The following is a 72089-nucleotide window of genomic DNA, read 5'->3' on the forward strand; positions in this document are numbered from 1 at the left end:
GCACATATTCCAAAGTGCACCTTTCGGATTTCACCGGTCATTTTTTACAGATTTTGATTGCAAACTACTTCTCACACATTTGGGCCCCTAAATTGCCAGGGCAGTATAACTACCCCACAAGTGACCCCATTTTGGAAAGAAGACACCCCAGGGTATTCCATGAGGGGCATGGCGAGTTCCTAGAATTTTTTTAATTTTTGTCGCAAGTTAGTGGAATATGAGACTTTGTAAGAAAAAAATAAATAAAAATAAATCATCATTTTCCGCTAACTTGTGACAAAAAATAAAAAGTTCTATGAACTCACTATGCCCATCAGCGAATACCTTAGGGTGTCTACTTTCCGAAATGGGGTCATTTGTGGGGGTTTTCTACTGTCTGGGCATTGTAGAACCTCAGGAAACATGACAGGTGCTCAGAAAGTCAGAGCTGCTTCAAAAAGCGGAAATTCACATTTTTGTACCATAGTTTGTAAACGCTATAACTTTTACCCAAACCATTTTTTTTTTTTGCCCAAAATTTTTTTTTTATCAAAGACATGTAGAACAATAAATTTAGCGAAAAATGTATATATGGATGTCGTTTTTTTTGCAAAATTTTACAGCTGAAAGTGAAAAATGTCATTTTTTTGTAAAAAAATCGTTACATTTCAATTAAGGCTCCTTTCACACCTGCGTTCAGGTGTCCGCTCGTGAGCTCCGTTTGAAGGGGCTCACGAGCGGCCCTGAACGTAGCCGTCTGGCCAGGGGCGTACATAGAAATCATTGGGCCCCATAGCAAAAATCTGAATTGGGCCCCCTAAATCCACCCATTACCCACGCCTGGTCCCTCCCACCTCCTGCCCTGGCCACTCCCCCACCACACCCCCATTTGCCAATTCCACCCCATTTGGAATTGTTTGCCCGCTTACCACTACATTGTATGCCATATTAAAGTACAACTTGTTCTGCAAAAAATAAGCCCTTCATGCAGCTATGTGAATGGAAAAATAAAAAAGTTATGGCTCAAGGAAGATAGGGAAGAAAAATGAAAATGAAAAAAATGAAAAAACCTCTGGTATCCTAAGGGTTAAAGGGGTTATCTAACCCCTATTATGCCTCCCAAAATGCCCGGGCACCGCATACAGATAATACTTATGCCTAGTGGGGGGTGCAGCCAATAGTAGGTAGTGTCGGAAATTAGCATCCCTAGTGTCACCCGCTATAGGAGGCTCGTTCCCATCGTGGCCTGCTATTGACTGCCCCCCACGTCGCTGGATGTTTTCATCCATGCGACAGTTTGGATGCAGTGGCAGCTAGGCGGGCAACAGAAGCGATGCGGGTATGTAAGGTGCCCGGGCATTTTGGGGGGCATTATAGGTGTTGGATAACCACCTTAAACGCCTTGCTGCTGATGCCACCAATCATATCCCCCCCCTTCCTGCAAGCTAACTGATGTGTTGGGGGGGGGCCCTGTAGGCTCAGAGGACTAAGGAGTACGGGGGGGGAGGGGGGTAAAGGGGGGATACGACACGGATACAAAATACGGTGGTGGGCATGAGGCCTTAGTATGGCTGTAATATTCAGTCACACTATGCGGTAGTAATTTGCCTGTTTTCAAATGTGGAAAAACTGGCTCTAGGTCTCACTTATCTGAGCAACGTGTTAGTGGAGGGAGAGGGGGGGCGGTCTAGAGGAATGGCCAAAATCTAACACAGCATACACTTGCATCTTAATTTCCATTTAATTCCTTTTTCAGAAAAATTTGTGAATAGATGTAAAAACTGCACCTATGAAGCTCGCGTAGCACGGATAAAAGACCCGGACACGGTCATACCAAAGTTTCCAAAAAATTGTTGTTAAGTCCAGCTTCCCATAAAAGAAGTACTGTACATGTAATTGATGTCTGGATTTTATTCCGTATCAATAAAGAACTTCTTTTATGGGAAGATGGACTTAACAACTATTTTTTCTGAAAAATGTACAAAAAAAACCCCACTTTCCTATACTCACACACATCATAAAACATGGCGTGTAAGGGGCTTAAAGGGGTATTCCAGTGATAAATTATACCCTATTCATTGGACAGGCGATAACTGCTGGGAATGGTGTGGTCACTGATCACCAGAATAGGGTGGGGGATTAGCATGTACCCTGCAGCTAAATTCAAAGTCACCAGGACCCACATCCGGGACAATTTATTACTGGAATACCCCTTTAAGTTCAGAAAACCTCTGGGCCATGCATCTGAAGCATACAGACTGGAGGGTGGTGGGCTGCAGGTGTCCGTGTAACACAATGCCAGTGGGCAAACACACATCTTTGGCACAGGTCTGCACTACAGAAGACTATGGTTACACTACAGTGTATGGCTGGATGCTTCCTTCTGTACACAGCGACATCCCTGAGGTAGTGACAACGCTTAGTGTGAACAAGGAATGGCCATATATACTAGTTTCTGTTCAAATACGGCATGCAATATCCCATAGATGTGCCCAAAGGCTTTCATAGCTATATGTGCCCAGTCAACAGGGCAGGGCCAGTTCTCCCCTGTGTACAGCCCCCTCGCCCAGACAACACTTCCTCCTATAAGCCCAACACACAGCCATACCTCTAGAACAGCCCAGCTGTCAGTCTCCCGACACCCCCTCATCATATGCAGGCTTATTCTGCAAGGCACTGTCATGATAGATGCGGCTCATCGTGACAACGACTCACCGCGCTCAGGCCGGAAATAGACAGCGGTCAGATACTGGAGTGAGCAGGGTCAGGAAGTGGCCGGGGCAGGGGCGTACATAAAAATAGTAGGGGGCGGGGCCATGCGCTCCAGGGCCGATTGCGGAAGAATAGCTGGCTCATAAAAGCAGAGCAGCCGCATAGCGCTATAGGCTGCCAAGAGTGGGCGGGGCCAAATAGTGTGGGCGGGGACTTCTCTGCGCTCCGGGCCCCCCAGTGGCGCGGGCCCCATAGCAATGGCGTGGTCTGCCTCTATGGGCGGTACGCCACTGCGTCTGGCCCTAATGCATTCTCAGTGGAGGCGGATCCACTGAGAATGCATCCGTCTGCCAGCGCTCAGCCTCCGCTCCGCTCAGTGAGCGGACACGTCCAGACTTATAATGGAAGTCAATGGGGACGGATCCGCTTGAAGATGACACCATATGGCTCAATCTTCAAGCGGATCCGTCCCCCATTGACTTTCAATGTAAAGTCTGAACGGATCCGCTCAGGCTACTTTCACACTTACAAATTTTTCTAAGTTATAATGCAGACGGATCCGTTCTGAACGGATGCAAACGTCTGCATTATAGGAGCGGATCCGTCTGATGAAACATCAGACGGACCTGCTCCGAACGCTAGTGTGAAAGTAGCCTAATAACAAAAAAAGTAAAAATGTCAGCAGCAATGAAATACCACCAAATGAAAGCTCTATTAGTGAGAAGAAAAGGAGGTAAAATTCATTTGGGTGGTAAGTTGCATGACCGAGCGATAAACGGTGATAGTAGTGTAGTGCAGAAGTGTAAAAAGTGGCCTGGTCATTAAGGGGGTTTAAGCTAACGGGGTTGAAGTGGTTAAAGAAAGGCTCTGCTGTTGCCATAGCAACCGGCCTAGTACAAGGGACAATCCATGGTGGCCACAGACCGCGCACATGAGGTAGTGCGCACCCAGCCCCCTCCCATGTGCCCCGCTACAAATAGCCCGACTTCTGTCAATCATTCCCGGCACACCTCCGACGCCCATTGGATGGGTAGAAACGTGCCATCATGCTTTCTATTGATTGGTTTTCTGTCACTCATTCAAGCCCCTCCCTTGACCCCGCCCATTACACGGTCGTCTAATTCCGCCCATACAAGGAACTGAAACTGCGACTGGCTGAGCGTTCTATAGCCCCGCCCATTGACTCTGGTTTCACCATCGGATTGGCTGTAGCTGCTGTCCGTCACCATGTCGAGCGGTTTGCCCTGCCCCTGGCTGGTTCCCTGGCAGGTAACGGCTGACTGTAAGTGGCGTAAGCCCTCGGCGGAGCCATGAAGCACTATGAGGTAAATTAAGGGCCGGGGGGCTGTGTGAGGTGTCCGGGCGCATGTGAGGGGGGATGGCCGCGGAAACGGGGCTGTACAGAGATGATTGTAGGAAATGTGGCTGTGGAGAATGAGGGCCTGGGAACTGGTAGATAGGGGGCCGCGGAGGGTCAAAAGTATTCGAGACGCGAAGTAGAGTTATAGTGAGGTATAGCGGGGGCTGGCAGCTAGTCAGGGTCGCTCAGTGCTACTGGGAGATCATGGCAGACAGCCTTCATCATAGCCCTTCAGCAGTTTATTTTTTTATTATTTAAGGGTATGTATTGTGCCGCCATGAGTTGGGCACAATGGTATGTGGGCATGAAGCAGTGTTGGCAGAATTGGGAAGCCCAATCTGTAGCCGGGCTCTGGGATAATTTGTTTCTATGCCATGACAATCCACAACACCTTTTAATCAGGTGTAACTCGTGACACCTTCTATGATGTAGTCCCTGGCAGTTTTTGGTTTATCACAGAATATATAATTTTTATTTATTTATCAAGATTTGGGCACAATTCTGCCAAGATATGGTCACTTGAAGTTGCAGGAATGAATCCTGAGGCTGCACTACTGAGGCACCTGATGTCTCCCAGTACCGGGCGGTCGCTGATCCCCTGATGTCTCCCAGTACCGGGCGGTCGCTGATCCCCTGATGTCTCCCAGTACCGGGCGGTCGCTGATCCCCTGATGTCTCCCTGTACCGGGAGGTCGCTGATCCCCTGAGGTCTCCCAGTACCGGGCGGTCGCTGATCACCTGAGGTCTCCCAGTACCAGAGGGTAAAGTCCCTTGATAATGGTGCTGCTTTGTTAACCCTTCACTGTCAGAGACATGAGACCCATACATGTACAGGTCACCCAGGAAGCTGGTCATACACATTAGATAAGTGTTGGCTGAGGCTGCTGATCCTTTTCTACTTGGGGACATAGGTCGCTGTCAGAGGTGTCTAGCAACTGCTTTCTCCCCATTCAAGACATGCATAGATGAGCTGAGGATGCATGTGTATGGAGGGTCAGGAGACGTGGACGTCGGCTGGCTGCCCGCTGTCTGATGTGCAGCCAGCCCAACCTTGTGGGGAATGGGTGACCCATGCAAAAGTCTTAAAGGGCCCCTAAAGTTAATCTGTGCAGCTAATACCTACTGCCTGCTGTGCCTTGTGAATGGGCAGCCTACGAGCTGTCGCAGGGGTATAACAGTATGTGTTCATGGCACATCCGCAAAATTGCGCAGGGCAAAGGTATTTTCTGGAGATCCGGTGATGTACCGGGCTCTCCGTGGGGCCTAGCAGTGAGCCCGGTGATGTCACCGGCACTGATAGGCGGGCTTTAGCGCTGCCCTAGCCTGTAAACCGCTAAAGCTGGCCCAACAGAGCCTGTAACGTCAGTGACTGCGCTGCTGGGCGGAAGCCCCCGTCTGGTAATGTGCCGAGGTAAACGAGCAGCCCTCGCCCTGCGCGATCCAGCGCTCATATCACAGGGGCTGCCGGGGTGAAAATGTGGGTATGTCCAGGTTTAGCTCTGAACCCGGACAACCCCTTTAACCTTTTACGTAACTTGAATGGGAAGAAGAGAATAAGCCACTGCCAGACGGCTCCTCCCGAAATACACAAGGATCAGACATGGTGATATCTAACATGCCTGACCCTTCCCTCCCCCGACATTTCTGTTCACGGCCTCCCCCATACACAATACATGATTCGCGTGTTTGACAGAGATTTAAAGGGATTATCCAACTTTTTTTTTTCTTTTTAGTGGCCAGTGGGGATCCTACTTACCTTGTCTCCACCGCCAGCTCTGCAGTTCCCGTCTTCCTGTTGATGATTGGCACATTACCGCTGCAGCCAATCACTGGCCTCAGCAGTGGCCTGTCACCCAGTGATGTGCCGCATGAGTTACAGGTCACCGGCCACTCTGTGGTCTAAAAAAAATAAAGTTGGATAGCCCCTTTAATGCGGAACTTAACCTGTTAATGACCAAGCACTCCAGAGCACCGTACACGTACGCCATATGATTGCAGCTCGTTCCCCTGCTCACTGACTGTCGAGGCGGCTGATTTCACCCGTTCACCTGATTTCATCCCTCGAATGCCACAGTTACCGCAGAAAGGTCCCTTTACACAGACTGACAATCGGGGCAATTATTGGGGATGCAAGTTTTTAGAAATCTTTGTTTCCGATAATTGACCTTTGTGTCGGCAATCGCTATCGGAACGAGCGAAAGCTCAGCGTCTTTCTGGGCAGCAGATCGCCACGGGGATGAGCGATGACTGTAGTGATTGCTTGTCCCCGTACAGCGGAGGTGATTGCTGCGTGTAAATGCAGCCCTCATCTCTGCTGACAATCAGGCAATTATCAGTAATTTCTGGTTCATTCCCAATAATTGCCTCTCACATCGGTCCATGTAAAAGGACTTTTACAGTCCAAAAAAAGTCGTCTTTTAATGACTTCTTGGGGGACATATTATGTGCCAAGAGTGTGCCATTCATACGCCCATCTGAACGAGCCCTTAATAAAATGCATATGGCCCTAACGGGATATAAAATTTAGGACCCCTATAATCTTAATGGGGTTATACCCAGGAATTTTTTTTTTTAGGAAAAATAAATCTTGTCAGCATAATTAACTGTTGCATAAATTAATTTGATAAGCCAACATCTTGAAACACAAGATGATCTAAATGAGCAAAAACTGTCTGGTCATTAAAGGGGTTGTCCAGTGTTTATATATGGGTGACCTGTGCTCAGGATAGGCCTTCAGTATCAGATCTGCCACGTATCGGCTCCTCTGCAGTAGTTCCATCTCTAAAATACACAGCGCCACCCACCCTGTAGTGGAGGGGGCTGGTTACTACAGCAACGCTCCCATTCACTCCAGTAACCATATGGGTAGATGCACGCGAAGTCGATGCCGATTATTTTATTCCGTGCGGATTTTAAAAACTTCAGCAGGTCAATGTATTTTATTTTTCCTGACCGGATTTTCTCCATTCACTTCAATGGGGAGAGTAAAAATCCACATCAAACCTGCATGTGAATCTGCACAAATTGATGCGGATTGGCTACACTGATTTCCCTGCGAACACCTGCGGATTGTCCGCACACAAATCCTCAACGTGTGCATTTACCGTCCTCTACCCCCACGATCAATATCAGATCGGTGGGGGTCCGACTCCCGGCAGCCCTGCCAGTCATCTCATCCTTAGTCTATGACGTCACGTCTATCGGTCACATGGCCTTTTGGCTGCTTAGTCCCAATCACATGAATGAGTTTGAGCTGCAGTACCATGCACAGCCACTATACCATGTACGGCGCTGTGCTCGGTGTACTATGAAGAGGACACTGCTTTTGTCCCAGCACTGAGGACCCTCCATCTTGAGGATAGGTCTTCAAAGTCCCAGACATCTCCTTTTAAGGAGGCTTCCCATAAACAACATTTATCACCTGTCCACAGGATATTGCAGGGGGTCCAACCTCTCTGACCCTGCCGATCATGAGACTGGGGTTCCCTGAGTCTTCTCTGTGAGTGGAGCGTTAGTGCTCATGCATGATCATCGTTCCATTGATTTCAATGGGATTGCTGAATATAGCACTGGGCTGTCTTCAGAATTGAGTGGAGTGCACATTACTGCTCTTGCACTGGTACCACAACAACACCACACTGATTCGACACACACAGAACTAAAGCCCTACTGCTACGTGGGGTTAACACATTTGCTGCCAACTAAGCTAAAAAGAGCGCCTAACACTAGTCCCCACCCGACATGTTTCACCGCGATGCGGCTTCGTCAGGGGTTCGGGGTATTAGCGTCGGCGCGCTGAACAAACAAGGGTTATATGCCCTAGGTAACGCCCACTGTTTGTATATTGCAGGAGACCCATTGGTCATAGCCGCAAGGGGGCGTGTCTCCGAAGTCACGTGCGCAGACGCCTAGTGACGGGGCGTCAATGACTGGCTCGGGGTGGGTGGACGCCTGGTGATGAGGTCATCGCTGGGCGCCTGTGCACGTCACGCATTGGCCACGCCCCGGACGGCCGTAACCAATAGCTCAACCGCTGCTTAAACAGTGATATGGCCGGGCGCATGCGGCCTGTGGTGACCCCGTCACTAGGCGTCTGCGCACGTGACTTCGGAGACACGCCCCCTTGCGGCTATGACCAATGGGTCTCCTGCAATATACAAACAGTGGGCGTTACCTAGGGCATATAACCCTTGTTTGTTCAGCGCGCCGACGCTAATACCCCGAACCCCTGACGTAGCCGCATCGCGGCGAAACATGTCGGGTGGGGACTAGTGTTAGGCGCTCTTTTTAGCTCAGTTGGCAGCAAATGTGTTAACCCCACATAGCAGTAGGGCTTTAGTTCTGTGTGTGTCGAATCAGTGTGGTGTTGTTGTGGTACCAGTGCAAAGGCACCCAACGTATTGGTGTCCGGAACTTGGGCCCAGGTCCCAGGACGCCAAGTAATAGGGCATACCCAATTGTGGTCAACTGTCACCAACCACCCACCTGCACATATATCTCCCCTATCAAGTGAGAGAAAAGCAAGTCTTTACACAAATTTGCATTGCCACCTGACAGTTTTAAAATGTGTGTTTTTTTTTTTTTGGGTATCTATTAACTCCCTTTTTAAATGAACTTAATAAAGTAATTGTCTTAAACTTCTAAATTAGTAGACCCCTATAGGGACTTTCTTTGGTCTTTTGACCAGTGGTGTATTTGAGGGTTAATTCCCGAGGGTCTGACTAGGGCCTAACTTCGTGTACCACATTACTGCTCCATTCACACAGGCCAGCGTTCACATGATCGGTGGTGGTTCCCGCAGTTAGACCCCCAGCGGTGGTATAATTGTCACCTATCCTGTGGATAAATGTTGTTTATAAGGAAATCTCTTCAACTAGGATGCAGGCGATCATGGAAACTCTTTCAGGGCGCATTCACATGACCGTAGTGTTTTGTGGTCTGCAAACTGCGGGTCCACAAAACACTGATACCGGCACAGTGATAGAAATGCCTATTCTTGTCCGGAGAAGAATTGGACATGCTCTGTCTTTTTTTTGTGGGGCCACGGAATGATACTACGGATGCGGACAGCACATGGTAAAATGAATGGGTCCACACCCATTCCGCAAAATTGCGTATCAGGTGTGGACCCATTCATACGGTCATCTGAACGAGCCCCGAATAAAATACATATGGTCCTAACTGGATATAAAATTAAGGACCCCCTATAATCTCAATGGGGTTATACCCAAGATAGGTTATCAATATCAGATCGACGGGTTCGTCACCGGGGAATCGGCCATTTGAGGAGGTCGCGGCTGCACAGCGTCGTCCATCAGATAGTGGCTATGCTTGGTATTGCAGCTCAGCCCCATTCACCTGAAAGGGACTGAGCTGTGCTTTGGCCATGTGACCGATGTGCGTGACGTTACTGGCCTCTTCAAACAGTTGATCGGTGGGAGTGTCAGGTTTTGGACCCCCACCTGTCCTGAGGATAGGTCATCATTAATCAGAATCTCAGAAAACCCCTTAAAGGATCACATGACCCCATAAAAGTGGCTTGGTGGCCAGACTGATCCCAGGGGCACAGAGCAGGAGGGGGCGTCCGATGCGGCTGTATCCTGTTCCTTTGATAACATACGGTGGATATAAAAAGTCTACACACCCCTGTTAAAATGTCAGGTTTTTGTGCTGTAAAAAAATGGGACAAAGATAAATCATTTCAGAACTTTTTTCCACCTTTAATGTGACCTATAAACTGTATCACTGAATTGAAAAACAAACTGAAATCTCTAAGGTGGAGGGAAGAAAACAGAAAAAACTAAAATAATGTGGTTGCGTAAGTGTGCACACCCTCTTATAACTGGGGATGTAGCTGTGTTCAGAATTAAGCAATCGCATTAAAAATCATGTTAAATAGGAGTCGGCATACACCTGCCATCATTTCAAGTGCCTCTGATTAACCCCAAATAAAGTTCAGCTGCTCTAGTTGGTCTTTCCTGAAATTTTCTTAGTCGCATCCCACAGCAAAAGCCATGGTCCACAGAGAGCTTCCAAAGCATCAGAGGGATCTGATTGTTAAAAGGTATCAGTCAGGAGAAGGGAACAAAAGAATTTATACCACGGAGCACAGTGAAGACAGTCATCATCAAGTGGAGAAAATATGGCACAACAGTGACATTACCAAGAACTGGACGTCCCTCCAAAATTGATGAAAAAACGAGAAGAAAACTGGTCTGGGAGGCTACCAAGAGGCCTACAGCAACATTAAAGGAGCTGCAGGAATATCTGGCAAGTACTGGCTGTGTGGTACATGTGACAACAATCTCCCGTATTCTTCATGTCTGGGCTATGGGGTAGAGTGGCAAGACGAAACCCTTTTCTTACGAAGAAAAACATCCAAGCCAGGATACATTTTGCAAAAACACATCTGAAGTCTCCCAAAAGCATGTGGGAAAAGGTGTTAGGCCTCTTTCACACGGGCGTCATGGATTTGGTCCGGATAGGATGCGGGTGCATCGCGGGAAAATGCATGATTTTTCCTGCGCGAGTGCAAAACATTTTAATGCGTTTTGCACGCGCGTGAAAACAATCGGCATATTTGGTACCTGAACCCAGACTTCTTCACAGAAGTTCGGGTTTGGGTTAGGTGTTGTGTAGATTTTATTATTTTCCCTTATAACATGGTTATAAGAGAAAATAATAGCATTCTTGATACAGAATGCTAAGTAAAATAGGGCTGAAGGGGTTAAAAAAATAAAAATAATTTAACTCTCCTTAATCCACTTGTTAGCGCAGCCCGGCTTCTCTTCTGTCTTATTCTGTGAGGAAAAGGACCTGTGGTGACGTCACTGTGCTCATCACATGGTCCACCATATGATCCACCACCATTTTGATGGATCATGTGACGGACCATGTGATGAGCACAGTGACATCACCACAGGTCCTTTTCCTCGAAGAAGAAGAAGAAAGAAGAGAAGCCGGGCTGCGCGAACAAGTGGATTAAGGTCAGTTAAATTATATATATATTTATTTTTTTTACCCCTGCATCACTATTTTACTTAGCATTCTGTATTAAAAATGCTATTATTTTCCCTTATAACCATGTTATAAGGGAAATTAATAATGATCAGGTCCCCATCCCAATTGTTTCCCAGCAAACATGCGTGAAAATCGCACCACATCCACACTTGCTTGCGATTTTTCACGCAGCCCCATTTACCACAAAGTAGAGCATGCTGCTATTTTCACGCAACGCACAAGTGATGCGTAAAAATCACCGCTTTACCCCTGCATCACTATTTTACTTAGCATTCTGTATTAAAAATGCTATTATTTTCCCTTATAACCATGTTATAAGGGAAATTAATAATGATCAGGTCCCCATCCCAATTGTTTCCCAGCAAACATGCGTGAAAATCGCACCACATCCACACTTGCTTGCGATTTTTCACGCAGCCCCATTTACCACAAAGTAGAGCATGCTGCTATTTTCACGCAACGCACAAGTGATGCGTAAAAATCACCGCTCATGTGCACAGCCCCATAGAAATTAATGGGTCCGGATTCAGTGCGGGTGCAATGCGTTCACCTCTTGCACCTGCGTGGAAGAGGCCTTATGGTCTGATGAAACCAAGGTTCAACTTTTTGGCCACAATTCCAGAAGATATGTTTGGCGCAAAAACAACACTGCACATCACCAAAAGAACACCATACCCACAGTGAAGCGTGGTGGTGGCAGCATCATGCCAAGGGGCTGTTTTTCTTCAGCTGGAACTGGGGCCTTAGTTAAGCTAGAGGGAATTATGAACAGTTCCAAATACCAGTCAATATTGGCACAAAACCTTCAGGCTTCTGCTGGAAAGCTGAACATGAAAAGGAACTTCATCTTTCAGCATGACAACGACCCAAAGCATACATCCAAATCATCAAAGGAATGGCTTCACCAGTAGAAGATTAAAGTTTTGGAATGGCCCAGCCAGAGCCCAGACCCGATTGAAAATCTGTGGGGTGATCTGAAGAGGGCTGTGCACAGGAAATGCCCCCGCATCTGACAGATTTGGAGTGTTTTTGCAAAGAAGAGTGGGCAAATCTTGCCAAGTCAAAATGTGCCATGCTGATAGACTTATACCCCAAAAGACTGAGTGGTGTAATAAAATCAAAAGATGCTTCAACAAAGTATTAGTTTAAGAGTGTGCACACTTATTCAACCGTATTATTTTATTCTTATATTTTTTCTTCCCTCTACCTAAAAGTTTTCAGTTTGTTTTTCAATTGAGTTGTACAGTTTATAGGTCACATTAAAGGTGGAAAAAGTTCTGAAATGATTTATCTTTGTCTAATTTTTGTTTATTTTTTACATCTCAGAAACCTGCCGTTCTAACAGGGGAGTGTAGACTTTTTTACATCCACTGTATCTTGTTCGAGCTCCATCTCATGCTCTTGTAATGTCATCCAGCCACCATGCGGAGGTGATGGGACCAGCGCCATGCCAGATTGAAATGGTGCTCATTCAGGGAGTAGTCCTTCGGTCGTGAACGCACAGTAACTTAGTCACAACGGGCGAGAGCTGGAGGGGGCAGCTGCTACCCCTGGCCTGGTCCCCCCTGCTGTTCTGCCTGTCCTCCGCTATGTGGAAATGCTGTTAACACCTTAGTGAGATTAATGCTGCCCGGAACATCTCCGGCTACTGTGTTCCTCACCCGGCCCGCTCTCCTAGTGTATTGGGTGCTCAATGAGCTACCTTTTTGGTGGTGGGTCACCTTTTACGAACCCACTGAAATTGGGGAACCTCGTGTAAGAGTAACCTAATATATACAGTCAGTGATATCAGATGTCTATATGTGGGAAGGCAAGCTGAGTGCGGAATACAGGCTGTACTGAGTTCAAAAAAGGACATGTTCCTTCTCTTGGTAGGCCTGTATTAGTACCAGTATTCCCCATGACATTGCATATCTGGAGCAACTTTTCTTAGAACTCTGTCTTGATCCATTCCTCCAGAATTATTGATGGGTTCCTTTGAATTCTGGAGATAATTGTTCCCCTTGGCAACAGCGTGTGCTACTACAGAGCCTGATTGGACGCTGTCCGTACGTAGGGACAAACGGCATGGTAACACCCAGATATCAATAGATGATTACATTTGCAAGAGGAATAAGAGAGTAGCGGTACGATGCAGATTTATGAGAAAATATTCTCCAAAATGATTTACAAAAACACATGTCAGAAGAGATGACAGATCCTACTTAAAGGGGTTCTCCGGGAATTAAGAAAATGAAAATACTTTAATATTACTTTATTATAAATATATTCTCAAATACCTTTCATTATTTATAATGGCTCGTTTTGTCCGGGTAGCAATCAAGGGAAACAAAATGGCCGCTGTCCTATTAGTTCACACAAAACCTGCCCTGATCACACATGAGGACAAGTTACTTTAAAACACTGAGGTAAAGAGCTGCCTCATCCTCCTCCTCTTCTATTTGTCAGGGATTATGATACTGAATACAGCTGATCAGATCTTCAGCGGAATCTCTGTAGGAATGGAGTTGATGAGGAGACATGAAGTACAGAGAGGACGGACAGGACAGACTGTGGTAATGGTGACTGTATACAAGTGCTGCTGCTCATTACCCACACCTCACCCTCCTCTCATGTCTCCTCATCCTCTCCATTCCCACAGAGATTCACCTGTATTCAGGATCATGATTCCTGACAAGCAGAGCAGAGAGGAGGATGAGGCAGCACTATGGCTCATTGTGGTGAAGTAACTTGTGCTCCTGTGTGATTAGGACAGGTTTTGTGTGTACTGATAAGACGGCGGCCATTTTTTTTCTCCTAATGATTGCTCCCTAGAAAAAACAAGCCCTATTAAGTAATGAAAGGTATTTGTGAATATATTTATTATAAAATAATATTTAAGTATTTTTCATTTTTTTTAATTCCTGGATAACACCTTTTTAAAGGGGGTGTCCCCAATGTCTGATAAGTGCGTGTCCCACCTCTGGGGCATAGACCTATCTCCAGAACGGAGCGCGCAAAGTGAAGGAGGCCTGGCTATTTTTTTGGCAGTCCCATTGAAATGAATGGGACGAGCACCACTGCTCCATTCACTTTTATGGGGCTGCCGGAAACTTTTTGACTGCTCTTACAGGAATAAATGAATTGCGGGCTCTGTTCTAAAGTTAGGTGCGTGTCTAACCTCTGGGACCCGAACTTATCTCCCAATGTTTGAGGTGAGGCAACCCCTTAAAGGCAGCCTGTCAGCAATTTTCAACCATGCTGAACTGCTAACTGCACTAGTTGGGAAGGGGTGGCAGGCACTGGGGAGGAAGCTGGTTGCACGGGGGGGCTTAATTCGTTTTTTGTTATTAGAGTACTCAATTAATCGATAGAATACTCGATTACAAAAATAGTCGCTAGCTGCAGCCCTAGTGCGTTCCTATCAGATGGGGGTGTAACGGTATCAACCGTTGGCGACGTCCCTCTCCCCTGGTCAGCGTGGCGCTGTAGAGCTGCTCCAGAGACTTCCAAGCAGAGTTGTGATTACAAGAGCTAGTAGTGATATAGCTGTTCCCTACAACATGAGACGAGGCTGCGAGTTGAGGGTAAGAAGAACAACATTTATTGGTGCCACCCTTGGCCTTATATACCAGTCTCCATGGAAGAGGACCTGCCCTGGAGACCTGATAGAGAACTGCGTGACAAGCACACAGACCAATGGAAATAATCACACAATCCGGGACAGTCCCACACAATGTCTCCCCTCTGCCTGGGAGATAATCAGGTTAGACACTGTAGGTATCCTAATCATCTCCAGACAGTAAAACCACACTGTGTATAAAGACCCCCATACAGGACGTACAATGTCTCCCCTCTGACTGGGAGATAATCAGGTTAGACACTGTAGGTAACCTAATCATCTCCAGACAGTAAAACCACACTGTGTATAAAGACCCCCATACAGGACGTACAATGTCTCCCCCTGACTGGGAGATAATCAGGTTAGACACTGTAGGTAACCTAATCATCTCCAGACAGTAAAACCACACTGTGTATAAAGACCCCCATACAGGACGTACAATGTCTCCCCTCTGCCTGGGAGATAATCAGGTTAGACACTGTAGGTATCCTAATCATCTCCAGACAGTAAAACCACACTGTGTATAAAGACCCCCATACAGGACGTACAATGGCTCCCCGCTGACTGGGAGATGATCTCAGACAGTAAAACCACATTTCTTTTTTTATATGCATTAAAAAGTACCCCAAAATCCACAATATTCAAACAGACAAACAGTGGGCTTCTGTTACAGGGGGTCTCTTGTATTGGACTCTCATCATCATAAGCAAAGTACAATAGATCTGCGATTAGACATAAACTGACTGTATCATTAAACGCCCGGGAGGTGCGGCCGGCACAAGGACCAGGTTTTTCAGGTTGACCATGTTCATGTGAATCGGCCCTAAGATGCCCACAGGCATCTTTATAATATTGGCGCATCTCCTGGCAGTTTGTGCGCCAGAAGCTGAATCCTACAACAGCTGTGAGCTGGAACGTTTCTGGCGTAAATGATAATACATCAATATGTAGGGCTGTGTGGAGACCACGCCCTCCTCCTAAGCCCCACCCACTTGGGGGTCACATTGTACTGTGGATACTTTATGCATCATAACTTGCGATTTTTTTTTTTTTTTTTTTAAACGCCACTTTTGTAAACCATTAATAAATCTTCCCCCAGTGTTTTCCATTGCAGCACTTCTCAGAGCTGTTCCTAGATCTGCTTCTTCAAAGGGGTTATTCGAGACTATAAAAAGCTCCCCAATATGCCGGGACCCTCACATTGATTCTACTTACCTGGCTTCCCGCGCCGCTCCTGGTCCCTGCACCACCGCTGCTGCTTCTCCCTGTGCGCGGATGAAAACATGTGGGGTGGGCGGGGGGGAGCAGCCAATGGCAGGCGGGGGACGAGCCTTGCTAACGTCACCTGCGATGCTAGGGAGGCTCGTCACCACCTGCTATTGGCTGCTCCCCCCTGACGCCGGATGTCTTCATCAACGCACGGGGAGAAGCGGCGGTGCGGGGAGCCAGGTAAGTATATTCAGTGTGAGGGGGGCCCGGCATATGGGGGAGCTTTTTATAGTCTTGGATAACTGTCACACTTAGACCCTAATTTAAATTTTCATATATGTAGTTACTAATAACATGATATTCCAGAATCAGTTACTATTAGACTGACTTACCCCATATTTATTAAGATTCAGCCCTTAGCAACCAGTCTGCATAAAACTGCAATCTCACTATTCAGTTAAGATGGCCGCCAATGCCCTCACCCTGAGGCTAATCTCGCCTACCCTCACTAGCCAGTAACAATAGCCCCCCAAAAGTGTCAGTAACCAGAGCCCTCCCCCTAAAGGGTTAATCTCCTGCAGCACAAAGGGGTCCTCTTACCACATGTTGCTTTCATTTATACACTGAGCAGACGGCAGATCTCCCTTCCCTGGTCTGCGCTGCTTCTACTCTGCATTGTCCAGCTCTGCTGAGTGAGGGAGCGTCTGCCAAGCGCAGGGACAGGGAGAAGTGCACACAGCCCAGGCACTGTTATCAGCTGCTGGGGAGGACCTGGCTTTAATCATTTACACACAGTCCCTGGCTGTCTGTAATCTGACCTTGCACGCTGTGAGCTTCTGCGTCCCCCGTCCTTCAACACATAGACGGACCATGCCTAGCAACCTTATTTTAAGCAGAGGTAAAAGTAGGCAGTATAGGGAACAAAACTGTGGAATTAAGGGGTAATTGAATACACAGTGAAAAGTTTAAATAGGGCCACCAAGGAGATATTAATCACCACAATCCAATACTCAAAAAAAAAAAAATGACAGTTATACTTTAAGGCTTTCACATCTGCGTTTTCCTTTCCGGTTTGAGACTTGGCACAGGCTCTCAAAACCGGAGGAAAACGTTTTAGGCTACTTTCACACCTGCGTTTAGGTGCGGATCCGTCTGGTATCTGCACAGACGGATCCGCACCTATAATGCAAACGCTTAGATCCGTTCAGAACGGATCCGTTTGCATTACCATGAACAAAACGGATCATGATAATGCAAACGGATCCGTTTTGACTTTACATTGAAAGTCAATGGGGGACGGATCCGTTTGAAAATTGAGCCATATTGTGTCAACTTCAAACGGATCCGTCCCCATTGACTTACATTGTAAGTCTGGACAGATCCGTTTGCCTCCGCACGGCCAGGCGGACACCCGAACGCTGCAAGCAGCGTTCAGGTGTCCACCTGCTGAGCGGAGCCGAGGACAAACGGTGCCAGACTGATGCATTCTGAGCGGATCCGCATCCACTCAGAATGCATTGGGGCAGTACGGATCCGTTCGGGGCCGCTTGTGAGAGCCTTCAAACGGAACTCACAAGCGGAGCCCCGAACGCTAGTGTGAAAGTAGCCTTAGTTTTGTCCCTATTCATTGTCAGTGGGGACAAAACTGAACAAACCGGAACAGAGTCACCAGAATGCAAACCGCGGTTTTGTGTCCGGTATGGGAAACTGAACATGCCGGCACCAAAAACTATGTAAGTTAATGGTGCTGTATTCGGTTTTTGCGGGCACAGGAATAAATAGGGATCCGGCACGGTTTCTTCATTTTTGATATAATACAACCAGATCTATTCTGAACAGATGCAGCCGGTTGTATTAGTCAAACGAATGCAGATGTGAAACAAGACAGCAAAAATGCAGATGTGAAAGTAGCCTAAAGGGCATCTGTCAGCAGATTTGTCCCTATGACACTGGCCTGTTCCATGTGCACTTGGCAGCTGAAGGCCTCTGTGTTGGTCCCATGTTCATATGTGGCCGCATTGCTGAGAAAAATGATGTTTTAATATATGCAAATGAGCCTCTAGGAGCAACGGGGGCGTTGCCATTACACCTAGAGGCTCTGCTTTCTCTGCAATTGCCGCACCTTCTCCATCATGTCTGGTCCTGTCAAAGTTGAGGGCACAGCAGTTGCAGAGAGAGCAGAGCCTCTAGGTGTAATGGCAACGCCTCTGTTGCTCCTAGAGGCTCATTTGCATATATTAAAACATCATTTTTCTCAGCAATGCGGCCACATATGAACATGGGACCAACACAGATGCCCTCAGCTGCAAGTGCATATGTAACAGGTCAGCCAGTGTCACAAGTACAAATCTGCAGACAGATGCCCTTGAGGGCCATTTTTTTTTACTCCTTGCATTTTACTAATTTTGGGCTAAAAATAATTTTTTTAATTGGTCGTAAAAAAAAAAAGTTTTTCCTCTACAGCTTTCAGTTTCAATGCCTCTCTACAGGTGACACTGAATTTGTCAGTGAGGTGCTCACCTCAGTCTGCTGCCCTTATCTCTGAACTCCTGACAGCTCACAAATGCTTAGTATAGCTAAATTCTTATCGGGGGTCAAGCAGGTAAGATGTCGGTCCTGGTCGCAGTAGCTGACCATCTGTGTGTGCTTACATGTCTCTAGAAATCCAAACAACTTACAGTATTTCAGAGCCATTGACCTCACCCATCAGAAAACCATTAATAAAGGCTTCTTGGTTGTATATTGGGATCCCATTTATTTAGGGTGTCGTTCAAGTGACCATATCTGCAGAGCATTGCTCCTGTGATGCCTTTTGAATGGTAAAAAAAAAATGTAAGAACCCAAAAACCCAGACCTGCCTGACTGAGCCAATTTAGCTATCGCAGGAGGACTAGACGCCGCTAGGTGCTCACCCACAGAAGGATTTGCTCTGATATATGATTTCACAAGGTAATATTGTAGATATAGCTATCCTGTTGCTGTGAAAGGGTTAACAAAGCATCTGTCAATCAAAGAGTACTCACCTCTGGTGCGGTAGGTCTCGTCGCTTGCTGGAGGGTCTCTTTAGGGGGTTGCCTCTCATGCTGTGTTTTCTCCCTCTCATGTTGTGTGGGGGTCTTGTGTTTGCCACGTAGGGGGAGGTAGTATAGGGGGCAGCCTATATTTAGGCTCCTGGGACTGAGCCCAGATATTTGCTGAGATCAATGAATGCCAAGAGACAACCGCAGAGGTGTAGAGAGACATCCTCGGCTAGAGGGAGGGCTGAGAGGCAAAAAAAAGAGTACAGCATGTCCGGGGATCATACACAGAAATGGCAGAAGTTAGGTGAGGAAGCGATGATCATTCAAGAAGGTTGGCACACCCAGCGAGGGTGGGCAGAGGCGAGAAGATGTGGTCTACGGAGGAGATGATAGTGTCCATGTGTGGGGTCTCAGTGGGTGGGAGTCTCGGAAGTGTAGAAACACTGACAGATGTGAAATAGTCCAGAGAGTGATAAATATAGAGATCTGCTTCATATTACATCTGGACAGTCCCGGTGTGAGACAGCCAGTGGGGGGCGAACATGGAAGAGAGAACCTGTATGTGAGGCTGTGAGCACTCTATAGAAGAGATTTAGACTGTAAGAGAGGGAGTTGATGGAAGCAACTACATAGGACACATAAGAAAGTGATAGCCAAGCACTGCCCTAAACTTCTACACCTGTCATAGAGACCGCTTCCACTGGCAGAGAGGTCTGGGTTTAAAGATTGAGACTGCTGAGGAAGCAAAAAGATTGCTGGGATAGTAATATATCCCTGAAAATAAGATCGTCAGGAGGCACTAAGGAAAGGGGAGACATCGGTCAATACAGAAGGAGCTTTCCTTGAGGGTATAAGAAAAGTCAGTTCATTTTCTTCAAGAGTATCTTCCGCTATGGATATTAACTCTGTGATTTCGGAAATAAGACGTCCTAAATCTCAGAACGATAGTCCAGGGAGCGCCAGACGTGGGGCTGCTAAAACTTCAAAGAAAAAAGCCCCTGCTAAACGTGCTACTGTTTATTTTGAGGTGGAGATCCTGGATGCCAAGACGCGGGAGAAGCTCTGCTTCCTGGACAAGGTAAGGAGCCACTGTGCGAGTGATGCCCAATACATTGCGTAGGTGCTACTGGGGAGCCCATATTGTGTGGGCGGGTACCATAGATAATTCCACATTGGCAAGTAATGGAGAGGACATCAGAAGTCTTGGAGTAGAAGTGATATTAGGGAGATAAGAGTGAACAGAGGTGGGTGAGGCACAGTGATACGGTTGAGCATTGGGTGGAGGGGGCAGAAGATGTCCAAGCTGTGCATGTGGCACCTACTGGAGCTGATGGATGCTTCATGGTAACTAGTGGAGAACAGAAGACATCAGGAGATCTTGTCCTTGGAGTAAAGTAGATGGGTGCCTTTTAGGGTTTTTGGGATGATGAAGATGATACAGTAGGCTGGGGACAATATATGCTTAGGTCACAGGTGGGGGGAACAGCAATAGCAGGAGGACATTGGTTGGCAAGGTAGATGATGTGCTGTAAGTACTTGAGATTGGACAGCAAGTGGGCTTGTACTTGGAGAATGTCCATGGGAGCAGCTGCAAATGAAGATGAATGTTTGGTGGTTGGGGAGTTGTTGAAGAGAAGATCATGGATACTGGGAGGAGGCAGCAGATCTGTGGGCCATAGGATGGAATGGTAAAGGATGGGATTGAAGATGTTAGGCCTGATGTGCAAGTAGGGGAGAGGACACCAGAAGAGGTAGACTTTTAGGGTGAAGAGGATGGACATAAAGTGAACAGTGGTAATTGGGGGAGTTGGTCACTAAGAATGGGGCAGAAATAAAGGGGAAGAGGGATGGTAAGAGATACATATGAAGGACATGAGTAGTTTGGGAAGCTTTGTGGAAATGGTAATCCTTGGCAGACGTTGGCATATCAAGAACCTGCTGGAACAGGGAAAAGGTCACCACATTGGCCACATTTTAAAAGAATGTGCCTGATGGGCTCCGTAGTAGATAATACAACAGTGAGTGACATAGTCCTGAGCTTGTTGCCCAACTCTGGCCTGGAGCAGGAGATTTACTGCAGGACACCAGCTCATTACATGATATATACATTCCAGGGATCCATTACATGAGTATCCGGTTTAGGACTATGTACCAGCGTGCATGTTGTGCGAAACACATTAGGCCCAAATGTAGCTGTAAGAGAAGCTCACAGATGCCCGTCCATTCAGTCTGGGGAGGGGTCTTGTGTTGTTTCTGCATGCAGTTATCCCCCTCATTATTATGCATTGGAACGTGGCGTTGAATCCTCTCTGATGATAAGATCAGTAAGGCTACCTGAGCTCAGCCACGCCTGATGGAAGGGGCCCCTGGAGCTTCGTGTTAGAGGGATTGTCCAGCAGTATAATAACAAAACTATACACCAGTCTGCTCAGCTCCTCCATCATGCTGCCTGCAGATTAGACCCTGTTTTGAACGTAACCTGTTCCTTTTAAGATATTGAGAACATAGCTTTTCGACTGGGCTGTCTGTGTTGTAGCCCATTTTGTCCACCAATATCTTTCTGAGAGACTTGTGTTAATTGATGTGAGTTGTACGTAGTAATATGAGGTCCTGATTTGCTGTATATTCTCCTTGTGTTCTAGGTGGAGCCCAATGCTACTATAGCAGAAATCAAGAGCATGTTCACCAAGTCCCGTACGTAGTAAGGAAGTGTCCTCCTGACCCCTGTCCATGTGTGACCACAGCAATTCCAAGCTGCTAATGATATTACAGCCAGAACACACAGATTTCCCTGCGTTCCACCACCTGAGTAATGAAAGCAATAAGACCCATTCTCCAGCTGACACCAGCAGATGAGAGCCCCATTCTCCTGAGGCTCTGTAACAGAGTTAGACATTTTAAAGGGATTTTCCAGGATTTTAATACGGTCTGTTCTCAGATTAGACCGTTAATATCTAATTGGCAGGGGTCCAACACCCCACCCCCGCCAATCAGCGGTTCCCAAGTACCTCAGATGCAGGAACTCCACAGCTCTGTTCCCTGTAATGAGCGATGTTGGTTACTGCACAGCTGCTCCCAGCTGATCAGCGGGCGTGAGGGGCATTGGATCCCCACCAATCAGATTTTGATGGCCTATCCTGAAGATTAAAATCCTGGAATGCTCCTTTTAAAAGCGTTATCCAAGATCTATAATGTCCCCCATATGCCTTGGCCCCTCAGAGGTTATACTTACCCAGCTCCCCGCCACCCTTTTCGCTTCTGATGCCGGCACAGCCACCTTTGCATCTCCCCGTCACGCGGATTAAAACATTTGAGGGGGGTGGGGTGGGGGGCGGCGGCGCAGCAACACCTGCAACGGAGACCAAGGTAACTACAACCAATACGAAGGGCCCAGGCATATGGGGTGGGGGGGAGCATTATAGATCTTGGATAACCCCTTTAACTTCATCCCCCCCCGGTGTGTTTTTATTGCGTTTTTCAGCAAAAAGCAAAACAAAAAACACAATTGATAAAATGGCATTTAAAAAAAACCACTTATTGAGGTTTTTTTGTGTGGCTTTTTTGGCATTCTTAAATATAGCTTTTTTTCCGTGGGCACTCTAGAAAAGAACCACGCTGACGTGTTCTGCTTTTTGTGGCAGCGTCGCGGCAGGTCCACTACTGCTGTTGCTCTTTGCATTGCAAAGGTTGAAAGATGCAGGTAACACCCACAGCAACATGCATCATTGGGGGACACAGAAGACCATGGAGATAGCTGCTGCCACTAGGAGGCAACACTAAGCAGATAAAATGTAAGATCCTCCTATCTGCTATACCCCCGGGTCCTGCAGTGACTGAGCAAACCCATTCCTCCTTACAGGTCTGCTACCATTTTCTTTTTTGGCAATACAGGAGGTAAAAGCCCCCTGTTACCCTATGGTCAAGGAAGACCACCAGGTACAGCAGACCACAAAATCTGCCGTAACCTGCCAGCAAACGTGTTGCCTTTCATCAAGTTCCCATTTTTCCCACACCAAGGGAGCAGCACGCTGAAGAGGGTGACCCAGCTGGCTTTGGGGCAGAAAAATTCAGAGGGATAAGTATCCACTTCTTGTGGAATGAACTAGTTCACACCCCTCCCAAATTCCTGCCCTTGTTCCAGGTCATGCTCCTGACCTGGCTTATTAAAGGGATTGTTTAAGATTTTGATATTGATGACTGATACAAATTATAGGTCATCAGTAGCTGATCTATGGGGGCCAAACTCCCAGCACCCTCACTGCTCGAGTGAGCGCTGCGGCCTCCTCATAGCCCAGTTGCGTCACTTTCATAAGTCACATGGCCCAGGCACAGCTTAGTCCCACTCAAGTGAATGGGCCTGGACTGCAGTACCAAGCACAGCCACTATATAATGTACGGTGCTGTGAAGGGTCCGCAGCGCTCACCCGAGTGCCGTGTCCTCTTCAAACGGCTGATCAGTGGGGGTGCTAGCAGTCAAACCCTCGCTGATCAGATATCAATGGGCCGTCCTGTGGATAAGCCATTAGTATCAAAATCTCAGACAAACTAATAGAGGCTGCAAACAGTATGAAGACATTAACAGCATTCACCGTGATCTGTAAAATTAGACACGTCAATATATTTTTTTTTTCGGGAAGTGCAGAAACGTTCCTTATTTTTACAGAATATCCAAGAATTACGGACCGTTGCCAAACTTGGTGACAACCAGTGTGGCTGCCCATGCTTCTGACTTTGAAGGGCAGCCAGGGAACTTGTGATAAAGCAGTCCTGCCTAATAGAATGTGGAGGAGTTGTAAGTCATGCAATTACCAATCAAGATTGAATACACTGGTTGTTCATTGTGTTCTTTTTATTTTTTAAGATCCTGAGTGGTATCCTGCCCGGCAGTCTCTGCGCCTGGATCCCAGTAAGTTGGACCGTGTGGGGTGTGAGAAGCCTAACACTATTGTTTCTGCTCTTGATATTGTCTTACTGGTGTGACTTGCAGCTTCCAGAAAATATTCAGGGGCTTTTGTCACTTTGAGAGATGTAGCAGAGCTGAATTTATCATCGCATTTGTTGCTGCTTTTTCTCGCCCATTTTCCTTGGGGGACACAGACCTTGGGTATAGCTCAGCTCCCTAGGAGGCGTGACACTAAGTAAAACTGTTAAGCCCCTCCTCCATCAGCTATACCCTCAGCCTGGAGATAGAGGCTACCAGTTTTAGCTTAGTGTCCAAGGAGGCAAGACACTCCCTGCTACTGCAGGGCTGTTTTCTCCTTGTTATTTTTACTTTTTCTTCTAATTTTGTTATTTTATTTTTTCCTAGGGATACCAGAGACGCATTAGACCTCTCTGCTCTCCCGGGGTTGAGCTGCGCCAGTGCCAACTTATCTGCACTGCTGCCTCCCCCACAGAAGCAATAGGAGGATCTGGGCAGCAATGGCTCCCCTACATCCCGCCAGCTAGGGGGTCGCCCGCACGCCAAGCCCCTCTTCCAGCTTCCTGCCACTGCGGTGCCAGTGGCTGAAGGGGCGACCCTGCTGGAAAGGACTGAGGGTGAAGACGTCGGACGGTGAGATGGCTATTCCAGCCCATACCCCGTCCCTATCTGCAGCATCTACCCCTCTGGGTAAGGGGGGCACCCGTGGTCGCTCATTCTGAGCGCTCATCTGCAGGACAATGCAGCACAGCAGCATCCTCAGCACCCCCACGCCGTTCCCCCCCACGCTGCTATCTTTCTCCCCCCCCCCCCCCCCCCCCCCCCTCATTCGGGGCTGACTCCATTTTTTCTCTTCTCTCTCTCCCCCTTCCCGCCGAGACCGGGGGGCGGGGCTTAGCGGTCCCGGCAGGGGGCGGGGCTTACACGCGCGTCATTTTGGGGGCGGAGCTACGTTCTCCTTCACAGGAGACATTTCAAGCGCTGGAGGGGGTGGAGCTTGTTCCCCGCGCTTTCTGCTGAGGTTTCCCGCGCTTCCTCACTCCTGACAGGAAGCTGGGACACGGTGGGGGACTCTAACCTCCTGTGTACATCGCTCGGCTTCTGTGGGCGCTCTCTGCTGCTCTCTGCTGCTCACTGCTGTTCATTGCTTCTCTGCTGCTGCTGATCTGGGCCATCTCCTGACGTTCTTCTGAGGCACTGGTAGGACAGTTAACCCTCTCCTAACCCTCCTGGTCATAGCTGCTATAACCCTTTGTGGTCTCTATATTAGAGTACAACCACACTTCAGCATGTCAGATCCCACAGGTGCCCCCAAACCCTGGTACCATGCCTGTACCGCCTGTAAGGAACTTTTTCCGCGTGGGCAATCTGAGCCGCATTGCCTTGCATGTCAGGCCCCGGTGCAGGGCCCGCTTCCCGCTGCGCCCCCCGGTGCCTCTGAACCCCCTGACTGGGCTAGGTCTCTGTCTCAGGCGGTGGAAAGCCTTACACACGTAGTGGGCCGTCTCGTGGATAGACCGCCTCTCCCGCAGGCTGCCACAATCCCTGTCGCACCCGCTGGGACTACCGTTTCTGCCGCCCCCACTGGTTCCCTGCCTCCCAGCGAATCTTCCAGGGCCCGGCATACTCAGAAACGTTCAAGGGTTGAGCGCACATCTTCTCCAGATGCTTCGCTCTCTCCGCCATGCGTGCGAGCTCAGTCAAGTCTATCCTCTCAAAGGGATACGCTTTCTGAGGGAGAACTGGCGGATTCGGAGGTGGACATGGACTCAGAGCTTCCGTCCAAATTGGCGTCCGCGGTGGGGCATCTTGTCACTAGCATCCGTGATACCTTTCAGCTACACGATGACCCCCCCAGCTCTGAACAGGCCGGCGTGTCCTTTCTCCGCCCCAAACAGGCCTCCAAGGTTTTTCCCATACACGCTGATTTTTCTTCTGTGGTATCCAAGGCTTGGACTCGGCCTAACGTCCGCTTTATTACACCCAAAAAGCTGGACATTTGTTATCCCTTTCCAGCGGATTCTGTGACCACGTGGACATCCCCGCCTAAGGTTGGTCCTCCCGTGGCTCGCCTGTCCAAAAGCACTACTATTCCTGTACAGGACGGATCTTCCCTCCAGTCTGTTGAGGACCGTCGTACGGAATCCCTCTCCAAGGCCATATTTACTGCCTCTGGTTCGGCCCTTAGACCGGTCTTTGCCTCCGCCTGGGTTGGCAAAGCGGTCTCTGAATGGGGTTTGCAACTGGAACGGGAGTTAGGGTCGGTCGTCCCTGTTCAGGACCTCCGTTCCTTAGCCCAACTAATTGTTCAGGCCGGAAAATTCGTCTGTGAGGCCTCCCTTGATGCGGGTGCCCTCATTGCCCGTTCCTCTGCCCTGGCAGTTTCTGTCAGGAGGGAACTCTGGCTGAAGGTTTGGGCGGCGGACGCCGCTTCCAAACGCTCTTTGGCCGGCCTACCATTCACGGGTTCCCGCCTGTTCGGAACCCGTCTGGACGAACTTATATCAGAGGCCACGGGTGGGAAGAGTACTCACCTCCCCCAGTCCAGGCCAATGGGCGCCCCCCGTGGTCGCGCTGGTTCGTCCCGTTTTCGGTCCTTTCGCATGCCCACCGGGTCTAGACCCGCGGCCAGTTCTTCTTCCTCTGGCCCAGCCCAGGATAGACGCAAGAAGCCGTTTTTTCGGACGCAACCTACCTGGCGCAAGTCCCAGCCTGCACGGGCTCCCACAGGCCAGCAGCCCTCTGCCTGAAGGTGCGCCCCCACCCACCCGGGTGGGGGGCCGCCTTCTCCTATTCAGGAACGTATGGCGGGCCCACATCTCAGACGCATGGGCGCTCGAGATTGTATCTTGCGGATACAAAATCGAATTTGCGTCCATTCCGCCAGACCGTTTCTTCCGATCCCGTCCTCCGCGAGATCCCGTACGAGTGGCCGCCTTCTTCGCGGCCATTCACTCTCTAATGGACAAGGGTGTCGTCGCCCCCGTGCCTCCGACGGAAAGGTTCAGGGGGTTCTACTCGAACCTCTTTGTGGTTCCCAAGAAGGAAGGCTCAGTGCGTCCGATCTTGGACCTAAAACGCCTGAACCGTTTTCTCCGACTGCAGAGATTCCGGATGGAGTCTCTCAGGTCCGCAGTGGCCTCCCTGGAAAGAGGGGATTTCATGGCCTCAATCGACATTCAGGATGCATACCTCCACGTTCCGGTTGCTCCATGTCATCACCGCTTCCTGCACTTCGCGGTGGGGGACGATCACTTCCAATTCGTCGCCCTTCCCTTTGGTCTGGTGACGGCTCCTCGAGTGTTCACCAAGGTCCTGGCCCCTGTCTTGGCCCTTCTACGTTCAAGAAGTGTTTTTCTTCTCCCATACTTGGACGACATCCTGGTCAAGGCACCCTCCTTCTCTCAGACATCCCGCATTGTGGAACTTACTCTGGAGACCCTGACGCGGTTCGGTTGGATTATCAACCACCCCAAATCTTCCCTTACCCCCTCCAGACGGCTGATCTTCCTGGGGATGCTCCTGGATACAGAGTTGGCGGAGGTCCGCCTTCCGTCGGACAAGCGTCTGGCCCTTCGCGGGTCGGTTCGCAGTCTCCTCCGTCATCACCGCCCTTCCCTCAGATCCAGCATGCGGTTGTTGGGAAAGATGGTTGCCTGTTTCGAAGCGGTGCCGTTCGCACAATTCCTATCCCGCACCTTTCAGAGGGCAATTCTGTCGGCCTGGGACAAATCACCGAGGAGTCTGGACAGGACCTTTCTTCTGCCTCCCCTGGCTCGGTCTTCCCTCGGCTGGTGGTTGCATATCCCTCTAAGGGGGAAGTCCTTCCTTCCACTGAACTGGCTGGTGATTACCACAGATGCCAGCTTACGGGGGTGGGGGGGGGGGGGTTTTCCCTCCCCGGTCCGTCCAGGGCGTTTGGTCTCTATCGGAGTCCAGACTTCCAATCAATATTCTGGAACTGAGGGCGATTCTTCTGTCCCTCAGACACTGGACCCATCTGCTGAGGGGCCACCCTGTTCGGATCCAATCGGACAATGCCACGGCTGTGGCATACATAAACCATCAGGGAGGCAGCGATGCAAGAGGTGACCCTCATTCTCCTCTGGGCGGAGACGCACGTGCCGGCCTTATCTGCGATTTACATCCCGGGGGTGGACAACTGGGCGGCGGATTTCCTCAGCCGGTCCACCATCGACCCGGGAGAATGGTCCCTGCACCCAGAGGTGTTCGAAGCCCTTTGTCTTCGCTGGGGTCGCCCCGACGTGGACCTCATGGCCTCCAAATTCAACCACAAGGTCCCCCTATACCTGGCCAGGGCACGGGACCCGAAGGCATACGGCGCCGACGCGCTCGTCCTTCCGTGGCGCGAATTCTCCCTTCTGTACGTCTTTCCTCCTTTTCCCCTCCTGCCACGGGTTCTTCGGAGGATCGCGGCAGAGGGCGTCCCCGCGATTCTAATCGCCCCGGATTGGCCCCGCCGGTCTTGGTACGCCGACCTAATGTTGCTGTTGGCAGACGCACCGTGGCCACTGCCCTCCAGGGAAGACCTTCTCTCTCAGGGACCGATCTTCCACGAGCATTTAGGCTCGCTACGTTTGACGGCGTGGCTATTGAGACCGCCGTCTTAACGCGACGGGGTTTCTCCGCGGACGTAGTCCGCACCATGATCCGGGCTCGTAAGCCCGTATCCTCTAGGATCTACTATCGGGTTTGGAGGTCCTATCTGGGGTTCTGTGAGTCCCGGAGCATCCCACCTCTCCGGTTTTCTCTTCCCACAATCCTGTCCTTCCTCCAGTCGGGTCTGGACCTGGGGCTGTGCCTCAGTTCTCTGAAGGGTCAGATTTCGGCGCTGTCTATTCTTCTCCAGCGTCCCCTGGCCCCTCTAGGGCCAATTAAGACCTTCTTACAAGGGGTGGCTCACTCTGTTCCGCCGTACCGCCCTCCAGTTCCTTCCTGGGACCTGAATGTGGTGCTCTCGGCGCTCCAATCAGCCCCCTTCGAGCCTTTACGGGAGGTCTCCCTTCGCCTTCTGTCCTGCAAGGTCATCTTTCTTGTGGCCGTCACGTCTCTCCGACGGGTGTCGGAGTTAGCGGCTCTTTCTTGCTCCGAACCTTTCCTGATCTTCCACCAGGATAAGGTTGTGCTTCGGCCTGTCCCCCGACTTTCCTGCCAAAGGTGGTCTCTGCCTTTCACATCAATGAGGACATCGTCCTTCCGTCGCTCTGTCCCTCTCCTTCCCACCCCAGAGAACGGGAACTGCACCGTCTGGATGTGGTCAGGGCGTTGAGGATTTACTTGGAGGTCACCGGGTCCTTTCGGCGCACGGACTCCCTGTTTGTGGTTCCGGAGGGTTTGCGCAGAGGGTTGGCGGTCTCCAAGGTGGCTATTGCCCGTTTCATTAAACTGGCGGTGTCTGAGGCTTATCGAGCCAAGGGCAGACCTCCGCCTTTCGGCGTCACTGCTCATTCCACCAGAGCAGTCGGAGCTTCCTGGGCGCTGAGGCATCGGGCCTCGGCTGAACAGTTGTGCAAAGCAGCCACTTGGTCCTCTCTGCACACTTTCACAAAGTTCTATAGGGTGCATACGCATCCATCAGCGGATGCTGCTTTGGGCCGCCTGGTTTTGCAGGCAGCGGTTTCCTGATGCTCTGGTGGTGTTCCGCCTTGGGTTTGTGGTCCCTCCCTTCTTGGACTGCTCTTGAACGTCCCAAGGTCTGTGTCCCCCAAGGAAAATGGGCGAGAAAAGGAGATTTTTTGTATAACTTACCAGTTAAATCTCTTTCTCGCTCTTCCTTGGGGGACACAGCACCCACCCTTCTGTGTTTGGTTACAGGGTTATGGTCTGGCGCCCCGTTGGGTTGCTGGCTGGTTGTTTCCGTTATTGGTTGTTATCCTTTCACTACTTGGACACGCAACTGGTAGCCTCTATCTCCAGGCTGAGGGTATAGCTGATGGAGGAGGGGCTTAACAGTTTTACTTAGTGTCACGCCTCCTAGGGAGCTGAGCTATACCCAAGGTCTGTGTCCCCCAAGGAAGAGCGAGAAAGAGATTTAACTGGTAAGTTATACAAAAAATCTCCTTTTTTCTTTTTTTTTGGCACACTGGGTAAAGATCACTGATTTGCCTACTGTCCTGTGTAAAACCTATTAAAAACAAAAGGAACGGTGTCAAATGACATTCCCTCCTCTGTTACCTCCTTGAAAACGTGAACATCTGTAAGCATAAACACTGAGCGCTGCACTTGTACCACCTTATCAATGCTCTTTTGCTGTGTGTCACAGAGGGAAGGTCGCTGAAAGACGAGGACATTCTGCAGAATCTACCTGTGGGGACCACGGCCACCCTGTACTTCAGAGACCTGGGAGCACAGATCAGCTGGGTCACTGTAAGTACATGCCATTAATGGATACAGCGTGGTGGCTATCATTATAACCATGGTCTCCACACTATGGCTCTCGGCATGCCCAGCATCCTGGGTCATAGTAGTTTTGCAATACTTGGAGAGGCACAGGCTGGAGACCATTGCAGTAAACTTTGATCCACTTTTATCCACTTATACACTAAATACTAACGGGTAAATTTATCATGACATTTTTTTATTTATTTTTGTCTTTCTTAAAGAGGAGCTGTCACCGCTCCTGACATGCCTGTTTTAATATCTTCATGCGTTCCCCATGTAATAACAATTCAGGAACATCTATTCTTATGGCTCTATGTTGTGCCATTCCTTTATTATTTCTACTAGAAGTTATGAATGAATTGCTAGCAGTCTGCAGTAAGGGTACAGAGAGGAGGTAACCAATTTGGGGGGTGTCCCTGCACAGTCTGAAAATGGCATCACTGATTGGCTAGAGGAAGACTGAGCAGGTACACCTCCCCCAACTGGTAACACCCCTCTGTACCCTTACTGCAGACTGCTAGCAATTCACTCATAACTTCTAGTAGAAATAATAAGGGAATGGCACAACATAGAGCCATAAGAATAGCTGCGCCAGAATTGTTATTACATGGGGAATGCATGAAGCTATAAAAACAGACATGTCAGGAGAGGTGAAAGGTCCTCTAATTTTAGAGTTAAAGGCTATGTATGCACAGCGTTTGGGCATTTAAAAAATATATATGGATTCTGCTTATTTTGGGCAAAAATAATTTTTTCATTTGCTCTTTCAGGCAGTTTTTTCTCTACACCTTAGGCTTCATGCACACGACCGTTGTGTGCATCCGTGGCCGTTGTGCCGTTTTCAGTTTTTTTTCGCCGACCCATTGACTTTCAATGGGTCCGTGGAAAAATCGGAAAATGCTCCATTTTGCAGCCGAGACCATGATCCGTGTATCCTGTCCGTCAAAAAAAATATGACCTGTCCTATTTTTTTGACGGACAACGGTTCACGGACCCATTCAAGTCAATGGGTCCGTGAAAGAACACGGATGCACACAAGATTGGTGTCCGTGATCCGTGGCCGTAGGTTACTTTCATACAGACGGATCCGAAGATCCGTCTGCATAAAAGCTTTTTCATAGCTGAGTTTTCACTTCGTGAAAACTCAGATCCGACAGTATATTCTAACACAGAGGCGTTCCCATGGTGATGGGGACGCTTCTAGTTAGAATATACAACGAACTGTGTACATGACTGCTGCCTGGCAGCACCCGATCTCTTACAGGGGGCCGTGATCCGTACAATTAACCCCTCAGGTGCTGCACCTGAAGGGGTTAATTGTGCTATCATAGCCCCCTGTAAGAGATCCGGGCTGCCAGGCAGCAGGGGGCAGACCCCCCTCCCTACCCAGTTTAAATTTCATTGGTGGCCAGTGCGCCCCCCCTCCCTCCCTCTATTGTAATAATAGCATTGGTGGCACAGTGTGCGGCCCCCCCTCCCTCCCTCTATTGCATTAACATTGGTAGCAGTGTCCGCCCCCCCCTCCACCCTCTATTGTTTTAATACATTGGTGGCAGTGTGCGCCCCCCCCCCCTTCCTCCCTCTATTCTTTTAATACATTGGTGGCAGTGTGCGGCCTCCCCCCCCCCCCAGATCATTGGTGGCAGCGGAGTTCCGATCGGAGTCCCAGTTTAATCGCTGGGGCTCCGATCGGTAACCATGGCAACGAGGACGCTACTGCAGTCCTGGTTGCCATGGTTACTTAGCCTTAGCAATAGTAGAAGATTCATACTTACCTGCTGGCTGCTGCAATGTCTGCGTCCGGCCGGGAGCTCCTCCTACTGGTAAGTGACAGCAATGCGCCGCACAGACCTGTCACTTACCAGTAGGAGGAGCTCCCGGCCGGACACAGAGATCGCAGCAGCCAGGTAAGTATGATGCTTCTACTCCGCTGCCACCAATGATCCAATGATGGGGGGGGGCGCACACTGCCACCAATGCTATTACAATAGAGGGAGGGAGGGGGGGGGCGCACTGCCACCAATGCTATTATTACAATAGAGGGAGAGGGGGGGGGGTGCACACTGCCACCAATGCTATTACAATAGAGGGAGGGCGGGGGGGGGGGGGGGGGGCGCACACTGCCACCAATGCTATTATTACAATAGAGGGAGGGAGGGGGGGGGGCGCACACTGGCCACCAACGAGTTAACTACAGGGGAGGGAGGGGGGGGGCCCACTGGCCACCAATGAGTTAAAACAGGGGGGGGGGGGTCTGCCCCCTGCTACCAGGCAGCAGGGGCCAGTCATGTACACAGTTTTTTTTGTATATTCTAACCTGAAGCGTCCCCATCACCATGGGAACGCCTCTGTGTTAGAATATACTGTCGGATCTGAGTTTCACGATGTAGCTCATATCCGACAGTATATTCTAACATAGAGGCGTTCCCATGGTGATGGGGACGCTTCAAGTTAAAATATACCATCGGATTGGAGAAAACTCCAATCCGATGGTATAAAAGAACTCCAGACTTTACATTGAAAGTCAATGGGGACGGATCCGTTTGAAATGGCACCATATTGTGTCAACGTCAAACGGATCCGTCCCCATTGACTTGCATTGTAATTCAGGACAGGATCCGTTTGGCTCCGCACGGCCAGGCGGACACCAAAACGACTTTTTTTTCATGTCCGTGGATCCTCCAAAAATCAAGGAAGACCCACGGACGGAAAAACGGTCACGGGTCACGGACCTACGGACCCCGTTTTTGCGGACAGTGAAAAAATACTGTCGTGTGCATGAGGCCTAACACTGTCTGCAGATACACTGAAAGTGAATCTGCTTTCTGCTTCACAGTGAATCTGCCAGGGAGCTGCTCTGATGGTTTGATCTGTAGCTCTTATCTGTACCCAAGGGTGCACCTAGCCTTTCTGCTGCCTAAGGCGAACACTAAAACTGCCCCTCCCCCCCCATGCCAACTTCTTAACCTAATCCCTTTACCACAATAAAAGCACTCATTGCCCATGCCCATTCCGCTGCCTCTCTTGCCCCTACCTGGTGCTGCCTCATTGGTGGTGCACCCCTGTCTGTACCTTCCCAACAGCTCATGAACACTGGCTCATATCTAACCTCTATCAGCGTAAACGAGTGTGTGAGCTACCAGGAGTTGAGAGATGAGGGCTAAAGATTAACCGAGCAAAGCGGCTCACTGATAGGTTCACTGATAGCTTTTCAGTTGTTAAATTTTGCACATCTTTAATGAGAATTGTTACCTTTTTTTACACCCATGTATACCCACTGTACAGGGGGAAGTGTGCAGATATTACATGTGTACCCGCTGTACGGGGGGAAGCGTGCAGAATATTACATGTGTACCCGCTGTACGGGGGGAAGCATGCAGAATATTACATGTGTACCCGCTGTACGGGGGGAAGCGTGCAGGATATTACATGTGTACCCGCTGTACGGGGGGAAGCGTGCAGAATATTACCTGTGTACCCACTGTACAGGGGGAAGCGTGCAGATATTGGGCTACTTTCACACTCGCGTTTGGCTTTCCGTTTGTGAGATCCATTCAGGGCTCTCACAAGCGGTCCAAAACGGATCAGTTTTGCCCTAATGCATTCTGAATGGAAAAGAATCCGCTCAGAATGCATCAGTTTGCCTCCATTCAGTCACCATGCCGCTCTGAAAGGCAGACACCAAAACGCTGCCTGCAGCATTTTGCTGTCCGCCTGACGAAGCGGAGCTAAACGGTAAGTCAATGGGGACGTTACAGATGATACAAACGGATCTGTTCATGACGGATGCATGCGGTTGTATTATTGTAACTGATCCAATTTTGCAGATCCATGACGGATCCACCCAAAACGCGAGTGTGAAAGTAGCCTTACATATATACCCACTGTACAGGGGAAACGTGCAGATATGACATGTATACAAACTGTACAGAGGGTAGCATGCAAATAGGTCATGTATGCACACTGCATGGAGAGAAGCGTGCAGATAATACATCGCTGGACAGACCTGCCTATTTTCCTACAGATACAAATGTATGGATAGTTATACTGGTTCTGGCACAGCCGGGCAGAGTAATGAGTGCGGTATACCAATGTTTCTTGTGCTGCCAGACCGGCCTGCATCATTGTACATCAAAGTCAAGGCCAAATATCCTCTTGATTGCAGTACATACCGCAGCACAAGTGTCTGCACTCTGGGCCTGGCTGTGTAATTGTAAGTGCCAGCTCCCATTACACTGGGTTGTGGATTTGCTGTCCCCTCTTCCCTTTGGAAAAATGTAGCACATTGAGGAGATGTTTATATGGTGTACATGGTAGTGCGTGGGCATCGCCCTTCATTAGAGGTCTCGATTACACAGTCTAATGAGAACTGTGCTTGATCCCTCTCCAGGTGTTCCTCACCGAGTACGCCGGGCCGCTGGTCATCTACTTGCTTTTCTACTTCCGAGTCCCTTTTATTTATGGCCCCAAATATGACTTCATCACAAGCCGACATTCTGTGGTACAGTGAGTATTACTGACCTCATTCTCTAGATCTTGCTTTTACAAAAATTTATTAGTTTTTTGCTCGAAAATACCTTTAACAGATGCCGAAAAATTAAAGAAAGTTGTCTGGTCCCAAAATCTAATTTTGATGTGCTCCCAACACCCCTCACAATTCATACTCGTGACCCCAATACCTGTTTGCCCCCAGTCTGGGCATCAAAGCAGCTCACAAGGAATAATGACATCCAGGACTTCCTGTTTGCTTCACCACCTAGCTTTATTTCTAAAAAATGAGTCACAGGCCTATATATATATATATATATATATATATGTATGTATATTTCTGTGTGTGTATCTACATATACACACAGCCAATTACACTGCTGAGCCCAGAGGTCAGGCTTCTTGCAGAATTGAACTGAGCTGTCAGCTGAGGCGCTCCGTTCACTGTAGGGTTGCACTGGGTATCGAACTTTCCATACCCAAGTGATCCTTTTGTACCCGCATCAATACGATACCGGGATTTGCTATTTTTCGATACTAGACTCCCCTACTGCGCAGCCTATTATCTGTTAGAGTGCCTCGGCGTGCACCATGTTCTCATCAGCCGGCACAGTGGAGAAGGAGGGAGTCCCTTCCTCCCCACTGTGATGCGGTCGCCACTGTCACCAATGAGAAGAGAGGGGTGGGGGCTGTGATGCTGCCACCAATGAAATTAATTAACATTATCATATTACTTAGGAGAGGGAGGCTTTTAACACTGCACCACCAATGCAAATAATTAACCTTTAAATACAAATGTAGGCTGCGGCTGCCAGCCATGTCACACAGCCGGAATCCGGCCTCAATGACAGGGATCCAGCTGAACCCCGTCAATTAACTCTCAGGTGCAGCACCTGAGGGGTCAATTGACGCGGTTTGGCGGGATCACCGCCCACCCCTCACTGAGGCCGGATGCCGGCTGTGTGATACAGCCGGCACCCGCAGCCTACATTTGTATTTAAGGGTTAATTGTATGCATTGGTGGTGCAGTGTTAACAGCCCCCCTTCCTCAGTATTATAATAATGTTAATTATCTTCATTGATGGCAGATAAGTAGTTTAATTTCCGATCGGAGCCCCAGCAGTGAAATAGCCATCCACGGCTCCCATGGTAAGCTCCCTGCTGCTGTGTGCACAAAGCCCAGGGCAGCAGGGACAGTGTAAAATCCTATTCACACTAATAATATTAGGGTGAATAGGACAAGGGATTAAAAAATCCCAGGTTCTATCCCTCTAAGGGGGCTAATAGTTATTAAATAAAAAAATTTAAAAAGTAAAAAACGCCAAAATATTACAATTTTAAATGACCCCCTTTCCAAATTTACTTATAAAAATATATAAACAATATAAAACGCATTAGGTATCGTCACATCCGAAAAAGTCTGAACTATTTAAAAATCTCATATGCGGTGAACACTGTAACAGAAAGTTAAAAAAAAAAAAAAAAAACCTTAATGATTTGTTATTTTTTGTCACCTTATACCCCCAAAAAATAGAATAGGACTGTTCTATTATGGGCCGGACGTTCAATAAAATACTGAATACACGCAGCTTTTTTTTTTTTTATTGAATGGTATCGAGTATCGCAATACTTTTTTATGGTATCAAATGAAAATGTTGGCGTTGTGACAACTCTAGTTCACTGCAGAGGCCCTGACGCTCACTCAGTACTATGATAGTACTGAGCATGCGTCGGGAATGCAAGCCCCCGCCCCCAAAGTCTTCCCAGCAGCAGTCGATGGTGACGCCAGTGACGACGTCCTGTCGAATGCAGCGGCCCAGAAGACGGGACATCGCAGGAAGTAGAGAGAGCCTGTGAAGTCCACTCATGTGAGTCAGGGTGAGCATCCAACTGAAGTGCTTCCTTCTACATGTTAGTTTAAAGGGCCATCTAATAGAGTTGGCCCGGATGAACGCCTTTAAATTATTATTTAAATTAGATTTTGCTTATAAATATTTCTTTCATTTTCATTTTATTTTTTGCATGGCTATGCATAAATACATCTTGAAATATTCCAGTTTGGACACTTGCGGCTATAAGCAGCTTACTAGTCAGCTTTGCTGTATAGGCTGGGACAGTCTGCAGTGGACAGGGGAACTAAAGTATGGTTTCCGTCACAAAGTGATAGTCACAACACTCTGCCTGGTGGCGGTCTGCTGGGGCTCCCATCAGTCCTGAGACTGAAGGGATCGTGGCGCTGCTTTAGCACTGCAACACGCCTGGTCACAGGAATATTTTGGTGACTTACCTCCAGATTATAGCTGGATGGTTTAGTTATTTACCTTTGAAGACTGTTTACAGTGTCTTTTTCACATGTGCATTGGGAAGGCTCCTGGCGTGTATGTAAAACCTTTTTTTTTTTACTGTATAGAATAGTGCAGTCTGCTGCACTTTTCCATACAGCGGCCCCTCGCAAGAAAATGCGTACATTGTTTTTTTTCTTTTTTTTCTTAAACAGGGGCGCCTATGGCTATACAGTGTTACACGTCAGGAAATGCTCCCGGCACATGCCCCTGATGTGCACTGCAAACACAGTATGAATAGACTTCTAATCATTTTACAGAGCACAGAATATTCTGGTGCAAAAAAAAACCTGCAGAGTCTAAAGTTCTCTTTTCGAAGCACCTTCCTCATGTTTATGATCCCGTTGTATTGCTGATTATGTATGTCTGTATAGACCTATGCTGTACTGTGTATTTTTTTTTTTTGTCTCCCGCAGCCTGGCCTGTATCTGTCATTCGTTTCACTATATTAAACGTCTCCTGGAAACTCTCTTTGTACATCGCTTCTCTCATGGCACCATGCCGCTCAGGAATATTTTCAAGGTAAATCCTGTTGAATTGGAGTTTAAAGGAGTTCTCTGAGTTACATATATTGATGACTTTTCCTCAGTATAAGCCATCCATATCAGATCGGAGGGGTTTCTTATACATTTTGGCCATTGCGCTGCAAACTATACAGTGTACAGAACGGAACCAATAGGCTCTGTACACTGTGTAGTATCCGGTACCGGTGTACTGCAGTGCAGAAGCTGAGCTGCATTACCCTGGCAAAACCCTGGCATGGCCACTGCACCAAGTATAGAGCTGTGCTCCATACACACTATAGGTCTATACGACTGCCAAAAACAGCTGATTGGTGGTTGTGACGGGTGACAAACCCCCAGTGATCTGATGTTGATGACCCATCCTGAGCATAGGTCATCAATATCTGTAGTCCAGACAACCCCTTTAAAACATATTTTAAAAAAGAATGGGGGTGTTACAGTGCATTCCATACAGAATGTGTCCATGTCATGCGGACTCCACTTTCACTAAACATAGTCCTTTTCTTGGAGGACTGAATGGAGAACCATGCACAACCCGTGGACTCTTAGTCATCTCTGTTGGAGACCACAATTAAAATCGTGGCTGCTTTCAGAAATGATGCCACCTGTCCTGTCCATGGTTTGTGCCTGGTACCGCTACTCAGCTCCATTGAAGGGAGTAGAGCTGAGCGGCAATACCATACACAAAGAAAGCAGCCACGTTTTTCTAAAGCTTGCAGAGTAAAGAATGTTTGATGGTCCTGATTCAATGTCAACTTTTGAAAGTGTTTGTATGAAATCAAAAAGAGAGGTCATCTGCGCCCCTTCCCCTGCAGTGGCGCTACTCTTGCCCATCGGCTCTCTCCGGTATTGCAGCATTCACTTGAATAGGGCGGAGCAGCGATACCAGACAGCTCATGGGTTTTTCTAATATCCTACAATTCTTTTAAGCTTTGCACATTCCTGGAATCCATTCCGTTCATGTATGGGAATATACCTGTGTGTGAACATGGGAAGAACATAAAAACTGGATGCAGACGATACCTTGAGTTAATGAGCCAGGACTGCAGTGCGTTTAGTGTCTTGTGGCGCTTGTCTCACATGTCCCTTCCATGGTTGTGTGTTGCAGAACTGTATGTATTACTGGGGATTTACGGCCTGGATGGCTTACTACATCAATCACCCCCTGTATACTCCCCCAGGTAAGTGCTTACACCTCATATTTTGTTTTACAGCGACCGTCCCCATGAGGCTTATAAAGGGGTACAGAGGGAGGCTGGTAGAATAGTGGAGCTGTGCATTAGTGGTCTACATTTCACCTGTATAACTGATGGTAAGGTGCGGGTGAGCACTCAAACGTTGTTTACATCATGCCTTTATGCAAATGAGACACAAAGCCGCAACATCACCGATGCCCCCAGCCTCTGATGTCACCTGGTCTTTGGACAAAGCAGTTTTCCTTCACATATACTGTAGACCAGTGTTTCCCAACCAGTGTGCCTCCAGCTGTTGCAAAACTACAACTCCCAGCATGCCTGCACAACCAAAGGCTGTCCGGGCATGCTGGGAGTTGTAGTTTTGCAACAGCTGGAGGCACACTAGTTGGGAAACACTGCTGTAGACATCACCCTCGCTGAATGTACTGCGCATGTGCCCTGCCCCTTACCGTGGAGATGGCTTTCGTTTCAGTTCCGGTGACTCACAGTGACCATCAGCGACGTATGTGTAGTACATACAGTGAGGTCAGTGCCTGCATTATAGTAATGAGCAGGGCCAGCGTGCAGGAAAAGGTACACAGTGAAGAGGTGACGACGCAAGCAGAGGGTCAGAGCAAGATTTGACAGATAGAGCTGAACCCTGGGTTCTCTGATTATGGCTGTTCTCCAATGAACCAGAATTAAAAAAACATGGGGAATAAAGTTGAGGGTGTCCCTGTCTGAAGATTGAGGAACCTGTGTTGTGATTGCGACATGGCCTGTACTGAAAATCGGAAAAGGAGGCTTTTGTTGACAGCAAATTTTTTTTTTTAAATACTTTTTTTGTTTTAGGTGTAATAACCAATTATAGTGATTTAGAGGTATTTCAGTACTGGGTATGGTATGGTGTCAATGCAGATAACTACGTTAACCATGACATTATTTTTACCAGTGTTCGGAGACGACCAGGTGAAGTTAGCAGTCGCCATATTCATGGTAAGACTGCACTACTGCTCTTTTCACTCATCTGTACTTCTCACTGCCTCTGAGAGCAAACCGCATGTTCTGAAAAATCTAGGGTTTGTAGCATCCAGGAGACTGCAAAGTGTTTACAAGCGCTCTGTCCACCATCTTTCTCTGCTGGTATCTGCTACGTCCCAATAGCAGTTGCCAAGAACGATGAGTGACCTCAAGTTATCCCCTACCCGCAGGATAACTAACAGAGCGTTGGGGTCCTAGCCCTGTACTTGGCTATCTTCGGCGCTCCCATAGAAATGAATGGAATGACGTTGCACTTTTCAGACCAACCACTCCATCCAATTAAGGGGGCTCCACAGGGTTTGGGGCTCACATTCTTGTGATTAGTGGGAGTCCCAGCAGTAGGACTCCCATAATCTATTACTTATCACCCATTCTGTGGATAGGTTATAACTTGTTATAACTGGAATGCACCTTTAAATAAATCCCAACCCCAGTGAATTAATGCAAAGTCAAATCTGAGCTCTCAGACTTCTCCTTTTAAAGGGGTTCTCCGGGCCTGTACCCAAAATTGGTCTTTCAGCTAAGGGTACTTTCACACTTGCGTTGCTCGATTCCGGCAATCTGTATGCAAACTGAAACCATTTGTAGACGGATCCGCATGCGGATCCATCTCACAAATGCATTGTAATACCCGATCCATCTCTCTGGTGTCATCTGGAAAAAACGGATCCGGTATTTTTTTTTGAAACAATTTTAAAGGTCTGTGCATGCGCAGACCGGATCGGGCATTCCGGCAAGTGTTCAGGATTTTTGGCCTGAGAGAAAAATGCAGCATGCTGCATTTTTTTCTCCATCCAAATACCGTAAAAGGACTGAACTGAAGACATCCTGATGCATCCTCAACGGATTGCTTTCCATTCAGAATGCATTAGGTTAAAGTTTTTTTTCCAGTATTGAGCCCCTGTGACGGAACTCAATGCCGGAAAACTTTGACGTAAGTGTGAAAGTACCCTAATCTGCGTAGAGAATCCACTTTCAGCAGCACTTGCCCTTCTGCCACTCCTCCAAATCTGCGATCCTGGTTGGGGTCACGTGATCACCGACTGTCTACAGGCTTCACTGTGAGGTCCCGACCAAATGTGCTTTTCTTCTCCCTGTTGAGCTGCATAATGCACATTTAGCTGACAAGGAAAAAATGGAAACGCACCCGGTCAGGACACCAGAAGAAGAACCCGTCGGGTGGTCACGTTATCCCAGCTAGGATTGAAGTATTGGCAGAGCGATGGAAGGGTAAGTACTGCTCAAAGTGTCTTCTCTCTCTTAGGCACAGGCCTGGAGAACCTCTTTTATCTAGATATTAATGTCACATCTTCTTTCTCTTTATCAGTTCTGTCAGTTGGGCAATTTCTCCATACACATTGCTCTGAGGAACCTACGGCCAGCCGGTAAGTTGTAAGCTATGCAGCTGAAGTGATGACACAAGTAGTCATGTGTTTATTGCAGACCTTTACTAATGATGTTTCCCATCGTGCCAATGATTATTTATTGAGATTCAGGAGTTGGGGGACTTTCACACTTGCGTTGCTGGATTCCGGCAGGCAGAAACCATTTGTAGACTGATCCAGATGCGGCTCCGTCTCACAAATGCATTGCAATACCGTATCAGTCTCTCCGGTGTCATCCGGAAAAACTGATCCGGTATTTATTATTTTTTTTACATTTTCTCGCCCAGTTTCCTTGGGGGACACAGAAGACCTTGGGTATAGCTCATCTCCATAGGAGGCGTGACACTAAGTGAAAACTGTTAAGCCCCTCCTCCACAGCTATACCCTCAGCCTGGAGAGAGAGGCTGCCAGTTTTTGCTTAGTGTCCAAGGAGGCAAGACACTCCCTGCTACTGCAGGGCTGTTTTCTCCTTGTTTTTAATTTTGATTTTTACTTTTTCTTTTCTTTTTGTTCCAGACATTACGGGACAACAGAGTCGCACTAGACTTCTCTGTTTCTCCCGGGGTTGAGCTGCGCCAGTGCCGGTCATCCGCACTGCTGCCTCCCCCACAGAAGGCAAGGTGGACCAGGGCAGCCCAGCTCCCCTGCATCCCGCCAGCGCAAGGGTCGCCCGCACGCCAAGTCCCTCTTCCAGCGTCCTGCCACTACGGTGCCAGTAGCTGAAGGGGCGACCCTGCTGGAACGGACCGAGGGTGAAGACGGCTGTGGTGAGAGAGTGGCTTCTCCAGCCCTACGACCCCCTCCCCCCACCCAGGTCTCCTGCGTGACTGACCCCCATATTGGTCCCTGCTGGTCCTAGGCTGGCCCCATCCTAGCTTGTTTTATTAGCTCCCTCTCCTCCCCTCCACAATAGGTGCCCACTGAGGGGTTATGCTGGCGTCCCTATCATGCCGCCCAGGGAGCTGCCTCTATACGGGCACCCGGTCACAGGGTTCCCCCCCCCTTATCGCCTTACCGGTGCGCTGCTCAGGGCCAGAGGCCCTCTCCTGACGGCTGCAGCGTAGGGCCCTTGTTTCCGGTCCGCGGGGTGGGCACCCGCGGCCGGAATGACTGGTGCGGTGTCCCAGCAGACCCTGGCCGACCACTGCTGCTCTCAGAGGCTGTCTTTCCGGTCGGCCGGGCGCCGCAGAAAGATTCTTTCCACAGGATTCCGGCTCCTTCCCGGGCCCCCTGACTGTTCCGGCCCGCGGGGTGGGCCCCCGCGGCCGGTATTATGCACGCGCCGCTCCGCTCCCTCCAGGTCCCGGCCGGTACCTCCGGGCACCGCGAAAATTTAGGCCCCGGCTTCGCGGCCGCGAAAATTTAGGCCCCGGCTTCGCGGCCTAGTAGGCCGCAAATTTCCGGCCTCGATTGGAGGGGGCGGGCACTCTCCAGGCGCGAATTCTTCCCGCCGGAGGTCCCCCCGCCCCCAGGGCATCGCTGCACCGCTCTCAGGTCGGATCCCTGTTAACCTCTTGGATGCCGACGGCTCCCATCTGGAGGAGACCCTAGGATGGCTAGCCTCTCAAAGAGGCTGTGCCCTTATATGGTGGCCCCTTCCTGCCTCAAAGAGGCTGTGTTTTAGAATAATAAATAAAAAAAAAATAAAAAAAAAAAAAATATAAAATAAAATAAATATATATATATTTTTAATAAAATTAAATAAAAAACATAAATACAGAAATAATATAAGAATTAACAGTATGTGTGTGTTTATATATATATATATATATATATATATATATATATAAGAGGTATCTGTATTTTTTTGTTGGCTGCGCAGGATGCTGCAGCCTGACCTTAGAGCGCTGGCCGTATGCCTGCCCCTATTCCATAGGCGGCATGTTGCGCTCCGTGGCACTGGCCAGGTATACATGTTCCCCTTCTAGGCGGACCCTTGCCCTCTCCTGGGATACGGCGCTGGCCAGGTGCAGGCCGCCCTTTTCTATAGGCAGAATTAGTCGCCTTCTCCAGTCACGGTACTGGCCATGTGCATGACCCCCCATTATAGGCGGCATACTGCACTCTCTCTGGCTGCGGGCTGGCCTTGTGCATGACCCCCTTCTGTAGGCGGAATACTGCCCTTTTACCGCATACGATGCTGACCATGTGCACGACCCCCTTCCATAGGCGGAACGCTGCACTCTCGCTGGGTTTGCTACGGCCATATGCGTGACCCCCTTCCATAGACGGGACGCTGCACCCTCGCTGGATTCGCTACGGCCATATGCATGACCTCCTTCCATAGGCGGAACGCTGCACTCTCGCTGGGTTCGCTACGGCCATATGCATGACCTCCTTCCATAGGCGGAATGCTGTACTCTCGCTGGGTTCGCTACGGCCTTATGCATGACCTCCTTCCATAGGTGGAATGTTGCACTCTCTCTGGCTTCGCTGCTGGTCATACGCATGACCTCCGTCCAGAGGAGGGCTGCTGCGCTCCCTCTCTCTGGATTCGCTGCCGGCCATATGCATGACCTCCGTTCATGGGCAGAACGCTGCACTCTCGCTGGATTCGCTGCCGGCCATATGCATGAGCCGGCCATGTGCATTGCCTCCTTCCGTAGGCGGAATGCTGCACGTTTTGGATTCGCTGCCGGCCATACGCATGACCTCCGTCCGTAGGCGGAATGCTGCACTCTCTCTGGATTTGCTGCCGGCCATGTGCATGAACTCCTTCCATAGGTGGTTTGCTGCACTATCACTGGATTCGCTGCCGGCCATGTGCACGACACCTTCCTTGGGTGGTGTGCTGCACTCACTGGAATCGCTGCCAGCAATGAGCATGTATCCTTTCCTCAGGCGGCATATGCACAACGCCACTGACTGTGGTTGTTTTCTCGCCAGTGCGTTGCTGGCCATGTGCATGTCCCGCATCCTTGGCGGGGTGCTTGCATTTTTGCTGGATGCGATGACGGCCGTGTGCATTACCCGCCCCTTTCTGGGTGGAATACTGCTCTTTCGCCGGATATGTTGCGGGCCATACACGGCCCACCTCATCCATGGGCAAGAATTTGCACCCTCACGTGACCCATGGCTGTCCTTGAAATGCTGTGCGGGATTCTTGCTTGTTCTCCTTCGTTGTGGAGTAGTTGCACTCTCACAGTATTCGGTGTTAGGTGGGTTATTGCGCACTCGCTTTATGGTAAGATAACCCGTGCATGTCCCCCTTTCGCTGGGCGGACCTCCTGCGTTCCCGCTGGGTACTGTGCGGCCATGTGATTAGTCACCTTCTGGGCGAACTATGGTATGTTCTACTTCTCTGAAGTTGTTACTGGCCTTGGGCAACCCCCCTTTGGGACGGGCCTTTGCATTCTTACCAGCTGCAGTGTTGCCAGGTACATTTCCCCCTTTTCTGGGGGGCCTGCCTGCGTTCCCATCGCATGCCATACTGATGTCTTGTGCATCACTCCCTTTCAGGTTGCACTTTGCACTTCCGTTGATACTGTTGGGCTCTGTGGCTGATCCCCTTCACTGGGTGACTATTTTTTTGCAGTGAGCGGAATTTTCTGGTGCGCTCTGTCCGTTGTTTGGGCCGTGTATGCCTTCTCCTCCCATAGGTGGGTTGGCCTTCTCACTGCTTGCGGGGCTGTTCGTACGTATGCCTCACTTCCTCCTGCGACATACCCTTTTTTCTCTTGGGATGTGGTGCTGTCACGGGCCTTGCACTCTTCTCTAAAGAGATCATTCTGTCCACCTGTATGACCCTTGGGTGCTGTCATACAAGCATTACAAGTATGCCGTTGTATTCAAAGGTGTATTCTTTAGATATGAGTAGATGGGCTCTACTTGCTCTCTACTTCGCCGAGCTGGGTGGTGCTCGTTTTCTGGTTTGGCCTGTATATTGTGGTCCCGTTGTTTCGGCATCCACCATGTCCGTTGGCCTTTCCACTTGGGGAGTGTTCGTGGTTCTTTGATACGTACCCTTTCGTTCTCCCGTGCACTCGCTTCCCGGCGCAAGTGGTCACTGGGTCGAGAGTGCCGTTTGCAGTGCCACTCGATTTCTGCGTTAGCTCTGGCGGGACTGCTGTTCCCTCGCCTGCTACTGTTTTCCTCCTCTTCGGGTGTCGTGCAGTATGAGTTTTTTCTTTTGGCGCCCCCTCTGCGCTTTAGGCTGGTCCGCTACCGGGTTCGGGCCGCTTTTCTCGGGATGGTCACCCAGCTGCTCTTGGGTGCTCACTTACCCAGGTCCGTAGGACCTCCACCTTGGGTTCTTCAGGGTACTCGCCTTCTGCGTGGCAGTGAACCGGGCGTCTCGGTGAGCGGGGTTCTGCCTTTGAGCTGTCCTATGGCTTCCCTGTTGCCCACTCCTCCTTTCAGTTGTAGGGTGTTATGCCGGCCTCTGTCTCGACTGCCTTTTTTCGCCGGCTCTGCTTGGCTCCCACTCGGTTTGGCTCGGCTCCCTCCGATGTGGCTTTTGCCCCGGCCGCGCTTCAGTGGCTGTTCCTTCGCTGCCCTTCCCTCTGGGGAGAGCTTGGTTGTTCATGTGGATGGTTCTGATGTTCCTCTTGGCCTCGTACTGTCTCCCTTGGTCACTCTGGCTGTAACTTGGGAGGACCCCCATTCGGTCGAGATTGTCATTAGATCTCCCACACCGGGACTGTAGGACGTCTTCCTGTGGTGGCTACATCGGCATGGATTTTAGCCTGTCTTGTCCTGGCGGTTGCTGGGCGGACCCTTCGGTTCCTTTCCGTCTGTCCTTCTGCTCCCCCACTCCGGGTGGTTACAGGACTACGTTGCTCGGGGGCCGACGGGACCAGTTTTGCCGACCGTTCTGCCCGTGTTACTGGTCTGCGCCTGTTCGCATTGGGTTTCACCCGCTTGCCCAGGCGACTCTAGCGGGCTCGCTAGTGTTCGCTCCTGGCCGTGTTTTGTCCAGGATCTGTTGTAGGACTTAGGGGTTTTACCGGGGGTTCTGTGGGAAGCTGGGCGTTCCCCCACTCTGCCTTTCGGCGTTCCCCGGCCCTCTGGGCCTGTCAGGACCCTTTTCCGTGGAGCGGCTTTGGGGTTCCCTCGTACTGCCCCTGGGTACCGCCCTGGGCATTGCATACTGGGCTCTTGGCGCTCCAATCTTTCCCTTGGAGCCGTTACAGGAGTTCTCTCTGCTACTTCTGTCCTGTACGGTTATGTTTCCGTAGCCGTCGTGTCTCTGGCGGGTGCCTGGGTGGCGGCCCTTCTTGTTCCGAGCCTTCTCTTTCCTCGGGACGGGGCTGTTCTCCATCCCGTCTCTTCCTTCCTTCTGAAGGTGGTGTTTGTCTTTCATTTTAACGGGGCTTTCGTCCTCCCCTTCCCACCCCCGGGAACGGACACTTCACCGATTTGGGAGTTGTTTGGGCCTTGCGGTTTTTACTTGGAGATCTCCGACTCTTGTTGACGTTCGGTCTCTTGGTTTTCCAGGAGGTCCGCGCAACGGGTTGGTGGCCTCCGGGGTGGCTTTCCTCCGCTTTCTCACAGTGGTTGTTGCTGTGGTTACCGCGCCAGGGGCAGGGTTCTGCTTTTGGTGTCACCGTTCGTTTCACCGGAGCGGTCGGTGCCTTCTGGGCCGGTGGCATTTGGTTTCGGCCATGCGTCTGTGCGCGGCGGTCACTGGTCTGCCTTACAGCGTTCTACAGGGTGCATACTCTGGCTTCGGCAGATGCTGCCTTGGGCCGCCTGGTCTGCGGGCGGCGGTTTCTTGATGCCTTCGGGTGATTCGCCTTGGTGCTGTGGTCCCTCCCCCTTTTGGACTGCTTTTGAACGTCCCAAGGTCTTCTGTGTCCCCCAAGGAAACTGGGCGAGAAAACGAGATTTTTGTATAACTTACCAGTAAAATCTCTTTCTCGCTCTTTCCTTGGGGGACACAGCTCCCACCCATTCTTTGTTTTTTCTCTACACGGTTTCCGAGTTGTTTTACCCGTTGGGTAGTTGGCTTGTTGGTTCCACTTTTGGACTTTGCCTTTTTTTCACTACTTGGACACGCAACTGGCAGCCTCTCTCTCCAGGCTGAGGGTATAGCTGTGGAGGAGGGGCTTAACAGTTTTCACTTAGTGTCACGCCTCCTATGGAGATGAGCTATACCCAAGGTCTTCTGTGTCCCCCAAGGAAAGAGCGAGAAAGAGATTTTACTGGTAAGTTATACAAAAATCTCGTTTTTAAAGGTCTGCGCAGACCGGATCCGTCAATGCAGCAATTTTGATGCACATTACATTACAATGCCGGATCCAGCAAGTGTTCAGGATTTTTGGCCAGAGAGGAAAATACAGCATGCTGAGTTTTTTTTCTCCGTCTAAATACCGTAAAAGGACTGAACGGATTGCTTTCCATTCAGAATGCATTAGGAAAAAATTGTCAGTTTGACTCAAGTGTGAAAGTACCCTTATATGTCAGACTTGGTTTGACTTGTTGTCTGGTCTCCTTTCTACATCAGCATGTGTCTTCTGTCAGTCGGAATGCCTTCCCGTTAGATCTCCTGCTTCTATTGGTAGCATTTTTGGAAAAGGATTGCGCTGCAGGAGAAAATTCTTTTGTATAAAAATAATAAAAAGTTCCTTTGGTAGATCTTCAATCAACGTGGTCACAAGCCAACCTCACAACTTAACACTGGTATGGAAATCTGTTCTGAAATGAAAAAGCGCACTATGGTGTAGCAAGTTCCACAAACTTAGCGCCCCTGCGAATAGATTATACTCACAGGGTATCTTGCGAGTAAATGCGTATATGAATGGATGGTGTCTTCAATAGTACTCTGTTGAAAAGAGAGGACTATAGTGTAGCATGTAATTACACTTAAAACGCTTGCTGTAAGGTTATACTCACAGGATGTCCCTTATGAGAGGCTGGAAGGAATCTGTGCAATATTCACAGGCAGCTGGGCGGGTGGAGCAGGCAAGGATCAAGATACTCAAGTAGGAATTTCCAAATATCGATCCGACGGATGGAGTGCTTCTGCACCTAGATGGTACTAGACCTCAGCTTCTCAGAAGGACTGGTTAGTGGAACGGATGCGCACCAAAGAGTCGGATAAAAATTATTTAATGAGAAATAAAATTACAGCTAAAACCACAAGACTAAAGTCTCTGAAATGCCCGACCCGGGTTTCGCCGTGATGCTTCGTCTGGGGCGTTGATTGGTGATTGGATTCCACAGAGTTTAAATTAGCAGGAGACCTCCCTTCTACCACGTCATGACATCCTTCACAGGAGTGCAAGGCAAGACCAATTATACATAAGCAGACACACATGAACAAAAAATATATGTATATAAAATCCACATAAAAACATAAATAGATAAAAAAAATTAAAATTATTATATATGGGGCAAGGTGCTAAAGGAAGAGGTGTTAAAAAAGACAGGCATTAACGTCACATTCTACATTCAACCCTTGGGGTTGGATAGTTCCTAAAAGGAACATCCATTCAACTTCTTTTTTATTTATTAAGGAGATGAAGTCCCCTCCACGAGTAGGTGTGCGCACAAGTTCTAATCCAAAAAAGCGCAGACCTCTAGGGTTTTTCATTATGACAAATTTTAAAATGTAACGAGACACTATGGGTCTCGAGACCCTTTTTAATATTACATACGTGCTCCTGCACTCGAGTTTTTAGGCTTCGTATAGTCCTGCCGACATATTGGAGGCCACAAGGGCACTCCAAAAGATAAATTACGCCAACACTATTGCAAGAGAATTGGCCCCTTATTTTCAAGGCAGTGTCTTTCATCTTATTGGTTTTGATGGTCTCCACAAACCTTTCTCGGTCTTTTTGGATGCGGTTTTTGCAGGGCAAGCAAAAACCGCACCAAGTGAACCTGCCTTTATGTGCATTGATGCGTTTTTTACTAGTTGCGAGATTAGCACTACGGACCAGTTTATTAGTCAAATTGTCGGCTCTAGTGAAGACTACAGGAGGCTTAGTTGGTAAATCTTTACTGAGTACAGGATCGTTTTGAAGGATATGCCAATTTTTACTGATCATATTTTTTATACAGCCCACCTTGCTGTTATAGCGAGTCAAAAAGGTATATCTAAAATCCTTCTTCTGTTCATTTTTATTCTTACTTGACTGAAAAGTGACATCAGTGCGTTTCCGTTCTACCTCCTCTTTGCAATGATCCAACAATTCTATCTCATAACTCTTTTCCAGGAATCTGTTTTTGATCAATTGTCCTTGTTCTCTAAAGTCTTCTAACTTACTGCAATTTTTTGAGATGCGTTGAAATTGGTTTTTAGGGATATTTTTTAGCCATGATGGATGATGGCAACTATTCATCTCAATGTATGTATTTACATCAACCGTTTTGAAGAAGGTCTTGGTTTTTAATCTCCCCTCTTCCACAAATATAACCAAATCTAGGAAGTCCACAGAAACCGCACTGATGTGACTAGTAAATTTTAAATTAAAATCATTTATGTTAATGCCTGCTATGAAGGTATCTAGACCCTCCCTCTCACCTAGCCAGATGAGAAGGCAGTCGTCTATATATCTTCGCCACACTAAAAGTTGTCCCTTACCTAACTCTTTTTTGAGAATTGGATCAATATTCTCCCTCTCCCACATAGTCATAAAAAGATTAGCGAGGCTCGGGGCGAATTTCGCCACCATCGCCACGCCAGAATGTTGAAGATAAAAATTATCTTTGTAAAGAAAATAATTGCGAGTCAGACAGAAGGTTACACAATCCAGAATAAAGGTTTTCTGGTCCAACCCCATATTCAGATCGGTCTCTAACGCTTCCTGAACCCCCCTAATACCCAAATTTTGGGGAATACAGGTATATAGGGAAGAAACATCCACCGTAGCTAGCCATAGAGATCCATGGATTTCTCCCATGTCGTTGATTAAATCAATGACACTAGTAGAATTCTTGAGATAGGAGGGGGCCACTGTCACATATTTCTGCAAGAAGAAATCGATATATTCGGAGACTCTACTGTTCAGGGAATTAATCCCTGAAACAATAGGTCTCCCTGGTGGATTAATCGGGTCTTTGTGGATCTTCGGCAGAAAATATATGACAGGGGTGACAGGGCATTTTAGACAAAGGTAATCAAATTCTTTTTTGTTTAGCACCTCCTTCTCCAGGCCCTTTTTTAGAATAATTTCCAATTGTCCCTTGTAGGCAACAAGTGGGTTATTCTTTAAAATTAAATAGGTATCTCTATCCAAAAGCAGCCTATCCATTTCCATAGTGTATTGTTCGACATCCATTATAACAACTCCTCCCCCCTTGTCGGCTGGTTTTATTACTATCCTGTCATTTTTCTCCAATTGCCTAAGTGCCTCCTTTTCCCCTTTGGAGAGATTCTGTTGTTTGGGGTTATGATCCATCTTGTCTAATTCGTTTAGGAGGCTCCTTTTAAAGGCGTCAATGCATTCATTATTTTTATTTTTTGGACAGAAATTGGATCTATTTCGGAGGTCAGTGATTTTAATTTAAATGATTTTAATTTAAAATTTACTAGTCACATCAGTGCGGTTTCTGTGGACTTCCTAGATTTGGTTATATTTGTGGAAGAGGGGAGATTAAAAACCAAGACCTTCTTCAAAACGGTTGATGTAAATACATACATTGAGATGTATAGTTGCCATCATCCATCATGGCTAAAAAATATCCCTAAAAACCAATTTCAACGTATCTCAAAAAATTGCAGTAAGTTAGAAGACTTTAGAGAACAAGGACAATTGATCAAAAACAGATTCCTGGAAAAGGGTTATGAGATAGAATTGTTGGATCATTGCAAAGAGGAGGTAGAACGGAAACGCACTGATGTCACTTTTCAGTCAAGTAAGAATAAAAATGAACAGAAGAAGGATTTTAGATATACCTTTTTGACTCGCTATAACAGCAAGGTGGGCTGTATAAAAAATATGATCAGTAAAAATTGGCATATCCTTCAAAACGATCCTGTACTCAGTAAAGATTTACCAACTAAGCCTCCTGTAGTCTTCACTAGAGCCGACAATTTGACTAATAAACTGGTCCGTAGTGCTAATCTCGCAACTAGTAAAAAACGCATCAATGCACATAAAGGCAGGTTCACTTGGTGCGGTTTTTGCTTGCCCTGCAAAAACCGCATCCAAAAAGACCGAGAAAGGTTTGTGGAGACCATCAAAACCAATAAGATGAAAGACACTGCCTTGAAAATAAGGGGCCAATTCTCTTGCAATAGTGTTGGCGTAATTTATCTTTTGGAGTGCCCTTGTGGCCTCCAATATGTCGGCAGGACTACACGAAGCCTAAAAACTCGAGTGCAGGAGCACGTACGTAATATTAAAAAGGGTCTCGAGACCCATAGTGTCTCGTTACATTTTAAAATTTGTCATAATAAAAACCCTAGAGGTCTGCGCTTTTTTGGATTAGAACTTGTGCGCACACCTACTCGTGGAGGGGACTTCATCTCCTTAATAAATAAAAAAGAAGTTGAATGGATGTTCCTTTTAGGAACTATCCAACCCCAAGGGTTGAATGTAGAATGTGACGTTAATGCCTGTCTTTTTTAACACCTCTTCCTTTAGCACCTTGCCCCATATATAATAATTTTAATTTTTTTTATCTATTTATGTTTTTATGTGGATTTTATATACATATATTTTTTGTTCATGTGTGTCTGCTTATGTATAATTGGTCTTGCCTTGCACTCCTGTGAAGGATGTCATGACGTGGTAGAAGGGAGGTCTCCTGCTAATTTAAACTCTGTGGAATCCAATCACCAATCAACGCCCCAGACGAAGCATCACGGCGAAACCCGGGTCGGGCATTTCAGAGACTTTAGTCTTGTGGTTTTAGCTGTAATTTTATTTCTCATTAAATAATTTTTATCCGACTCTTTGGTGCGCATCCGTTCCACTAACCAGTCCTTCTGAGAAGCTGAGGTCTAGTACCATCTAGGTGCAGAAGCACTCCATCCGTCGGATCGATATTTGGAAATTCCTACTTGAGTATCTTGATCTTTTCCTGCTCCACCCGCCCAGCTGCCTGTGAATATTGCACAGATTCCTTCCAGCCTCTCATAAGGGACATCCTGTGAGTATAACCTTACAGCAAGCGTTTTAAGTGTAATTACATGCTACACTATAGTCCTCTCTTTTCAACAGAGTACTATTGAAGACACCATCCATTCATATACGCATTTACTCGCAAGATACCCTGTGAGTATAATCTATTCGCAGGGGCGCTAAGTTTGTGGAACTTGCTACACCATAGTGCGCTTTTTCATTTCAGAACAGATTTCCATACCAGTGTTAAGTTGTGAGGTTGGCTTGTGACCACGTTGATTGAAGATCTACCAAAGGAACTTTTTATTATTTTTATTTTTATACAAAAGAATTTTCTCCTGCAGCGCAATCCTTTTCCAAAAATTTACTTATTTGACTTTTCCCACATTGTCTCCGGATTTGCAGCGCTAGAGAAGACAAGTATATCTAACAGAGACTTTATTTATTTTTCTTCTATTGGTAGCAGTTGGTAGAGCCCACATTGTGCAGTAATTAGTTTTATTCCTAATTTATTCCTTTACTATGTTTTTATCCAAAGGCTCAAAGACACGGAAGATTCCTTTCCCTACTCGTAACCCATTCACATGGCTTTTCCTTTTGGTGTCCTGCCCAAACTACACATATGAGGTAAGAGTCTGGATCTATATTATTTTTTTTATTTTTTAAACACTTTTATTAAGCCCCCCCATAGGGGCCCTTAACATGCAATCCTTATTCTGCCTGTAACTTACATTGCAATTAATTAATATTCCATTGTAAGCCACTTGTGCTATTTTCCTTTGGGGCATCAATCTTGGGGGTCCAACACCTGGGACCCCCCACCCCGCTGATCCGCTGTTTGAGAAGTTACTGGTGCTCACCATACACATCACTTTACATTGTATAATGGTTGTCCTTGGTATTGCAAGCTCAGCCCCAGTCACTTGAATGGGACTGAGCTGGGCCTAGGCCACATGACCAATGAAAGTGATGTCACCTGTCCTAGGGTGAGTTGGCGAGAAGGCCGTGGCGCTTACACAAATGGCGGTGTCTTCTTAAACAGCTGATCAGCAGGGGTCCTGGGTGTTGCCCGCCAATCAGATACTGATTACCTATCCAGAGGGTAGATCATCATTTAAAATGTCTTGTAACACCCCTTTAACGTAGGGACAGCTCACTATTTAAATCCGCTCAAGCCTTGCCTTGTTTTTATTTACTGTCATTTTATTTCAACCATAACTTCTGTCTTCATGTCTCAGGTTGGCTCTTGGTTTGGATTTGCCATCATGACCCAGTGTCTTCCTGGTGAGTATGGACATTTTTGTTGGATGGCTTCTTGAAGACAGCACCCCCGCTGGTTCGGACATATTCTGTCATTTATTACAGTTAGCTGCTGACTGCCAGCTGCTGTGTATTGGTGTTTGTACATCTTTAAGTCTGCGGACACGCATAGCGAACACGTCAGAGCTGATTTCTAATGATTCTTAGTGACTGTAGTTTCAGTCTGCAGTGACGTGTGGTAAAACTGTGTCGGCTTGGTGTACGTTCACATTCGTTCAATGGTATTACAGCTTAGCCGCATTCAATTGAATACCAGACACAGATTCACTTCTAAGATGATGTTTGGTCTGCCTTGTGTTTCCAAGAATTATTATTAGGCTTTTTTTTTTTTTGTCTTTTTTGCACGCAGCCTCATCTGGCTCTCATTGATCTACTTACATTATTAAGACTGTCACATGTTAACTCCCGCCCTCTATTTTGTCATAGTCGCTCTATTCTGCTTGGTTGGATTCATCCAAATGACAATTTGGGCCAAAGGAAAACATCGCAGCTACTTGAAGGAGTTTAAGGACTACCCACCTCTCCGCTCGCCCATCATCCCCTTCATCCTGTGATCTCGAACCTCCTCCTTGCTGGTCGTTTACTGCCCTCCTATCTCTGCTCTAGAACTCTAACCTCCCATGTATGCACTGAGCTGAAGGACCCTGCACTGAAGTCTGAAGCTGACACTACTGTCTCCTCATGGACCGTCCCTGGAAGAATCAGTCCCATCTTATTATTATAATTTCTTTTTTTTTTATTACTGTGAAGAGATGGGCTGAATTTTATTAGATATATTTGTCAGCAGGTTTTTGGTACTAATGAATCAGAGGGATGTTATAAAGTAGATCTGGAAATTGACCAGAGTTGTGTCTCTTGGTGAAATGATGTTCACTGTCACCTTTGATCTCTAACCTCTCAATGGGTTTGCATATTTTAGAGTATGAGGACATGTAATGGTGTGGTTGAAATTTGCACCATGGCATGTCCTGAGCCCTGTCAGTTCCCAGTTGTCACAGGTGCTAGTATACTGGCACACCTTTCACTACTCTGATGCTGCGGTGCCACAGCGCTACTATACTGTCACACCTTTCACTACTCTGATGCTGCGGTGCCACAGCGCTAGTATACTGTCACACCTTTCACTACTCTGATGCTGCGGTGCCACAGCGCTAGTATACTGGCACACCTTTCTCTACTCTGATGCTATGGTGCAGCGGCACTAGTATACTGTCACACCTTTCTCTACTCTGAGGCTATGGTGCCAGCGGCACTAGTATACTGGCACACCTTTCTCTACTCTGATGCTGCGGTGCCACAGCGCTAGTATACTGTCACACCTTTCTCTATTCTGATGCTGCGGTGCCGTGGCGCTAGTATACTGTCACACCTTTCACTATTTTGACGTTGCAGTCCTGCGGTAATACCGCCACTGCTGCAATAGGGATAATTAACAAAATAAAACAACTGCTTGCACCACATAATCACTAAGTACTTGTCTCCCCTCCCCGCCGCCGCAATCCACTAAGAGGTACTGTTGCAGCCCAATACGTAGAAACAAGCAAGTACCTGGCTTCTTCTTAGCACTGTCCTCCTAGGGCACGTGCTTTCTTGTTTGTGGCAGTATAAATCCAGGGTGGCAAGGCAGGTAAGGGGGTATTCAGAGTATACCCCGGACGGTGACCATACTCCTTCCCTATACCAAAAGCTTGCGCTCTGTGACAGTGCTTTTAGTGACATCGCTGTGTGAGCTATGGATGTCTTCATAAGCCAGACTCTGAACGCTTCAGAACCCTGACACAATTTTAAACCGAAGAGAATGGAATTGAGCTGCCAATACCAAACGCAGCTGCTGTACAATGTCTGGTGCTGTGCATTTTATACAAAAGGCAGGCTGCGCTGGGGTCCCTTCAAACAGACTGTTGTCTGGGAGTCAGACCCTCGCCCATTGTATCCTGAGGATAGGTCATCAATATTAAATTCCAGAAAAGCTCACAAGTACAGCTGGTATTATCTTCAAACCCTTTTCGGATTAGACCCAATACAAGGATTTCAGGGTCAATTGGCCATATCTACTCTCTGTGGGCAGGCTATATATTGGAGAGCCTTAAAAGGGTTGTCTGACTTCAGTAAATAGCATTTATTATGTAGATAAAGTGAATACAAGTGTCCTGGTCCCTCCCGTGACAGAGGTGAGAAGATCGGATAGACTTGCTGCACGTGAGGCTATCTGACAGGTCTCTCTAATTTCCTCTTTGTATGTTGTTTGGCAGGATCTCACCTCTCCTCAGGTTCTGCTTGTTATCAGTGATGAGGCTTTGTTTAGGTCCGCCTCACACTGCTGACCATGCGGTTGATATTTCCTTTTGGAGTTACTAGTGCTTGTTTGTCTTGGATCTCCTGCTTCTCCATACATCTCAAAGCTAAGTACTAGTTGCCTTTTCTGTTTGTTGTGCTCTGGTGTGTTTTGGTTCTAGGCGTCAGGGAGACGTGGGTTTCTTGATCTGGAAAGGAATCTGCTGTCTCGACTCCTGCCACCCATCCTAGGGCTCGTCAGCTTTAGCAGGGCATAGGTATCCGGTGTATGAGCATTTCCACCGTCGGGATCTGCTCATATTGGCAGGAGTTAGGGAAAGGCCACCATCCCTCTTCCTTAGCTTTTGAGGCCTAGATTGTTGTCTATTTCCTTTTGTGTGCATCTGTGTTTTCCCCTTCCCCTTTAGCTGTTACAACAAAGCACTTACTAATGTATTGTGATAGTACATATTGCTTCCTTTGCTGAGTTGATTTATTTTCCCATCACATTATACACTGCTCGTTTCCATGGTTAGGACCAACCTGCAATCCATCAGTAGTGCTTGCACTTGGCAGGAAAATGCACTAGCCTATGTGCGCTTCCATGATCCCAGCCACCAGAAAGTCCGGCATTGTTTTCTATAGTGTGTAAGCACGACCACCACTGATGAATTACAGGGTGGTCGTAAACATGGAAATGAGCAGTGTATAATGTGATGGAAAAATTAATCCAGCCAGCAAAGGACGCAATATGGATAATCACAATACATTAGTAAATGACTTGTAATAACTTTCTCTACATGATAAATGCTATTTGTTAGTCAGACAACCTCTATACATACATAGTCCAACCCAACATAAAGGCCTCCATATGAAATTGAAGGCATGCTTTGGCACAATCGAGGGCTCATGAGCCTGTGTACAAAACACAGCCTGCATATTATTTATTTTACTCATATATAACGCTGACATATTCCGCAGCGCTTTACAGACATTAGCATCACACTGTTCCCAATGGGGCTCACAATCTAAGATACCTATCGGTATATCTTTGGGAGGAAACCCACACAAAGACAGGGAGAACATACAGACTCCATGCAGATGTTGTCCTTGGTTGGATTCAGATCCAGGACCCAAGTGCTGCAAGGCACCTGTGCTAACCACTGAGCCACCGTGCTGCCCGTGCATGTGGACAGAAAACTAAACAAAAAAATACTCATCACACAGCTAGAAGGATTTCTTATGCTGTCTCATCAGGAGGGCCTAAACCAGCCTGCGTTTTTAGGGAGAGGTAGTCTCTTGTATAGCAGTTTGTGCTTCTTGTGGTATCTTGTACATGTACTCTAAAGATGGTTACCCACAACAGCAGAGCCTACAGTAGATAAAACATCAATTCTTCAAAGTATAGAACTGTATCACATAGGTGGGTGTGAAGTCAAGGTACGTTCACATCAGCAGTTTGAAGTCCAGTAAGCTGTTTTGGCAGAGGAACAGCCTGCCAGAGTTCAACGTATCCAGCATGACTGGATAATGGCAGGAACGACTGAATCCCCCTTAACTGCAGTGGAAACCATCTGCTTTCTGGCATAAATTCCGACTTTTGGGTTGCAGCGGTTCCTGACATTACCCACTCTGCTGGAGAAGGTGTGCTCCTCCTTCTGTATTTTTCTCTATGCGTGGAGTGTTGATGAAGATACAGTTGCAAAAAAAAGTATGTGAATCCTTTGGAATGATATGGATTTCTGCACAAATTGGTCATAAAATGTGATCTGATCTTCATCTAAGTCACAACAATAGACAATCACAGTCTGCTTAAACTAATAACACACAAAGAATTAAATGTTACCATGTTTTTATTGAACACACCTGTGACAAATACCACACCTCGTGCCCGCTTGGCGTCAACTAAGTCGAGCTCACGAGATGCGGTATTGTCACTGGTTACCAAAACGTGACGTTACGCCCTCCAGAGGAGCAGGTAAGGTCAGGTTGGTACAGTTTACACACACACCCCTCCTGTCCACGCGGGCACAGAGAGGCAACAAGCTGAGAGAGCCTTTTCACTGCCGCAGTGAAAACAGCGCTGTCACAGCCCTGGAAATCTGCCACCAGCTTCTTGTTTGATATAGGCCCGGTCCGCTAACGGGATTATATAGGGTCAGAAACCAACCCGTGGTAGCTTATAACTAGGCCAAAACACTGACGTGGGGATTCGTGATCGAGATACAAGACAGAACAAGATTAAATTATATATTTAATCGCCGTAAGGGCACACTAGATTTAACACAATATGCACAGAGAATATATACAGTGGTCTGAGGTTACAGATACAGATTATATGGCTACAACGGGGTTAAGCAGTATAAAAGTCAGTTACCGGGTAGATGAAAGTTCCTTTTGGCGGTGAGGTGTTCTTTGCTGCAGCCCACATGAAGGGCCTTGATCTCAGCTAGTTCCTGGGTCCCTCTAAACACATGACACGATGTGACCCTTCTTCCGAGAAAGACACGCCCCCGCTCGCTGGCACAAGCCTTTTAACCTGTAGCCGGCCTCAGGGAGGGGTCCATGCCCCTCTTCTGGGCTGGCAGCAAATGACCCACAAAACTCTTTAGGGTTCATAGCTCCAGACCAGAGGGTCACAGGGAGATGGTTCTGGGACCAACGGATCTGCCTGGGTTTCCGGCTACAAGTAGAGTCCAAACCTGGTACCGTTATGTTGTTTCTATGGGGAGATATGGATATCTCCCTTCCCAATCCCTTGTCTCACCGTGGATTGATGAAGAGCAAGGCTTTTGGAGATACTTTTATAACCCTTTCCAGCTTTATGCAAGTCAACAATTCTTAATCGTTGGTCTTCTGCAAGCTCTTTTGTGCGAGGCATCATTCACATCAGGCAATGCTTCTTGTAAAAAGCAAACCCAGAACTGGTGTGTTTTTTTTTTTTTATAGGGCAGCTGTAACCAACACCTCCAATCTCATCTCATTGATTGGACTCCAGTTGGCTGACACCTCACTCCAATTAGCTCTGGGAGATGTCATTAGTCTAGGGGTTCACATACTTTTTCCACCTATACTGTGAATGATTACATGGTGTGTTCAATAAAAACATGGTAACATTTAATTCCCTTACGTCCTACCAGCAGCACAGATGGGGTTAACTGCTCCCCGTGGACTGGTAGGACCGGCAGAATTTTTAAGAAGCCCAAAGATAAACCAATGAAAGAACTCCAGCTCCCTTAAAGGGAGGGGTTCGCCTCCCAGCCCACCGTGTTTTTTTCTGTCCTTTGGACTGGTGAGTCTCTCCCTCTCTGGGATTTGGAGACCATTTTACTCTGAGTATATTTGTCTCTTTTCTTTTTTAGGATTAAGCGCTTTTTCTATGCGCTTAATTCTATTGTTTTATTCCCACATTTAGCTGGCCTGGGTTAGCGATACCTGGGGGTAATGTGTTCCGCTGAGCTCTCCCCTCCTGGACATGGCTGCGCTCTGATTTTGGCGTGGCATGGGCGCCGCCATGACCGGAAGTGACTCGCAGCCGGCTGCAGCGTCACTTCCGGTCTCTCGGCTGACAGCGTTTTTTTGTTAGTAAAGCAAACTAGGTCTTGCCAGCCGGGGTTTTGTTCCCACCACAGGGGGGGGGGGTCAAGAGATAGGGAAATGGTATTCCTTCGTTACCACAGTAAGGTTTTATAACATAACTGTGGCAGTGACTTCTGGGGGAGGGCCTGTTACAGGGCCCCCTCCCCTGGGTGGAGCTTTTACCTTCTTAAAGGGCTTCTGTCACCCCACTAAACCGTTTTGTTTTTTTGTTGCTTACTTATAATCCCTATACTGCGATTTATGCCTACATAATCTAATTAATAATTTTGGTGGCGGCTTGGCTCCCGCCCATGGTCAACTTGGACGTCAATCGGCTGCACCAACCCACATCACCCCACGATTTTACCTTCACCAGAACTGTACTACCAAAAGTACAATCTAACCAAGGTGAGTAGCAACCACTCACCCTGGCTAGGAACAAATAACAACATTTCTTGTCAACCACCACCTATGAGCGCCTTCTCCCCTTTTCTTTTTGGCCATTTAATCACCTCCCTGTAGGGGGTCGTCTTTCTTTTTTCAAGCACGTATGGGCCCAGGAAATCTCAGATCCCTGGGTCCAAAGCATAGTAGCTACAGGCTATCTAATAGACCTTGTTTCTCTCCCCCCCAGAAAGATTCATCGCCACTCAAAGTTTTTTGCCGGCCAGACAAAAGATCTTAGAATCCTATATTCAGGACTACATTTCCAAGGGAGCCCTGGAGGAGGTACTGGCAGGGGAGAGGGGTCTAGAGATTTATTCTCCAGTATTCCTGGTACCCAAGAAGACGGGATCTCCGGATGATCATAGATTTGAGATTCTTCAATCGTTTCGTAAGGAGAACCAGGTTCCGGATGGAAACCATAAGGTTAGTCAGCCACCTCCTCAGCCCTGGGGACATGATGGCTACTCTGGACCTCAAGGATGCTTACCTCCACATCCCGATCCATCCTTCATCTCGGAAATTTCTCAGGATCGCGGTCCAGATTTCAGGAGTGCGCAGGCATTTACAATTTGCAGCCCTCCCCTTCGGAATCTCATCAGCCCCCCTTATCTTCACCAAGGTGGTAGTATCGGTGGTAGCAGCTCTGAGACTCCAGGGACTGACCATTGTTTCTTACCTGGACGATTGGCTTCTTTTAGCCTCTTCGGTCCCATTACATTCTCATCATCTTCATGTCGCAATTTCCTTTCTGCTCCGCCTAGGCTGGATCATCAACTGGCACAAATCGAATGTGAGCCCTTCAACTTCTATCCATTATCTAGGATTTGTAGTCGACTCTCTGGAGATGTCCCTCCAGTTGACGCCAGAAAGAGGAGCGCGGATTCAGGACCTGGCAAGGTTCCTTTCCGTCCCACGAGTCTCCATATGGACTCTCATGAAGATGTTGGGGCTCGTGTCAGCGGCTGCGGATGAAGTCCCTTGGGCTTTATGGCACCTCCGGCCTCTTCAGTCGGAGGTCTTAGACAAATGGAACGGCAGCCCTACGGATCTAGATTCCCTGTGCTCCCTGTCCAACCAAACCCGGAATTCCCTCAGATGGTGGTTCCATCTACCAGCAGGGAAGTCTATGACCCAACCAGTTTGGCTCATATTGACTACAGACGCATCCCTTGTAGGCTGAGGCGCCCATTTAGACGGATCCCCAGTTCGGGGATCTTGGTCTCCTCAGGAGCGGCATCTTTCTTCAAATCTCTGCGAGATGCGTGCTATCCGGCTAGCCCTCCTTCACTCTTCGCCCCTCAGATTCAGGGCAAAGCAGTGAAAGTCCAGTCAGACAACATGACTGCCGTGCTTTACATAAACAAATAGGGAGGCACAAGATCCTTACCCCTTCTTTCAGAGATTGGGGTAATTCTGCGGTGGGCAGAGCTGAACCTATCCCATCTATCTGCCACTCACATCCGAGGCTCCCTCAACATCATTGCAGATCGCCTAAGTCGCGGCTTACCGACCATGGAGTGGTCACTGCATCCGGAGATCTTCAGCCAGCTAGTCCTTAGATGGGGTATGCCAGAGGTGAATCTCATGGCAACCAGGTTCAACGCCAAGGTGCAGAGATTCTGTTCCCTATACAGGGAGGACAACCCCCTGGCGATAGACGCTCTGACAATACCGTGGAGGTTCAGGCTGGCTTACATCTTCCCTTCTTTTTCCATGATTCCGAGGGTATTGATGAAAATCCGTCAGGATCAGGCCTCGGTAATAGCCATCATACCATTTTGGCCCAGGAGATCCTGGTTTACCCAGCTCATTCAGATGAGTCAGGGACAATATTGGAGACCCCCCAGAGCAGACCCTGGTGTCATGGGACACTCATCTCTGCACAGATTCAACCTGACAGCCTGGAGGTTGATCAGTCCCTTCCCAGAGTGGATGGGCTCTCTGAGTCGGTTCTGAGAACCCTGTCGCATTCCAGAGCAGAGTCTACCAAGAAGGCCTACTCCCGGATCATGAGGATCTTCACCTCATGGTGTAGTTCCATTCAGGTGGCGTCTGGAGATCCGCCCCTCTCTGCGATCTTACAATTCTTCCAGGATGGGTTAGAAAGAGGTCTCTCCCCATCTACCCTGAAGGTTCAAGTTTTTGCCATCTCGGCCTGTCTCAACAGACCATATTCTCGGTACCCGCTCATCAAACGCTTCCTTAAGGGAGCAGAAAGATTAAAGCCTACAATACTGAAACCCGTTCCCCAATGGGTACTTGTCAGTAGTTCTCAAGGGGTTAGCATCTCCCCCCTTTGAACCTTTGGAGGAGGCAAGCTTTAAGTTTCTAACACTCAAGCTGGTTTTTCTTCTGGCTGTAACCTCAGCCAAGAGAATTTCTGAGCTGCAAGCCTTTTCCGCTTTACACCCATACATTATTTTTTTTACAGGACAGAGTCCTTCTAAAATTTCTACCTTTATTTAATCAGGTAATTTCCCTACCTGTATTATTTTCCGCCTCCTCCTCTGATGTTCCAGTTAGACATCCACTGGACATATTGAGATGCCTCCAGATCTATGTGGATAGATCCAGAGAATTCAGGATAGATGAGAACCTCTTCATCCTGTTTGCCGGTAAGTCTAAAGGCCGTAAGGCATCTAAAACTACTATTAGTCGCTGGGTCAAGGAAGCCATTTGGGAAGCTTCACCTCCCAATCCTTAGATCCTCCAGGAGTTTGTGAGGGCCCATTCTACTAGGGCCGTAGCTACCTCTGTCGCGGAGAGAAGTCTTCTCCCCCCTAGAGTTGATCTGTAAGGCGGCTTCCTGGAGCTCTGAGTCAACCTTCATCTCTCATTATAGAATAGATGCTAAGGTGGCAGAGTTTTCGGCCTTTGGGCAGACCGTTCTTACTTCTGCCAGGCATGAGGACCCTCCCTAGGGGATTCTTCTTCCTATCTCTCAATCTGTGCTGCTGGTAGGACGTAAGGGAATCGTTAATTTCTAGCGATAATTTCCCTTAGTCCTAACAGCAGCACACAAATTTTCCCACCCTAAGTACTTCTTGCTATAGACACGGTGGGCTGGGGGGCGAACCCCTCCCTTTAAGGGAGCTGGAGTTCTTTCATTGGTTTATCTTTGGGCTCATTAAAAATTCAGCCGGTCCTACCAGTCCACGGGGGGCAGTTAACCCCATCTGTGCTGCTGTTAGGACTAAGGGAAAACAAATTATCGTTAGAAATTAACAATTCTTTGTGTTATTAGTTTAAGCAGACTGTGATTGTCTATTGTTGTGACTTAGATGAAGATCAGATCACATTTTATGACCAATTTGTGCAGAAATCCATATCATTCCAAAGGGTTCACATACTTTTTCTTGCAACTGTACAATTTTTTGGCCTATCTAGGGAACCAGGGGTGGAATGATAGATAAAAAAATGAACCCATGCAATAATTATTATGCATTTATAAAACTCCCCCAATGAGCTCTAATTATATCTATATTATCTGTGTGTCCTATATGCTGAATCTCCAGTCATAAGATACAGCTTCATACTGCTGTCCCTTGCATCCTTCTTGTGCGAGTTGACAGCAGCATCAAGCTGGATAAACAGAGAATCTGCAGTGTATGGGGACATAATTTCTGTGTCACTGATGCAGATCGAGTGCAGTTTGAGGATACAGGAAATGTCATGTATTCGGGGCCCCTTTAGAGAAGACGACGGAATCAAAAAAGCAGACATTACATCAACTAAAACAGGAATACCCAAGAGATTCTGCCTTATTTTTATTAATAGCCTATGTTGCAACATATACTGTAGGCAAAAAAATCTTTAGGTAGCATCATTAGTACAAAACAAAAAAAAGTTTCCATTCTTTCTAAGGCCAATATTGTCATGGTTCAAGGGAGTAGAGATATAGCAATATTTGAAGGTCTGCACAAGGTACACTCACACATTAGATATGTGGGCTATCCCATATCCTGTTTGGCAGGATGGATCAGACTTTGAATTTTCAAGACCATAAAGTACTAGGCTTTCTTATTATAGACTCCGTCTAGCGATGCAGGCATGTAACCTCAGATAGGATAGACCTTATACGTCTTGTAATAAGGTGGCTGTAATCTGTCAAAAAAAAAAAAAAACATTTTGGGAACAGCATAGAATAAACATGAAGACCTATCACATGGATAGATGGTGACTTCAAGCCTGCACGATTACTGTAAATGAGAAGCAGAGCCCGACAGACGAGTTTTATTGTGTGAGGAATAAGGCTCCTGGAAGAGGTGGATTAAGCTGTTTGGAACGTGGTCAGAAAGCTCCTTCTAAAGCATTCATCATCCATGAGATAACTGCGTAACTGGAAAGGCACAACTATGTAACTCTCGCCATTTCCTAGCATACCAAAAAAAGCTCAGGACATCACTCCGCATGAGGAACTTCTCAGGAACGCTTATAAAGCAGAATGATACATTGTGAAGTGCCATTTATAAAATAATTCTCTGAATTTTCCAAATGTAGAATAAATGTAGTGGAGAAACTTGCTTCCTAAAAAGTCCACTTGACATTGCCAAGTAGTCACAGTACAGTCCTTTTATCTCATACACTGGGTGGTCAAAGGCATAACTCCCAACTTTTGGAAATCAGAGCTACAATAGCAGCAGTGCACCATGGCAAATTCTTTAGAACTAAGCCTCCATTCTAACACTGCCCAATGCAACGCAGTCCTCTTAGTGCCCCCACACAATAGTTATGCCCACATTGTGCCTGTTTCAGAGTAATTATGCCCCCCTTACATTTGTCACATTTACAGTAGTTATGCTTACTTCACAGTAATTGTGCCCCCTTTGTAGAAGTTATGCCCACATTGTGTCCATTTCACAGTAGTTGTGCCCCTGTACAGTATTTATACCCACAGTGTGCACCCCTTGATGGTAGTGCACACATTGTGCCAGTTTCATATCACAGTACAGTAGTGCCCCCTTTACAGTAGTTATGCCCCTCCCCCACACTGTTAACTGTCTCTGTGTCCTAAAGATGCGGAGATTGTTGACGGTGGTAATACTTAAACTGTTCTGGGACTGTCCGGACAGATCTGGGACAGTTGGGAGATATGCAAAAGTATGTGCACACCCATCCAAATTATTGAGTTCAGACATTTCAGCTACCACATTGCAAAGAGGTGGATAAAATCAAGCAAACGTACTAACATAGTTTAAAAGGCTGAAAATACATCTGTCCATCCAGTTCAGCCTGTTATCCTGCAAGTGGATCCAGAGGAAGGCATAAAACCCCTGTGAGGTAGAAGCCAATTTTCCTCACTTTAGGGGGGAAAAAAATTCCTTCCCGACTCCAATTAGGCAATCAGAATAACTCCCTGGATCAACGACACATCTGTAGTAACTATCACCTGTAATATTATTACACTCCAGAAATACATCCAGGCCCCTCTGGAACTCTCTTAGTGAACTCACCATCACCACCTCCTCAGGCAGAGAGCTCCATAGTCTCACTGCTCTTACCGTAAAGAATCCTCTTCTATGTTTGTGTAGAAACTTTATTTTCTCTAGACGCAGAGGATGTCCCCTTGTCACAGTCCTGGGGATAATTAGATGATGGGAGAGATCTCTGTACTGACCCCTGATTTATTTATACATAGTTATTAGATCTCCCCTCAGTCATCTTTTTTTTCCATGTCAGTGTTACCCAGTGCTTTACCATTTAGTATGTACTGGTGACTTGCATTATTCCTTCCCATGTGCATAACCTTACATTTGTCAGTGTTAAACCTCATCTGCCACTTCTCTGCCCAAGCTCCATTATATCCAGATCCATCTGTAGCATATACTGTCATCTGTATTATATATACAGAATACTGTCCTCTGTATTGTGTGTGTGTGTATATATATATATATATATATATATATGGAGAGAGAGACAGAGAGAGTATACTGTCCTCTGTATTATATATACAGTATACTGTCCTCTGTATTGTGTGTGTATTAGGGTTGTTGCGGGTATCGAAATTTCGATACCCAATCGATACTTTTGTCTCGGTATCGATACGATACCGGGATTTCCGTTTTTTCGATACTGGGCTGCGCTTCTGCGCAGTCTAGTATCTCTGAACATGAGCGCGCTGCTATCGGCGCGCTCATGTTCTCTCTCAGCAGCACGGGGAGAAGGAAGCTGTCCTCCCTCCCCCTGTGCTGCTGCCGCTGCCACCAATGAGAAGCGAGGGACGGAGGAGGGGCGGCAATGAGAAGCGAGGGGCGGAGGAGGGGCGGCAATGAGAAGCGAGGGGCGGAGGAGGGGCGGCAATGAGAAGCGAGGGGCGGAGGAGGGGCGGGCGCACTGCGCCACAAATGATAGGATTATTTCCACACAGAGCGGCGCCCAGCGATGCCCCAGCACTCACCATTAGTCCTGGGCGCCGCTCCGTTCGCCTGCAGTGCCCCATTACTGTCTCCTCTCCTGCTCCACATGCTGCTGATTACTATCGGAGCGATGGGAGGAGACATCAGCTTCACTAGTGGGCGTTCCTTCTCCCTGCGCTGCGATTGGACAGCGCTACAGCCAGGGAGAAGGAACGCCCACTAGTGAATCTGATGTCTCCTCCCATCGCTCCGATAGTAATCAGCAGCATGTGGAGCAGGACAGGAGACAGTAATGGGGCACTGCGGGCGAACGGAGCGGCGCCCAGGACTAATGGTGAGTGCTGGGACATTGCTGGGCGCCGCTCTGTGTGGCCTGATAGTGAAAGTCTGGACTCATATACAGTAGTCAGTCTTTAACACATACAGGAGGCGGGTGCCGGCAGCAGAATCGCATTGCCGGCACCCTGCCCCTGACAGGGAGCTGCGATCAGCGGCAGTTAACTGCCGCTGATCTGCCAGTACCCGCCTCCTGTATAAAGAGGTAGTTATCATTGCCCCCCCCCCTCAACCCACCCATCCCATTAAAATCATTGGTGGCACAGTGCGCCGGCCCCTCTCAACCCCCCAGTAATAAAATCATTGGTGGCAGTGGCCACAGGGACCTCTCCCCCCCCCCCCGCAGTGGGGGTGCAGTGGCAGCTTCTGATCGGAGCCCCAGCTGTGTAAGCCTGGGGCTCCGATCGGTTACCATGGCAGCCAGGACGCTACAGAAGCCCTGGTTGCCATGGTAACATCCCTGATGCTGTGTGCACAAAGCACAGAGCAGCAGGGACAGTGTGGAGTCCTATTCACCCTGATAGAGATCTATCAGGCTGAATAGGAAAATGGATGAAAGATCCCAGGTTCTAGCCCCTAAGGGGGAAATAGTTATTAAATAAAAAGTGTAAAAAAAACAAACAAAAAACACTAAAATATGAAGTATAAATCACCCCCTTTTCCCAATTTCACATATAAAATATATAAATAATAAACATATTACATCGCCACGTCAGAAAAGTCCAAACTATTAAAATATATTAAAAAAATCTAGGTGGTGAATGCCGGAACAGAAAAAATAAAATAAAAACTGCGCGATTCGCCATTTTTAAAAATGAGGAATGCACGTGGCTTTTTTTGTTTATTTTTTTCGCGTGGTATCGAATGGTATCGAGTATCGCAATACTTTTTCATGGTATCGAAACCGAATCAAAAAATTGGTATCGCAACAACTCTAGTGTGTGTATATATATATATATATATATATATACAGTACAGACCAAAAGTTTGGACACACCTTCTCATTCAAAGAGTTTTCTTTATTTTCATGACTATGAAAATTATAGATTTACACTGAAGGCATCAAAACTATGAATTAACACATGTGGAATTATATACATAACAAAAAAGTGTGAAACAACTGAAAATATGTCATATTCTAGGTTCTTCAAAGTAGCCACCTTTTGCTTTGATTACTGCTTTGCACACTCTTGGCATTCTCTTGATGAGCTTCAAGAGGTAGTCACCTGAAATCGTTTTCACTTCACAGGTGTGCCCTGTCAGGTTTAATAAGTGGGATTTCTTGCCTTATAAATGGGGTTGGGACCATCAGTGGCGTTGTGGAGAAGTCAGGTGGATACACAGCTGATAGTCCTACTGAATAGACTGTTAGAATTTGTATTATGGCTAAAAAAAAACGCAACTAAGTAAAGAAAAACGAGTGACCATCATTACTTTAAGAAATGAAGGTCAGTCAGTCCGAAAAATTGGGAAAACTTTGAAAGTGTCCCCAAGTGCAGTCACAAAGTCACCATCAAGCGCTACAAAGAAACTGACTCACATGCGGACCGCCCCAGGAAAGGAAGACCAAGAGTCACCTCTGCTGCAGAGGATAAGTTAATCCGAGTCACCAGCCTCAGAAATCGCAGGTTAACAGCAGCTCAGATTAGAGACCAGGTCAATGCCACACAGAGATCTAGCAGCAGACACATCTCTAGAACAACTGTTAAGAGGAGACTGTGTAAATCAGGCCTTCATGGTAGAATATCTGCTAGGAAACCACTGCTAAGGACAGGCAACAAGCAGAAGAGACTTGTTTGGGCTAAAGAACACAAGGAATGGACATTAGACTAGTGTAAATCTGTGCTTTGGTCTGATGAGTCCAAATTTGAGATCTTTGGTTCCAACCACCATGTCTTTGTGCGACGCAGAAAAGGTGAACGGATGGACTCTACATGCCTGGTTCCAACCGTGAAGCATGGAGGAGGAGGTGTGATGGTGTGGGGGTGCTTTGCTGGTGACACTGTTGGGGATTTAAAAAACATTGAAGGCATACTTAACCAGCATGGCTACCACATCATCTTGCAGCGGCATGCTATTCCATCCGGTTTGCGTTTAGTTGGACCATCATTTATTTTTCAACAGGACAATGACCCCAAACACACCTCCAGGCTGTGTAAGGGCTATTTGACCATGAAGGAGAGTGATGGGGTGCTGCGCCAGATGACCTGGCCTCCACAGTCACCGGACCTGAACCCCATCGAGATGGTTTGGGGTGAGCTGGACCGCAGATTAAAGGCAAAAGGGCCAACAAGTGCTAAGCATTTCTGCGAACTCCTTCAAGACTGTTGGAAGACCATTTCAGGTGACTACCTCTTGAAGCTCATCAAGAGAATGCCAAGAGTGTGCAAATCAGTAATCAAAGCAAAAGGTGGCTACTTTGAAGAACCTAGAATATGACATATTTTCAGTTGTTTCACACTTTTTTGTCATGTACAGTACAGACCAAAAGTTTGAGAGTTTTCTTTATTTTCATGACTATGAAAATTGTAGATTCACACTGAAGGCATCAAAACTATGAATTAACACACGTGGAATTATATACATAACAAAAAAGTGTGACACAACAGAAAATATGTCATATTCTAGGTTCTTCAAAGTAGCCACCTTTTGCTTTGATTACTGCTTTGCACACTCTTGGCATTCTCTTGATGAGCTTCAAGAGGTAGTCACCTGAAATGGTCTTCCAACAGTCTTGAAGGAGTTCCCAAAGATGCTTAGCACTTGTTGGCCCTTTTGCCTTCACTCTGCGGCCCAGCTCACCCCAAACCATCTCGATTGGGTTCAGGTCCTGTGACTGTGGAGGCAAGGTCATCTGACGCAGCACCCCATCACTCTCCTTCATGGTCAAATAGCCCTTACACAGCCTGGAGGTGTGTTTGGGGTCATTGTCCTGTTGAAAAATAAATGATGGTCCAACTAAACGCAAACCGGATGGGATAGCATGCCGCTGCAAGATGCTGTGGTAGCCATGCTGGTTCAGTATGCCTTCAATTTTGAATAAATCCCCAACAGTGTCACCAGCAAAGCACCCCCACAACATCACACCTCCTCCTCCATGCTTCACGGTGGGAACCAGGCATGTAGAGTCCATCTGTTCACCTTTTCTGCGTCGCACAAAGACACGGTGGTTGGAACCAAAGATCTCAAATTTGGACTCATCAGACCAAAGCACAGATTTCCACTGGTCGAATGTCCATTCCTTGTGTTCTTTAGCCCAAACAAGTCTCTTCTGCTTGTTGCCTGTCCTTAGCAGTGGTTTCCTAGCAGATATTCTACCATGAAGGCCTGATTCACACAGTCTCCTCTTAACAGTTGTTCTAGAGATGTGTCTGCTGCTAGAACTCTGTGTGGCATTGACCTGGTCTCTAACCTGAGCTGCTGTTAACCTGCGATTTCTGAGGCTGGTGAGTCGGATGAACTTATCCTCCGCAGCAGAGGTGACTCTTGGTCTTCCTTTCCTGGGGCAGTCCGCATGTGAGTCAGTTTCTCTGTAGCGCTTGATGGTTTTTGTAACTGCACTTAGGGACACTTTCAAAGTTTTCCCAATTTTTCGGACTGACTGACCTTCATTTCTTAAAGTAATGATGGCCACTCGTTTTTCTTTACTTGGCTGCTTTTTTCTTGCCATAATACAAATTCTAACAGTCTATTCAGTAGGACTATCAGCTGTGTATCCACCTGACTTCTCCACAAGGCAACTGATGGTCCCAACCCCATTTATAAGGCAAGAAATCCCACTTATTAAACCTGACAGGGCACACCTGTGAAGTGAAAACCATTTAAGGTGACTACCTCTTGAAGCTCATCAAGAGAATGCCAAAAGTGTGCAAAGCAGTAATCAAAGCAAAAGGTGGCTACTTTGAAGAACCTAGAATATGACATATTTTCAGTTGTTTCACACTTTTTTGTTATGTACCGTATTTATCGGCGTATAACACGCACGGGCGTATAACACGCACCTTCATTTTAGAGGGAAATTTCAGGAAAAATAAATAAATTTCAAATAAAGCCTCTGATCTGCCCCCTCTGGTAACGCAAACCCCCCCCCTCCCTCCCCAGTATTAATCATTGGTGGCAGTGGCCACAGGGTCCCCCTCCTCCCCCCCATCATTGGTGGCAGTGTCAGTTCCTATCGGAGCCCCAGCAGTGTAATGCTGGGGCTCCGATCGCTTACCATGGCAGCCAGGAGTCACGCTACTGAAGCCCTGGCTGCCATGGTATGTTAGTGAGCAGAGAGCAGCGCATTATACTCACGTGCGCTGTGGCCGCCGGTCGCTCCTTCTCATAGGTCTGTGCGGCGCATTGCTAATGCTGTAAGCATTAGCAATCCGCCGCACAGACAGAAGAAGGAGCGACCGGCGGCCACAGCGCACGTGAGTATAATGCGCTGCTCTCTGCTCACTAACATACCATGGCAGCCAGGGCTTCAGTAGCGTGACTCCTGGCTGCCATGGTAAGCGATCGGAGCCCCAGCATTACACTGCTGGGACTCCGATCGGAACTGTGGGATATGGCCGGCACATTCATTGGTGCGCAGTGGCCACAGTCCCTCCCCTCCTCCTCCTACTCTGTCCTCGTTGGTCTTCAGCGGCAGCCGCTCACAGTGGGGAGGGAGGGACTCCCTCCTCCTCCCTCCGCTGTGCCGGCCGGCTCAGTCCTGCCTCTCTGGCCTCCGGAGGACACGTTTCAGCCCTAATCGGCGTATAACACGCATACATCATTTGCCCCCTATTTTCAGGGGGAAAAAGTGCGTGTTATACGCCGATAAATACGGTATATCATTCCACATGTGTTAATTCATAGTTTTGATGCCTTCAGTGTGAATCTACAATTTTCATAGTCATGAAAATAAAGAAAACTCTTTGAATGAGAAGGTGTGTCCAAACTTTTGGTCTGTACTATATATAGATATATATATAGAGAGAGAGCGAGAGAGAGAGTATACTGTCCTCTGTAGTGTATCACCGTACTCAGGAGAAGTAGGGCAATGTGTTTTGGGGCAATGTGTTTTTACATATACCAATGCTGGGTGAGAGAAATATCTCTGTAAATTGACAACTTTGTATAAAAAAATGAAAAAAGTTGTCATTTACAGAGATATTTTTTACACACAGTATGGATATATGTAAAAATACACCCCAACACACATTGCCCTTTTTCTCCTGAATACGGCGATACCACATGTGTGAAACTTTTTTGCAGCCTAGGTGCGCAAAAGGCCCCAAATTCCAATGAGTACTTTTAGGATTTCACAGTGCATTTTTACGCATTTGGATTCCAAACTACTTCTCACGCTTTAGGGCCCCTAAAATGCAAGGGCAGTATAAATACCACACAAGTGACCCCATTTTAGAAAGAAGACACCCCAAGGTATTCCGTGAGGGGTATGGTGAGTTCATGCAAAATTTTATTTTTTGTCACAAGTTAGTGGAATATGAGACTTTGTAATAAAAAAAAATATTCAATTTCCGCTAACTTGTGACAAAAAATAAAATAAACTTCCATGAACTCACTATGCCCATCAGCGAATACCTTAGGGTGTCT

General features: G+C 47.7%; 1 protein-coding gene across 4 annotated transcripts; it reads left to right on the forward strand.

The window, feature by feature from the left end:
- Positions 1-3911: 3911 nt before the first annotated feature.
- Positions 3912-54356, forward strand: LOC122927358 (very-long-chain enoyl-CoA reductase). Of its 4 annotated transcripts, none has more exons than XM_044279131.1 (13): positions 3912-4016; positions 19929-19979; positions 21544-21595; positions 23763-23807; positions 30106-30209; positions 34615-34730; positions 37471-37576; positions 38687-38759; positions 39706-39749; positions 41122-41179; positions 52730-52818; positions 53430-53475; positions 53938-54356. In XM_044279131.1, the coding sequence occupies exons 1-13, from the start codon at positions 4002-4004 to the stop codon at positions 54063-54065; spliced, it is 927 nt and encodes a 308-aa protein (XP_044135066.1). In that variant the 5' UTR covers positions 3912-4001; the 3' UTR covers positions 54066-54356. The 4 variants fall into 4 exon arrangements, with proteins under 4 accessions (XP_044135066.1, XP_044135068.1, XP_044135065.1 ...); XM_044279133.1 differs by lacking the exon at positions 3912-4016 and adding an exon at positions 19168-19205; XM_044279130.1 differs by lacking the exon at positions 3912-4016 and having other exon boundaries at positions 19295-19979.
- The last annotated feature ends 17733 nt before the right edge of the window (positions 54357-72089 follow it).

This window comes from Bufo gargarizans, chromosome 2 (genome assembly GCF_014858855.1).
Source record: "Bufo gargarizans isolate SCDJY-AF-19 chromosome 2, ASM1485885v1, whole genome shotgun sequence".
NCBI classification, from domain to species: domain Eukaryota; kingdom Metazoa; phylum Chordata; class Amphibia; order Anura; family Bufonidae; genus Bufo; species Bufo gargarizans.

Excerpts from the sequence above, each read along its gene's own strand:
- LOC122927358 (XM_044279130.1), top strand. The coding sequence starts at position 19,794 with ATGGATATTAACTCTGTGATTTCGGAAATAAGACGTCCTAAATCTCAG. Across the intron at positions 21,596-23,762 it reads GAGCATGTTCACCAAGTCCC|ATCCTGAGTGGTATCCTGCC; the intron begins GTACGTAGTAAG and ends TTATTTTTTAAG. Across the intron at positions 52,819-53,429 it reads GCCCAAACTACACATATGAG|GTTGGCTCTTGGTTTGGATT; the intron begins GTAAGAGTCTGG and ends TTCATGTCTCAG.